The sequence below is a fragment of the Salmo salar genome, chromosome ssa03, assembly GCF_905237065.1.
Source record: "Salmo salar chromosome ssa03, Ssal_v3.1, whole genome shotgun sequence".
NCBI lineage: Eukaryota > Metazoa > Chordata > Actinopteri > Salmoniformes > Salmonidae > Salmo > Salmo salar.
The window spans coordinates 64,060,528-64,129,744 of record NC_059444.1 but is presented as its reverse complement, the minus strand read 5'-3'; the positions used below and the strand labels follow the sequence as shown (position 1 = coordinate 64,129,744).

At 42.6% G+C, this 69,217-nt stretch overlaps 8 protein-coding genes and 1 long non-coding RNA gene across 9 annotated transcripts in view; 5 read left to right on the top strand and 4 right to left on the bottom strand.

Moving 5' to 3' along the window:
* LOC100136576 (beta globin) overlaps positions 1 to 7,811 on the top strand; it is an 11,788-nt gene extending 3,977 nt beyond the window's left edge. The window contains exons 2-3 of the mRNA XM_045714235.1: positions 7,229 to 7,451; positions 7,591 to 7,811. Coding sequence (XP_045570191.1) covers positions 7,229 to 7,451; positions 7,591 to 7,704 — 337 coding nt within the window. The 3' untranslated portion in view covers positions 7,705 to 7,811. The remainder of the gene's footprint in view (positions 1 to 7,228; positions 7,452 to 7,590) is intronic.
* Positions 632 to 1,789, top strand: LOC106601074 (hemoglobin subunit beta-1). Its single transcript, XM_014192980.2, has 3 exons — positions 632 to 925; positions 1,217 to 1,439; positions 1,593 to 1,789. The coding sequence occupies exons 1-3, from the start codon at positions 834 to 836 to the stop codon at positions 1,719 to 1,721; spliced, it is 444 nt and encodes a 147-aa protein (XP_014048455.1). The 5' UTR covers positions 632 to 833; the 3' UTR covers positions 1,722 to 1,789.
* Positions 7,812 to 25,431: 17,620 nt separating the features above from the next.
* On the bottom strand, positions 25,432 to 26,445 carry LOC106601077 (hemoglobin subunit alpha-like). Its single transcript, XM_014192982.2, has 3 exons — positions 26,182 to 26,445; positions 25,750 to 25,957; positions 25,432 to 25,639 (listed from the first exon to the last, which is right to left on the bottom strand). The coding sequence occupies exons 1-3, from the start codon at positions 26,274 to 26,276 to the stop codon at positions 25,511 to 25,513; spliced, it is 432 nt and encodes a 143-aa protein (XP_014048457.2). The 5' UTR covers positions 26,277 to 26,445; the 3' UTR covers positions 25,432 to 25,510.
* A 1,736-nt stretch (positions 26,446 to 28,181) lies between these two features.
* On the top strand, positions 28,182 to 29,087 carry LOC100136584 (beta-globin). The gene is made up of 3 exons (NM_001123672.1): positions 28,182 to 28,294; positions 28,518 to 28,740; positions 28,894 to 29,087. Exons 1-3 carry the CDS (start codon positions 28,203 to 28,205, stop codon positions 29,020 to 29,022), a joined length of 444 nt encoding a protein of 147 aa, NP_001117144.1. The 5' UTR covers positions 28,182 to 28,202; the 3' UTR covers positions 29,023 to 29,087.
* A 16,389-nt stretch (positions 29,088 to 45,476) lies between these two features.
* LOC106601076 (hemoglobin subunit alpha-4) lies at positions 45,477 to 46,393 on the bottom strand. The gene is made up of 3 exons (XM_014192981.2): positions 46,207 to 46,393; positions 45,822 to 46,029; positions 45,477 to 45,742 (listed from the first exon to the last, which is right to left on the bottom strand). Exons 1-3 carry the CDS (start codon positions 46,299 to 46,301, stop codon positions 45,614 to 45,616), a joined length of 432 nt encoding a protein of 143 aa, XP_014048456.1. The 5' UTR covers positions 46,302 to 46,393; the 3' UTR covers positions 45,477 to 45,613.
* A 1,727-nt stretch (positions 46,394 to 48,120) lies between these two features.
* Positions 48,121 to 49,155, top strand: LOC123723657 (hemoglobin subunit beta-like). Its single transcript, XM_045715083.1, has 3 exons — positions 48,121 to 48,409; positions 48,547 to 48,769; positions 48,908 to 49,155. The coding sequence occupies exons 1-3, from the start codon at positions 48,318 to 48,320 to the stop codon at positions 49,037 to 49,039; spliced, it is 447 nt and encodes a 148-aa protein (XP_045571039.1). The 5' UTR covers positions 48,121 to 48,317; the 3' UTR covers positions 49,040 to 49,155.
* Positions 49,156 to 51,958: 2,803 nt separating this feature from the next.
* On the bottom strand, positions 51,959 to 52,912 carry LOC106601078 (hemoglobin subunit alpha-like). The gene is made up of 3 exons (XM_014192983.2): positions 52,692 to 52,912; positions 52,271 to 52,478; positions 51,959 to 52,161 (listed from the first exon to the last, which is right to left on the bottom strand). The coding sequence occupies exons 1-3, from the start codon at positions 52,784 to 52,786 to the stop codon at positions 52,033 to 52,035; spliced, it is 432 nt and encodes a 143-aa protein (XP_014048458.1). The 5' UTR covers positions 52,787 to 52,912; the 3' UTR covers positions 51,959 to 52,032.
* A 1,054-nt stretch (positions 52,913 to 53,966) lies between these two features.
* On the top strand, positions 53,967 to 55,025 carry LOC106601073 (hemoglobin subunit beta-1). The gene is made up of 3 exons (XM_014192979.2): positions 53,967 to 54,257; positions 54,487 to 54,709; positions 54,841 to 55,025. Exons 1-3 carry the CDS (start codon positions 54,166 to 54,168, stop codon positions 54,967 to 54,969), a joined length of 444 nt encoding a protein of 147 aa, XP_014048454.1. The 5' UTR covers positions 53,967 to 54,165; the 3' UTR covers positions 54,970 to 55,025.
* Positions 55,026 to 59,183: 4,158 nt separating this feature from the next.
* On the bottom strand, positions 59,184 to 60,899 carry LOC106601080 (uncharacterized). The gene is made up of 4 exons (XR_001327936.2): positions 60,731 to 60,899; positions 60,271 to 60,432; positions 60,058 to 60,112; positions 59,184 to 59,934 (listed from the first exon to the last, which is right to left on the bottom strand). It is a non-coding gene; the product is annotated as an uncharacterized lncRNA (long non-coding RNA).
* Positions 60,900 to 69,217: the final 8,318 nt, after the last annotated feature.

Here is a 69,217-nt window from a genome sequence, read left to right as displayed (position 1 = left end):
ACTCTGGGGTTCAATGGAAGTTGGATATGATTCCCAATTATAAGGTTGATTGGACTTCGAATTATGATCGGAAAAAAGTCAGAGGAAGACAGAGGTCATGCGAGGACATGGGTACACACCCATCTGCAAATAATACAGGACATTCCTGCTTATCATATTTAATGTTTTGAAATTAATACATTAAAATGGGTGGGACCGGTCTGAATACCCCGATTAAAAAAGGAAGGCATCATTTTGTCCTAGATAAGAAACTGTGTCAAATAGTAGACCGGTGTTGTGCCGAAAATCTCCCCCAACCGGAATTAGCAGGAATTATCACATTTTCCAAATTCATATTTTTTTTTGTTATTGATTGCATCTCTTTCTATTTTTTCATTTGAATAGCCTTATACACTGCAATGAAGGACGTGTAATCTTCGGAAGAGTTTTGCCATAACCTTGCTTTTATTCTTGCATTAGTGGAATAAATTAAAACTGTTAATTAAGCTGTTATCATGCGAATTTTGAAACGTTGGTAATCTAGATAAAACTGTATAGGCCAATTTACATATGCTTCCAGCTTTTAGGATCTAACCTACAGACTTGATTCTGTAACAACTAATAAATTAACATTTTCTGTTGTTTTTAACAGATAAATTATTGGAATTGATGTCATCAAGTCCGAGAGCTGAAGCGCTCACTTGGCTAATACTGATCTTTGCCAGAGCCAATCATATGCGCCGCCTCCAGTGGGCGGAGACCACTCATAAATATAAATTGCATGCAGTGTCTCCCTACACAAGACATTCATTTGTTTAATCTTGTTGCAAAACCGGAGATCAAACACTGACAACATGGTTGACTGGACAGACGCCGAGAAGAGCACCATCAGTGCTGTCTGGGGCAAAGTAGATATCAATGAGGTCGGACCACTGGCTCTGGCAAGGTAGGTCATGGCTTCAGCCTCATTCAAATATATAATTTAATATAGTTTATAGTGTAGATGATCATGAGTAATTATAACACTAATATACTTGTTCTGTTATATCCAATTTGTATGTCGCTCTGGATAAGAGCGTCTGCTAAATGACTTAAATGTAAATATAAATCTATCATTACTATTAATATTGAGTTGATATTGTTAAGTTTGAATGGAGCATGTTAGAGTATTAATTGGGCATATAATTGAAATACATTTGAAAATAATTCATATATTTCGGTGTTCTTGCAATGACAGAGTCCTGATCGTCTATCCCTGGACTCAGCGTTATTTCGGCTCTTTTGGAGACGTGTCCACTCCCGCAGCAATCATGGGCAACCCCAAAGTTGCTGCTCACGGCAAGGTCGTGTGTGGAGCTCTGGATAAAGCTGTGAAGAACATGGGCAACATCTTGGCCACATACAAGTCACTGAGCGAGACCCACGCCAACACACTCTTCGTCGACCCTGACAATTTCAGGGTATGTCTTCTGTCTTGAGAAATATGCTTATATTTTAGGCTTTACTGATGTAAGCCTACACATATAACAATCAGAGCAACACGTCTAATTCCAAAGGTAAAACAAAACCGTCAGTCTTATTGAACATCTTCCTCCTTTGTCTTTTGTCTACAGGTGTTGGCTGACGTCCTCACAATTGTCATTGCCGCCAAGTTCGGAGCCTCTTTCACTCCTGAAATCCAGGCAACCTGGCAGAAGTTCATGAAAGTGGTTGTCGCAGCCATGGGCAGCCGGTACTTCTAAATGCACCCCAGACAAGTGATTATGTTCTGACATCCCTGCCTGAGTGAAAATAAAGACGTTGAAACAAACTATTGTATTTGTATTTATACAAACGTGCTTTTTTAGAAGGGGGGGGGGAGCCTATAAGCAGCCATAATCAAAGTGATACACAACCTAGGTTTACCTGTATTCAAGTCTGTGATTTGGTCAAATAAGCAGTCAAATCTTATTCATTGAAAATCATGAATGAGCTCTTGATCATTGTCGATTGACAATTAATAAACCAGATTTTTACTAAAGCAACAATATGGTAGGTAATAAAATGTTTGTTGGTTTTATAGGCCGCTACAACATAGGCCTATTGGAATACCAACAAGCTCCTGAGATCTGCCTAGCAAACGTAGCCTTCTCCCACTGATAATGAATTGCCTTCAATTCTGAAATGTAAAATGTTACATTGTGTTGTTATCTTACATCTTCAAGACGTCAAACATCCTATTCTCATGTTAAACAAGGTTGTTTGATTCCTGATTCTTTCAAATATTTAATACAATTATACAAAGATGTGTGCTATAGGCTATGACTTGAGTCTGACCCAAGATAGAAAATAAGGTTGTTATGCTGCAGTCAACTGGGGGGGGGAAGTTCCCAAGACGGCCCCATTTCCCTATAGTTCCATAAATGGCCTTGTGTGGTAAGTTACAGCAGGGAAATCAATGTCATGTCTGGCCACAGCATACAGTTCATTCAGAAAATATTCAGACCCCTTGACTTTTTCCACATTTTGTGACATTAGACCTATTCTAAAATTGATTAAATTGTTTTTTTTTCTCATCAATCTACACACATTTCCCCATAATGAAAAAGCGAAAAAAAAAAATAGAAATTTTTGCAAATGTATAAAAAATAAAATCTGAAATACCTTATTTCCATAAGTATTCAGACCCTTTGCTATGAGACTCGAAATTGAGCTCAGGTGCATCCTTTTTCCATTGAGCATCCTTTACCTGTGATAAATTCAATCGATTGGACATGATTTGGAAAGGCACACGTAGGTCTATATAAGGTCCCACAGATGACGGTCCATGTCAGAGCAAAAACCAAAGCCACGAGGTCGAAGGAATTGTCCGCAGAGCTCCGAGACAGGATAGTGTCGAGGCACAGATGTTGGGAAGGATACCAAAACATTTCTGCAGCATTGAAGGTCCGAAGAACAAAGCGGCCTCCATCATTCTTAAATTGAAGAAGTTTGGAAGCACCAAGACTCCTAGAGCTGGCCACCCGGCCAAACTGAACAATCGGGGGAGAAGGGCCTTGGTCAGGGAGGTGAACAAGAACCCGATGGTCACTTTGACAGAGCTCCAGAGTTTCTTTGTGGAGATGGGAGAACCTTCCAGAATATCAACCATCTCTGCAGCACTCCACCAATCAGGCCTTTATGGTAGAGTGGCCAGACCGAAGCCACTCCTCAGTAAAAGGAACATTACAGCCCACTTGGAGTTGCCAAAAGGCACCTAAAGGACTCTCAGACCATGAAAAATAATATTATCTGGTCTGATGAAACCAAGATTGAACTCTTTGGCCTGAATGCCAAGCAACACATCGGAAGGAAACCTGGCACCATCCCTACAGTGAAGCACGGTGGTGGCAGCATCATGCTGTGGGGATGTTTTTCAGTGGCTGGGACTTTAAGACTAGTCAGGATCGAGGGAAAGATGAAAGGAACAAAGTACAGTTTTCTTGATGAAAACCTGCTCCAGCGCACTCACGACCTCAGACAGGGGCAAAGGTTCACCGTCCAACAGGAAAACGACCCTAAGCACACAGCCAAGACAAGCCAAGATACAGCCCGAGCGGCGCAGCGGTCTTGAAGATGTGTCACTACAGACACCCTGGTTCGAATCCAGGCTGTATCACAACCGACCGTGATTGGGAGTCCAATAGGGCGGCGCAAAATTGTCCCAGTATCGTCCGGGTTTTGCCAGTGTAGGCTGTCATTGTAAATAAGAATTTGTTCTTAACTGACTTGCCTAGTTAAATAAAGGTTACATAAAAAATATAGAAACGCAGGAGTGGCTTCGGGACAAGTCTCTGAATGTCCTTGAGTGGCCCAGCCAGAGACTTGAACCCGGTCAAACATTTCTGGAGAGACCTGAAAATAGCTGTGCTGCAGCGACACTCCCCATCCAACCTGACAAGAGCTTGTGGATCTGCAGAGAAGAATTGGAGAAATTCCCCAAATACAGGTGTGCCAAGCCTGTAGCGACATACCCAAGACGACTCAAGGCTGTAATCACTGCCAAAGGTGCTTCAACAAAGTACTGAGAAAAGGGTCTGAATACTAATGTAAATGTGATATTTAAATTTTTTTGTTATTAAAGTTGTATTTATTAAACATAAAAATAAAATATAGTGCAGCATAAAAACATTGAGCATCACATATCCTCCAACATAGCACATATACACAGTCAAATAGTATCTCACAGGTTACAATACAGAACTAAATGGGTTCACAAGCATAAGTAATCACCTCCCAGTCTTAGAAACATGACAAATAAAGCACGTCCAGGTTCTAGAATTGTTGTTTCTACCAGTGATCCAAGCAAGCATTTGTTCAAAAGATGCTACCTCCAACATTGATTCTATCCACTGTTTCAGAGTAGGAGTCTTTCAGAGTAGGAGTCAAATTCTAAGTATTACTCTAGCTACTGTAACCACACCAACAGTGATCAGTGCAAATTCCTCATTTGTTACATTAGGTAACTCTGTTCTATCGCCTAAGAGACAAATTCTTGTTGAAACTGGAATTGTTGAGCCCCACCATTCCTCCAGATATTTCAAAACATCCTTCCAGAAAGGTAGCACTAATATACATTTCCATATTGCGTGTAAAAATGTCCCAGTGTCTTTTGGAATTTCCGACACAGAGAATTGTTGGTCAGGCCCATCTTCTGAAGCCTTGTTGGGGTCCAATCAAACCTATGTAGTGTCTTGTATTGACTTAGTTTCCCCCTGGCTTCCCTTATGTTCTTCCCTGAGCTGGACAAGATCTTCAACCAGGTATCATCCTCAATTTCACACTTTAGGTCAATTTGCCATATTGTTCTGAGGTTTTTACAGGATTGAACTCTTTGGCCCTAAATATTGTCAAAGACCCCAGCCACCCCAGTCATAGACTGTTCTCTCTGCAACCACATGGCAAGCGGTACCGGAGCGCAAAGTCTAGGACCAAAAAGATACTCAACAGCTTTAACCCCCAAGCCATAAGACTCCTGAACAGGTAATGAAATGGCTACCTGGACTATTTTCATTGTGCCCCCCAGCCAACCCCTCTTTTACGCTGCTGCTACTCTCTGATTATCATCTATGCATAGTCTCTTTAACTAAACCCACAGTTGAAGTCAGAAGTTTACATACACCTTAGCCAAATACATTTAAACTCAGTTTTTCACAATTCCTGACATTTAATCCTAGTAAAAATCCCCTGTCTTAGGTCAGTTAGGATCACCACTCTATTTTTAGAATGTGAAATGTCAGAATAGTAGTAGAGAGAATGATTTATTTCAGCTTTTATTTCTTTCATCACATTCCCAGTGGGTCAGAAGTTCACATACACTCAATTAGTATTCGGTAAATTGTCTTTAAATTGTTTAACTTGGGTCAAACGTTTCGGGTAGCCTTCCACAAGCTTCCCACAATAAGTTGGGTGAATTTTGGCCCATTCCTCCTGACAGAGCTGGTGTAACTGAGTCAGGTTGTAGGCCTCCCTGCTCGCACACACTTTTTCAGTTCTGCCCACAGATTTTCTATAGGATTGAGGTCAGGGCATTGTGATGGCCACTCCAATACCTTGACTTTGTTGTCCTTAAGCCATTTTGCCACAACTTTGGAAGTATGCCTGGGGTCAATGTCCATTTGGAAGACCCATTTGCGACCAAGCTTTAACTTCCTGACTGATGTCTTGAGATGTTGCTTCAATATATCCACTTAATGTTCATCCCTCATGATGCCATCAATTTTGCGAAGTGCACCAGTCCCTCCTGCTTCACGGGTGGGATGGTGTTCTTCAGCTTGCAAGCCTCCGACTTTTCCCTCCAAACATAACAATGGTCATTATGGCCAAACAGTTCTATTTTTGTCTCATCAGACCAGAGGACATTTCTCCAAAAAGTATGATCTTTGTCCCCATGTGCAGTTGCAAACCATAGTCTGGATTTTTTATGGCAGTTTTGGAGCACTGGCTTCTTCCTTGCTGAGCGGCCTTTCAGGTTATGTCGATGTAGGACTCGTTTTACTGTGGATAAAGATACTTTTGTACCTGTTCCTCCAGCATCTTCACAAGGTCTTTTGCTGTTGTTCTGGGATTGATTTGCACTTTTCGCACCAACGTATGTTCATCTCTAGGAGACAGAAACCGTCTCCTTCCTGAGCGGTATGACGGCTGCGTGGTCCCATGGTGTTTATACTTGCGTACTATTGCTTGTACAGATGAACGTGGTACCTTCAGGTGTTTGGAAATTGCTCCCAAGGATGAACCAGACTTGTGGAGGTCTACAATTTTGTTTCTGAGGTCTTGGCTGATTTCTTTTGATTTTCCCATGATGTCAAGCAAGGAAGCACTGAGTTTGAAGGTAGGCCTTGAAATACATCTATTGGTACACCTCCAATTGACTCAAATGATGTCAATTATTCTATCAAAAGCTTCTAAAGCCATGACATCATTTTCTGGAATTTTCCAAGCTGTTTAAAGTCACATTCAACTTGGTGTATGTAAACTTCTGACCCACTGGAATTGTGACACACTGAATTATAAGTGAAATAATCTGTCTGTAAACAATTTTGGAAAAATTACTTGTGTCATGCACAAAGTAGATGTCCTAAACGACTTGCCAAAACTACAGTTTGTTGACAAGAAATGTGTAGAGTGGTTGAAAAACGAGTTCTAATGACTCCAACCTAAGTGTATGTAAACTTTCGACTTCAACTGTACCTGTACAGTTGAAGTCGGAGGTTTACATACGCTGAGCTAAAAACATTTAAACTCAGTTTTTCACAATTCCCGACATTTAATCCGAGCAAAGATTCCCTGTCTTAGGTCAGTTAGGATCACCACTCTATTTTAAGAATGTGAAATGTCAGAATAATAGTTGTGAGAATGATTTATTTCAGCTTTTATTTCTTTCATCACATTCCCAGTTGGTCAGAAGTTTACATACACTCAATTAGTATTTGGTAGCATTGCCTTTAAATTGTTTAACTTGGGTCAAACGTTTCGGGTAGCCTTCCACAAGCTTCCCACAGTAAGTTGGGTGATTTTTGGCCCATTCCTCCTGACAGAGCTGGTGTAACTGAGTCAGGTTTGTAGGCCTCCTTGCTAGCCCACGCTTTTTCTGTTCTGCCCACAAATGTTCCATAGGATTGAGGTCAGGGCATTGTGATGGCCACTCCAATACCTTGGCTTTGTTGTCCTTAAGCCATATTGATTGTGAAGTATAATTGTAATGGCTGCCTGTTTAATTTATTTTTAGACTTCTGATCGTGTCTCCATGGACTCAGAGGCACTTTAGCGCCTTCGGCAACCTGTCCACACCCGCTGCCATCATGGGTAACCCCGCCGTGGCCAAGCACAGAAAGACCGTGATGCACGGACTGGACAGAGCTGTTCAAAACCTGGATGACATCAAAAACGCCTATACTGCACTGAGTGTGAGTCACTCAGAGAAACTGCACGTGGATCCCAACAACTTCAGGGTGAGTATTACACTTTAGAAAACTGAAACAAAATACAAAAATAAATAGTCTTATGAATTAAATAGCGCTAAGAGCCGATGTAAAGCTTATTCCAATATTACATTCTCCACCTGGTTCCTTTACGGTCCCCTCTCCACAGCTCCTCGCTGACTGCACCACCGGGTGCGTGGCCGCCAAGCTAGGTCCCGCCGTTTTCAGTGCTGATACTCAGGAAGCCTTCCAGAAGTTCCTGGCTGTCGTTGTGTACCACTAGAGCATCACTCGACAGCATCAAGAGACGACACTCCAATCCAGTCTGTTAGGCTGGAAGCTGTGCCATAGCTACACATTTGAAAAAAATTAAATCTATTTAAAAGCGTTTATCTTTTTGAAGTGTTGAGGTTGGCAAATGTGATCTGCATAACATACCAATACCAATTGACATACCTTTCTATTCCTCCTTGTCTGTATACCTGCTGACACAAAAGTGAGCAGTTCAGCCATCTGCACCCAAGCCTTCAACATATTCTTATTGCATACATATTCTTACCTTTTTGTTGATTGATATCCATTGAATTGTGTCCATTTTCTGTATTAGAAAGATTTGCACAAATATGAAAAGATAGATCATCATAAAACAATATACATTTAGTTCATACAAGGGACAAACATTACCTTAAATTGAGGAGATCTTTACATTTTTCAGATAAGTGCCGGCACCTGCTGCCCTTTCAAATCCAAATGTTTCAGTTGGGCAGTGAGGCTCCTGCACGAACCCCCACCAACTAAAGAGGTTCCTCAATGAACCCCACCTCTTATGGGGTTCTTGGAAGAACCTATTGGGGGCAATTTTCAGTGCCCAGAGGATATATCTATTGGACTTGGGGCACTGCTGAGAGTTTACCTCGTATTTAGATTTTTTTAATTCTGCTTTGCCACTAAAATCATAATAAACACCGAGAACTAAAATATTGTGCTATTGTTGTTATTGTTATGAGTATTATTATTCATGAGAATAATAACTGGGGGGGAGGGGGTAGTCGAAAAATTAACCCCGAAAGGTTATTAATTAAAAAAGTTATTTGAGGATAGAGAGAATAAAGTAGACGGTGCGCGTCAAACGTTTGATTTATGACCCTATGTCCGGATGACGTGTGCATGCCCAAATATGGGCATCCGGTTAGGACATCCTGGCAGGAAGTTATCACATGGTTATGCCCGTATAAGTGCATCGTGTTCCTGTTGTCACGTGTTAGAGTGTGTGTTAATTTATGCATATATTGCATCTATTCCTTTGAAGTTGTCATGATGATTGATGTGTAGGGACCTCATTGAACTGGTGGGGGGATGTGTTTGAACATTTCAAAGAGGATGGCCCCACACCCACTATTTTATTGCCCTTAGGGCTGTTGTCTATGAAGCAGGAATGTCCGGGGGATTGTGTTGGTGGCAGACACATTATAAATAAGACCCAGAACAACACAAGCGACCATGATAAACCACTAAACAAATTAAACATGGATTTAGTGATCAGTGGCAAAGCAGTGATGACCGTAACAACGGAAGCAGGACCGCGGCTGAAACATAGAGAAAGATCCGAGTATAATGCAACAATATACGATGCGCCAAAAAAGCGGTTTCTAAATGTGTATAGAACCCAAATACCGCCCGCAACTGCTCTGAAAGATCAAGTGATGATGTCTAATGGACAGCAATGGGGGTATCAGTTTGATTACCAGGCCTGTAAAGTGAAACTCTATACCATAGCTGAAGGAGAAGAAAATACAGACTCGACTTTACGAGTGGACTATGGGCTTGAAGACTGGCAGGTTTTTCGCAAGGTTGTGTGTCCCGAACTGAGAGTTATCACACAGGGGTATAGCGTGTTCACTGGCTACGAGACCCGGTGGGAAGGTACCCCTGACCCCTCAGGAAGAATATTTCACAGGGTGAAAATACAAAGAAAGAACGGACTTCCATGTGGATGCGTGGAGTTCTATATCAGCAACAAGGAAACCCACAACCAAAACATTTGTGATGGTGGCCTGACTGGGGATTTTAGGTTGCGCATGCTTATTCCTTTTAAAAGTTGGGATCTAATGGAATTGAAAATGTTAGAGTTGTTGGACGCTCTTTTTGTACAGAGCCAACAACGGCAGAGCATTGTTCGGCTAAGGAAGTGCATAATATATACGAATCCTGAGGATTATGATTGAAAGGAACCCCAAGAAGGGTCATCCTCAGAAGGGTCAGCCCCCGAAGAACACTAAGTACGCGGCTGCGTTAACCACGCCCTGATACCAAAGGACTGGTTCAACAATAAAAGGAGTGCCCATAAAGCCTCCGGTTCTTCATTTCAGCATATACCATGGATATTCATATACCATACCAGGACTCCGATACGTCATGGGTACCCAACCCTAAGGACTCTATGCCTCGCAGCCCACCATTCTACTCCCCCCAGGCAAGACCCCCGACAACCCCTACATGTACACAGCCTGAGGATATGTTTGATGGGGTGGTCAGTACTATTTTTGTGGACACCATCAAGGCCTCTGTAGCCGCACTTTTAGACGTGGTGATTGGAGAGTATATAAGAGAAAAATGCATCGGTTGTGAGATCAATCACCCCAGCCAACGACGTCATCCGTGCCTATACGAACCCCCAAGGTACTACTTCTTCAACCATTTTGAGGAGTTGGTGAAAAGACTGTGGTCCAGACGGTTTATACCTTCGCTGGTCAGAACCCTGGAGTCTATGGGTCTTGTGCAGTCTATTCCCAGAGTTTACGGGGTAACCAAGGCTTTCCTACATGAACTGAAGAAGGCGATCTACATCCACGAGAAACTCAAAGAAATCCGACACACCCTGGTGGATGACAACAAATACAAGGAAGCTGTGGTGGCTGATGTGATGACTTTCTGGCTCAATAAACCGCAAGAGACCGAGTAACAATACATATTTTTATTTAGATGTAAAGCAATGGGTAACTATATTCATATGATGTTAGAGAGAATAAATACAATTTTTCTTTTGAGAGAACTTACAAATGTTATGCATTAAATTATTGTAAATAAAGTGAACAATGTATCGTTCTACACACCACACAATACCTTGGCTAATGCAGAGCGTGTGCTAAAAATGGAGCAAATCATGAATCATGTACGACATACGGGCGAGAGTCTACAATGGACACATCTGGTCTCCCGTCTTGTGGATGATTCTGAAGAACTAGAAACAACCTTGTCTAAGATTTTACTTTATTTGTTTGAAACACTGTCTAATTGTAACATGTATCATATTTGTTGTTTATATACTTATATAGCGGATGTGTGTGTTTTAAAAATTCAGCGACACAAGCCTGTAAATCTAAACCAAATATACAGGGCGTTGCATGCCGGGATCGTTGAGAAAACGGGGATAAGTATCCTGCTACGAATCCTGAATTATCTGTATACGTAATACTTGATGTTTGCAAAAATAAAATTTCAAAATGAAAATGAAATGTTGTCGTTATTTGAACGTTATTAACGTTATTGTACCTCAGAGAGGCAAGAAGGCAAGAAGGATGGCGGAGCAGATGTTGAAAAACATTTATTATACCCCCTCTAACCTCTTATGGGGGTAAGGAGCGTTTACAAAGAGCTATAGCCGAAGAAACAGGTAGCCGGTTAGGCGCTGCTCAAGTGAATGAATGGTTGGCAGAGCAGGATGCTTATACTCTGCTTAAACCTGTACGAAAACAATTTCCAAGAAATATAGTTTTCTCTACTGTAACGGCTGTCTTCTGAAATGAACCAAGGCGCGGCTCGATGCTCCCCTTGCCCTGGCACCTGCGGGGCGCTGGTACTGGGCGAACTGGGCTGTGCGTCCGTATAGGCGAGATGGTGCGTACCACAGCGTAACATGGCGCCCTCCACCTCATATGCACCTCCCTGTAGTCACGGGTAGCTGGCTTACGGCTCTTCCCTGGCCTGGCCAAGCTACCGTGTGCCCCCCCCAAAAAATGTCTTGGGGGTGCCTCTCGGGTTTCCTTAGCTCCCTTAACTTGTCCGCCCAGAATTTTCTTTCGTCCTGCCAGGTCCATTCCTCCATTTTCCTCTCCTGTGGCTTCCTCCTCTTCTGCTGCTTGGTCCTTTGGTGGGTGGTTCTGTAACGGCTGTCTTCTGAAATGAACCAAGGCGCAGCAGGTATGTGAATACTCATTTTTTAATTACCCAACAAAAGGAGTAAAGCATCCACAGGAAACAATAAACATGACAGCAGCAACAGTTTGCAGGCTAAAAAACGCAGTGCAAAACAACCACCCACAACCCCAAAGAAAAAACACACACCTATATAGGACTTCCAATCAAAGGCAACTCAACACACCTGCCTTCAATTGGAAGTCCCAATCAACAATACAAACATACCCAACACAAACATGCCACGTCCTGACCAAAACTAAAACACTAGCTCCATCTGCTGGTCAGGACGTGACAGTACCCCCCCCTCAAGGTGCAGACCCCGGAATGCACCTACCAACAGAAAAACACCAACAAAAAACCCATAAACAATAACCCCTAAACAATAAGGGAGGGAAGGGAGGGTGGCTGCCGTCACCGACGGCACTGTGCTACACCCTCCCTCCCCAACCCACCTATCCTGGAGGTGGCTCAGGTGCAGGCCGTGGACCTCGCTCCACCTTCGGTGTCGCCCACTTTGATGGCGCCGATAGCTGCGCCGGGCCGACGGGCCACTCGGGCTGACCCTGGCAGACAGACCACTCGGGCTGGACCGGGGGACAGGAGGGCCCCTCGGGCTGGGCCGGGGGACAGGAGGGCCCCTCGGGCTGGGCCGGAGAGGCCGGAGGGCCCCTCGGGCTGGGCCGGAGGGCCGGAGGGCCACTCGGGCTGGGCCGGAGGGCCGGAGGGCCACTCGGGCTGGGCCGGAGGGCCGGAGGGCCACTCGGGCTGGGCCGGAGGGCAGGAGGGCCACTCGGGCTGGGCCGGAGGGCAGTCTGGCCACTCTGGCAGTTCAGGGCAGTCTGGCCACTCTGGCAGTTCAGGGCAGTCTGGCCACTCTGGCAGTTCAGGGCAGTCTGGCCACTCTGGCAGTTCAGGGCAGTCTGGCCACTCCGGCAGTTCCGGGCAGTCTGGCCACTCCGGCAGTTCCGGGCAGTCTGGCCACTCCGGCAGAACCGGGCAGTCTGGCCACTCTGGCAGAACCGGGCAGTCTGGCCACTCTGGCAGAACCGGGCAGTCTGGCCACTCTGGCAGCTTCTGACTAGCGGGCGGCTCTGGCGACTTACGACTGGCGGGCAGCTCTGGTGACTGTTGACTGGCGGGCAGCTCTGGTGACTGTTGACTGGCGGGCAGCTCTGGTGACTGTTGACTGGCGGGCAGCTCTGGTGACTGTTGACTGGCGGGCAGCTCTGGTGACTGTTGACTGGCGGGCAGCTCTGGTGACTGTTGACTGGAGAGGCTGGGCTGACACACTAGACTCCTGATGCGTGGGGCTGGTATTGGACGTGCCAGCCTGGAGACACGCACCTCCATGCTAGTGCGTCTAGCGGGAAACACCGGACCGAAAGGGCGCACTGGCGGTCTTGAGTGCAGGGTTGGCATCACCCCTTCCGGCTCGATGCTCCCCTTTCCCTGGCACCTGCGGGGCGCTGGTACTGGGCGAACTGGGCTGTGCGTCCGTATAGGCGAGATGGTGCGTACCACAGCGTAACATGGCGCCCTCCACCTCATATGCACCTCCCTGTAGTCACGGGTAGCTGGCTTACGGCTCTTCCCTGGCCTGGCCAAGCTACCCGTGTGCCCCCCCAAAAAAATGTCTTGGGGGTGCCTCTCGGGTTTCCTTAGCTCCCTTAACTTGTCCGCCCAGAATTTTATTTCGTCCTGCCAGGTCCATTCCTCCATTTTCCTCTCCTGTGGCTTCCTCCTCTTCTGCTGCTTGGTCCTTTGGTGGGTGGTTCTGTAACGGCTGTCTTCTGAAATGAACCAAGGCGCAGCAGGTATGTGAATTCTCATTTTTTAATTACCCAACAAAAGGAGTAAAGCATCCACAGGAAACAATAAACATGACAGCAGCAACAGTTTGCAGGCTAAAAAACGCAGTGCAAAACAACCACCCACAACCCCAAAGAAAAACACACACACCTATGTAGGACTTCCAATCAAAGGCAACTCAACACACCTGCCTTCAATTGGAAGTCCCAATCAACAATACAAACATACCCAACACAAACATGCCACGTCCTGACCAAAACTAAAACACTAGCTCCATCTGCTGGTCAGGACGTGACATCTACTCTCCCCTTGTCCCAGTTTCAGGCGGATCTATGTGACATGCAGGCCCTTGCAGATAAAAATGATGGAAATCGCTACATGCTAACGGTTATAGATATTTTCTCTAAAATAGCATATGTAAGGGTCTTAAAAAATAAGAACGGGGTAGAGGTGACCCGGGCCTTTGACTCTATCTTGAAGGAAGGTGGAGTCCCCAAGAAAGTGCAGACTGATGGCGGAAAATAATTTTTTTATAATAATTTTCAGAATCTCATGAAGAAGCACAATATAGTACATTTTGCTACAGGCTCGAATTTGAAAGCTTCAGTTGTTGAACGCTTTAACAGAACTCTGAAGGAGAGGATGTGGAGATATTTTACAGCTCACAACACGCATAGATATATCGATGTAGTTCAAGATTTAGTAAAGGGTTACAACTACAGCTACCATAAGAGTATACGGATGAAGCCCTCGGAGGTCTCTTCTGAAAACTCTTTTCAAGTCTTTAAAAATCTGTATGGTTTGTTCCCCCTTCGCCGAAAGAAAAAAAGAAATGAAATTCATAGTGGGGGACTTGGTACGTATATGTAACGACTGTCGTGAGAGAGAGTGGACCAAAACGCAGCGGAGTTAGTGTTCATCATATTTAATTATTACACGGAACACTATACAACTACAAAATAAGAAACTGACAGACAAACAGTCCTGTCAGGTGAAACACAATGACAGAAACAATTACCCACAAAACCCCAATGGAAAAACATGCACTTATGTGTGACTCCCAATCAACCACAACGAACTTCAGCTGTGCCTGATTGGGAGCCACACACGGCCCAAAACAAAGAAATACAAAAACATAGAAAAATAACATAGAACGCCCACCCAATGTAACACCCTGGCCTAACCAAAATAAAGAACAAAAAACCCCTCTCTATGGCCAGGGCATTACAGTATATCCAAGTTGAGGGGTGTTTTCAACAAAAAATATGAACACGGTTACAGCGATGAGGTGTTCACCGTTACCGAATGTCTACCGCTCATACCCCTTGAGTACAAGTTAAAAGATTATGACGGGGAGCTTATAGAGGGATCGTTTTATGAGAAGGAACTACAGAACGTACAGATGGGTAAAGACAAAGTCTTTCACGTGGAGGAGATTCTAGATCATAAGAGAGAAAAGGGTAAAAAATGGGTGTTGGTCCGTTGGAAAAACTGGCCCCAAAAGTTCAACAGTTGGGTATTGGAGCACGATGTGGTGGAGGCATCGGGGGTTAACTTAAACCCTCATCCATGATAAATACAACATAATTTGCGTGTACACAGGAGTGCATCATGGAACACAGCGGCTTCTACCTGACCCTCCCCAGTAATGCGTCTGCACATATATATCGTAATAACCAAAGTTCGAATTATACAATCAATTTTCCAAAGCCTATAGAGTTATCCGAGGCCTGCGAGATTACATACCCCCATAGTTGGTATAATATCAAGGATAAGGACCGGTATTTTTATTGCGAAAGGATATCAGAACCTGCGAAATTTATAAAGATTAAAAAAGGGTTCTATAGAACCGTCGACAGGATCGTCTCAGAGTTGAATGAACTCCTAACCCTGAACAATACGGAAATACTCTTGATCTACAACCCTATTCATAAACGTGTACAAATCTCAGGGGCTGCGGATAGGGGTATAAAGACCACCGGTAATTTCGCCTACATGTTGTGGCTGGGTCCCAATAAATGGACGTATGTGAAAGATAAATTATTCCCAGCCCCTGCGGATATACATGCAGGGTTTTACAACATATTTGTGTATACCGACATCATATCCTATCAAAGGGTAGGAGACAGTTGTGTGCCCCTCCTGAGAACAGTTCATATAGAGGGAAAGGATGGGGACATAGTCACTGTCAACTACGATAAGCCACACTAAGTACCTGTAAGCAAGAAATATATTGAAAACATTCTGGTTGAGCTTAAAACGGATCAGAATGAAAACATCAAATTTACTTATGGTAAAACGATTGTAAAACTCCACTTTAGACCCACCAAAACCTCTCTACATATATAATATATTATTATTATATATATATATATATATATATTTTATAAACATAATACAAATAAATTAAAATGGTTATGGAACACAACCCACCATCTCGACCCTAACCGCTATGTCTCATACTATGTTGATCAAGTGGGTAATGGGCTACCAGGCTATCATGGATCCCCGACAATGTACGATTCGGGGATAGACGGTATATTTCATTGTATATTTCATATTTGATTCGTTGTCTCGAAGACCAAAAAAGAGACCTCCGGGTATAAGGTGCAGGCCAGCCCCTAAAAAGTGGAGGTTAACCGTTAAAAGAAACTCAGTAAGTGTCACGTCCTGACCAGTAAAAGAGGTTATTTGTTATTGTAGTTTGGTCTGGGCGTGGCAGGGGGTGTTTGTTTTGTGTGGTTCGGGTTTTTGGTTTATGTCCTACATTTTCTTTTTCTATGTGTTTATCTAGTTTTTCTATTTCTATGTTGGGGTTTTGGTAGGACCTTCAATTAGAGGCAGCTGGTTGTCGTTGCCTCTAATTGGAGGCCATATTTTGTTGGGGTTTGTTTCACTTGTGTTTTGTGGGTGGTTGTTTCCTGTATAGTCTGTGCACCTTACGGGACTGTTTTCGTCGTTTGTTTTGTTTAAGTGTTTTTCCTTCAATAAAGAAGAAGATGATAAATATACCCGCTGCATTTTGGTCCACTCCTTATGACGAATGTGACAGTAAGTCAAAGACGGGGTAAAGTGAGGAGGTCTCTTTTTTGGTCTATTCCTTGTCATATGAAAATAAATAATGAAGAGAAATTATGGATAAAACGTATCGGTGCTCATCGGCCATTGTACATAAAGATTACACTGTCACGCCCTGTTCTAGTTCACCTGTCTTTGTGATTGTGTCACGGGTTGGCTCAAGAAAGCAGGAGAGGTAGAGTCAGGCGCAGGAGACAGAGAATTCTTGACCACACTTCTTTATTCCAGAAAGTAGATATGGTCGCCAAAAAATAGGGACGCAGCCCTTAAATACTTCTGCGGTGGTGAACACAACGAAACCAACCACAGGCAGAGGAAAACCAGCACACGTTCCTCAAGCACACAAAACGGACAAGAAACATAATCACGCACAAACACAGACATCCTACGCTAAACTAAATAACCCCCCCCTACTAATAACTAACCCAAAACAGGTGCGTGCCTACCTAGACCTAACCAACAGAAAGTGAAACAAAAAAGGATCGATGGCAGCTAGTAGGCCGGCGACGACGACCGCCGAGCTCCGCCCGGCCGAGGAGGGGCGACACCATCCGTCCGTGTCGTGACAGTACTCCCCCCCCCTAACGCGCGGCTTCCGCAGCGCGCCGACGCCGGCCTCGAGGACGCCCCGGAGGGCGAGGCGCAGGGCGATCCGGATGGAGGCTGTGGAACTCCCGGATGAGCGCTGGGTCCAATATGTCCTCCACCGGTACCCAGCACCTCTCCTCCGGGCCGTACCCCTCCCAGTCCACGAGGTACTGCAGGCCCCTCGCCAGGCGTCTGGAGTCCAAGATGGACCGGACTGTGTACGCCGGGGGCCCCCCGATGTCCAGGGGGGGTGGAGGGACCTCCCGTACCTCATTTTCCTGCAGCGGACCAGCTACCACCGGCCTGAGGAGAGACACATGAAACGAGGGGTTAATACGATAATAAGAAGGAAGTTGTAATCTGTAACACACCTCGTTTATTCTCCTCAGGACTTTAAATGGCCCCACAAACCGCGGACCCAGCTTCCGGCAGGGCAGGCGGAGGGGCAGGTTCCGGGTCGAGAGCCAGACTCTCTCCCCTGGGGTGAACACGGGGGCCTCGCTGCGGTGCCGGTCAGCGCTCGCATTTTGTCGCTCCCTGGCTCGTTCCAGGGATTCCTGCACAGCGTCCCAGGTCTCCCTTGAGCGCTGAACCCATTCCTCCACCGCAGGGGCCTCCGTCTGGCTCTGATGCCATGGCCCCAGGACCGGCTGATAACCCAACACACATTGGAATGGCGACATGTTGGTAGAGGAGTGAGGCAAAGAGTTCTGAGCCATTTCGGCCCATGGCACGAACCTTGCCCACTCCCCTGGCCGGTCCTGGCAGTAGGACCGCAGAAACCTGCCCACCTCCTGGTTTACCCTTTCTACCTGCCCATTACTTTCGGGGTGAAACCCCGAGGTCAAACTGACCGAAACCCCCAGTCGCTCCATAAACGCCCGCCACACTCGGGACGTGAACTGGGGGCCTCGATCTGAGACGATATCCTCGGGCACCCCGTAGTGCCGGAAGACGTGGGTGAATAAGGCTTCCGCGGTCTGCAGGGCCGTAGGAAGACCGGGTAACGGAAGCAGACGGCAGGACTTAGAGAACCGGTCCACAACGACCAGGATCGTAGTGTTGCCCTGAGACGGCGGGAGATCGGTCAGGAAATCCACCGCCAGGTGGGACCATGGTCGTTGTGGAACCGGGAGGGGCTGTAATTTCCCTCTAGGCAGGTGCCTGGGAGCCTTACTCTGAGCGCACACCGAACAGGAGGAGACATAGTGCCTCACGTCTCTCACCAAGGTGGGCCACCAGTATCTCCCACTAAGACCACACACTGTCCGCTCAACCCCTGGGTGACCCGAGGAGGGAAGCGTGTGAGCCCACCGAATCAGACGATCGCGAACACCGAGCGGAACGTACCTACGACCCACTGGACACTGCGGAGGAGTAGGCTCCGTATGTAACGCCCGCTCGATGTCCGCGTCCACCTCCCAGACCACCGGTGCCACCAGGCAGGAGGCTGGAAGTATGGGAGTGGGATCGGTGGACCGTTCCTCGGCGTCATGGAGACGAGACAATGCGTTGGCCTTAGTGTTCCGGGAACCTGGGATATACGAGATGTTAAACTGAAATCTCTTAAAGAACATCGCCCACCTGGCTTGACGCGGGTTCAGTCTCCTCGCCGCCCGGATGTACTCCAGATTGCGGTGGTCAGTCCAGATGAGAAAAGGGTGACGCGCCCCCTCAAGCCAATGTCTCCACACCTTCAGGGCTCTGACCACAGCCAACAACTCCCTGTCCCCCACATCATAGTTACGCTCCGCCGGACTCAACTTCCTAGAGAAGAAGGCGCAGGGGCGGAGCTTGGGGGGGGCGCCCGAGCGCTGGGACAGCATGGCTCCTACCCCAGCCTCTGACGCATCCACCTCCACTATGAAGGGCAAAGAGGGGTCCGGGTGCGCCAGCACCGGAGCGTCGGTGAACAAAACCTTCAGACGACTAAATGCCCTGTGCGCCTCCGCGGACCACCGCAACCACACCGGGCCCCCCTTCATCAGTGAGGTAATGGGAGCCGCCACCTGCCCAAAGCCCCGGATAAACCTCCGGTAGTAATTGGCAAATCCCAAAAACCGCTGCACCTCCTTCACCGTGGTGGGAGTCGGCCAATTACGCACGGCTGATATGCGGTCACATTCCATCACTACCCCTGATGTGGAAATGCGATACCCCAAGAAAGAGACGGCTGGTTTGGAAAACTCACATTTCTCAGCCTTGACGTATAGGTCATGCTCCACCAGTCGCCCAAGCACTTTACGCACCAGAGACACATGCTCGGCGCGTGTAGCGGAGTAGACCAGAATGTCATCGATGTACACCACTACACCCTGACCGAGCAGGTCCCGGAGAATCTCGTCCACAAAGGATTGGAAGACTGCGGGAGCATTCTTTAACCCATACGGCATGACGAGATACTCATAATGGCCAGATGTGGTACTAAATGCCGTTTTCCACTCGTCCCCTCCTCGGATACGCACCAGATTATATGCACTCCTGAGATCCAATTTCGTGAAGAAGCGCGCCCCGTGAAATGACTCAATCGCCGAGGCGATGAGAGGTAGTGGGTAACTGAAACCCACTGTGATGGCATTTAGACCTCTATAGTCAATGCACGGGCGCAGACCTCCCTCCTTCTTCTTCACAAAAAAGAAGCTTGAGGAGACGGTTGAGTTAGATGGCCGAATGTATCCCTGCCTCAAGGATTCAGTGACGTATGTTTCCATAGCCGCTGTTTCTTCCTGAGACAGGGGATAAACGTGACTACGAGGAAGTGCAGCGCCCACCTGAAGGTTTATCGCACAGTCTCCTCGTCGATGAGGTGGTAATTGGGTCGCCTTCGTTTTACTGAAGGCGATAGCCAAATCGGCATACTCTGAGGGAATGTGCACGGTGGAGACTTGGTCTGGACTCTCCACCGTAGTCGCACCAATGGAAACCCCTATGCACCTGCCCGAGCACTCATTTGACCACCCCTTAAGAGCCCTCTGTCCCCACGAAATCTTAGGGTTGTGAGTGGCTAGCCAGGGAATCCCTAGAACCACTGGAAACGCTGGGGAATTAATGAGGAAAAGACTAATCCGCTCCTCATGACCCCCCCGCATTACCATGACCAGTGGCACAGTGGCCTCCCTGACCAGCCCTGACCCTAGTGGTCGACTGTCTAGGGCGTGCACGGGGAAGGGTTGGTCCAACTGGACCAGGGGAATCCCTAACTTAGCCGCGACCCCACGGTCCATAAAACTCCCAGCCGCGCCTGAATCGACTAGCGCCTTAAACCGGGAGTGAGGGGAGAAACAAGGAAAAGACACTGACACATACATGTGACGGACAGGGGGCTCTGGGTGAGGCTGGTGCTGACTCACCTGAGGTGTCAAAGGAGTGCTCTGCCTGCCTTCTGGACTCCCAGGTGAGTCTCTCCAGCACCGGTCCACAGTGTGCCCTCTGCGACCACATGAGGTGCAGGAGCGAACTCCCCCTCCAGTCTTCCTGGCTGCTGCCCCCCCTATCTCCATAGTCGTGGGAGCAGGAGGGCTGGAGGGTGGAATGAGCATGGCCCGGGTCGGACGTCCGCGGGCAGCCAGCAGATTGTCCAGTCGGATGGACAGGTCCACCAGTTGGTCCAGGGTGATGGTCGTGTCCCGACAGGCTATTTCCCGGCGGACGTCCTCCCTCAAACTACAACGGTAGTGATCTATAAGGGCCCTCTCATTCCACCCTGCTCCCGCGGCCAGGGTCCGGAACTCGAGAGCAAAATCCTGCGCGCTCCTCGTCTCCTGCCTCAGGTGAAACAGCCACTCACCCGCCGCTCTCCCCTCCGGGGGATGATCGAACACTGCCCGAAAGCGGCGTGTGAACTCTGGGTAGTTGTCCCTGGCTGAGTCTGGACTGTCCCACACGGCGTTTGCCCATTCCAGGGCCTTACCCGTGAGACAGGTAACGCTGACGCTCTCCTCCCCCGAGGGAGAGGGACGAACGGTCGCCAGGTATAACTCCAACTGGAGTAAGAAGCCCTTACACCCAGCGGCCGTCCCATCGTACTCCCTGGGGGAAGCAAGTTTCACCCCACTGGTACTGGGTGCTGTGGGTGCTGGTGGGGACGCAGGCTGTTGACCTGTCGCGTTCAGGGGGCCGAGAGCGCTTCGGTCCCAGCTCTCCATGTGCGCCAACACCCGATCCATGGCGGTCCCCAGACGGTGGAGCAGGGTGGAGTGTTGGGCAACTCTTTCCTCCATGGACAGGGTTGGCGCTGAAGCTCCTGCTGACTCCATCAAGTTTGGTGCATGATTTCTGTCACGGGTTGGCTCAAGAAAGCAGGAGAGGTAGAGTCAGGCGCAGGAGACAGAGAATTCTTGACCACACTTCTTTATTCCAGAAAGTAGATATGGTCGCCAAAAAATAGGGACACAGCCCTTAAATACTTCTGCGGTGGTGAACACAACGAAACCAACCACAGGCAGAGGAAAACCAGCACACGTTCCTCAAGCACACAAAACGGACAAGAAACATAATCACGCACAAACACAGACATCCTACGCTAAACTAAATAACCCCCCCCTACCTATAACTAACCCAAAACAGGTGCGTGCCTACCTAGACCTAACCAACAGAAAGTGAAACAAAAAAGGATCGATGGCAGCTAGTAGGCCAGTTCATCTTGTTTGTCAAGTTTACCAGCGTTTGTCCTGTCTTTTCTCGTCCTCCTGGTTTTTGACCTTTGCCTGATTACTGAACTCTGCCTGAGCCTGCCTGTCGTCCTGTACTTTTGCTCCTACTCTGGATTGTCGACCATTGCCTGCCTTGGCTTGTCGTTTGCCTGCCTCTGTGGTTATAGTAAACATTGTTACTTCACACAGTCTGCACTTGGGTCTTCTTGGTACCTGATATACACAAGTTGGAAATCGCAAATTCAACAACGAGTCGTTTGGAAGGAATCAGTGGCTAACTGCAAGCATTGCAAATAAACCACGAATGTTAGCCTGCTATTCAATGGAATGGCTGTTTTTTTCCCCCGAGTTCCCACCATAAATCCAGAGAATGCCAGACTTTGATGACAAAATTTACCAACAAAGGACCGCTGCACCACCTTCACAAGGTGATTCCAAAAATGTATTGTATGCTGCTGCATAAATGATGTAATATGCCAGGGAGAAATGTATACTGTAGCTAAGAAAATAATACTACGTGTATGTTGTGTTGACAGCTGTCAGTAGCTCATGTGCCTCACCCGAATAATGTGGTCTATTTTCTCCAAAGCTGGATTGTAAACACATCGTTCGTGACGGGGTGTGTGGTGTTTGGCTGCTGTTTTTGTACAGCTTTGACAGTGCTACTGATAGTGGTTGTGGTGCTTGGCTTGCACATGCAAATTCAGCACACAACATTCTATAATATAATTGTGTTATTTGACGTGTCAAGTTAAAAGCTTATTTAATGCGTCAACAGTGTTATATGACTATCTTTTTTGACGCTAATAATTTGGTCTATTTTCAACTCTTAATTTCGCCTATTGCTCTAACTTGGTGGTTATAGCCTATAAAACAGGTTATAGCCTGTTTTTACATCTCAATTGTCAGTAGAAACCACATTTGTTTAAGCAAGTGTGCCATATCAGCTGTTTTTATGTGTATTGGCTTTGCTGGTGTCACGTCCTGACCCTTGTAAGAGGACATTTTCTATAGTAGAGTGGTCAGGGTGTGACAGGGGGTGTTTTGGGTGGTTTTTCTATGTTGTCTATTTATATGTTTTAGTTCTAGTTTGTCTATTTCTATGTTGGTGTTGTTTGGGATGATCTCCAATTGGAGGCAGCTGATCCTCGTTACCTCTAATTGGAGGTCATATTTATGAAGATGTTTGTCCCACCTGTTTTTGTGGGTGATTATCTTTTGAGTAGTGTGTTTTCCTCTCTGTGTCACGGTTTGTTGTTTTTTGTGTTTCAAGTATTTAGTGTATTGCATTTAGTTTCACGGAATAAATATGTGGAACTACGAACACGCTGCATTTTGGTCCGATCCTTTGAACAGCCGTGACAGCTGGCATGTATCCCATTTTTCTTGCCCCCCCCAAGCGTTACATGCTAAAATCACCACTGAGTAACACAATCCATTTTAAAAGATGATTTGGATGTTTTACTTACAGTTTTTTACAATCGCTAGGACCCATTTCTCAATACTTAGGTCAGTTTTTTCAAAATTCTTTACACAGTGAGTACAACAGCAGTCTATGTGGGCTAAACTGTGGATCATTTTTCATTGCTTTGGCACAAAATGCATTCAATGACTACATCTTTCAATTTTCATGAACTCTTTTCTCACTCAGACACAACCACCACCAAAACTCTATGTACCTACAGGCCAATTTGCACATGTTTACATACTCTTTTCAAAACTGTTATACTTAAGTTCAAAACCTAAAACAACACAAAATTGAATAAGACAAATTTGTACAGTAATACCATATTGAAATATATTCCAAATCTAAAAAATGAAATACTATCAAAACAATTAGACCAACCACAGCTGATTCCCATTGTAGCTGAACACCTACCCAGGTGTTAGTCTTTCAATTACATTACCATCTATACAAAAGGGGACATCTGATGAATAATGTGGTACTATAATGTAAACATGGAACCAGCCAGAGAGAGAGGTGGCTGACAGAGGAAGAAGACTGGCTGGGAGAGGGAGAGGAGTAGGTACGGTGGTGGAAGAAGCCTGAGAGGAAGATCAAGAGCTGTAGTCTCAGATGAGATTAGGGCTACTATAATTGATCATGTAATAAATCATGGTCTATCAATGAGAGAGGCTGGTCTGAGAGTGCAGCCAAATCTGCAATGCTCAACAGTGGCATCTATTCTGAGAAATTTCCGGCAAAACAACAGGTAAGATGTGCATTCTGCAAGGGCATCTGCCTGAACTGCACATTACAGAAGTAAATTGAGCAAAGCCTCCAAACCTACTTGTGTGTAATTCTTTTTGTATTTCTGCTTTGGACCCAACGGTTACCTCCTACAGGCAGGAGAGGTAGGATTTTCACTGCTGTGCAGGAAACTGCAATCGTTGATATGGTCATCAGAAACAACGGCATAAAACTCAGAGATTTGGGACAAGTGTTGACAGAGAATGTAAGCATAACAAATATTTCTAGAGTCCTGAAACAACATCAAGTCAGGATGAAGCAGTTGTACACTGTCCCCTTTGAGAGGAACTCTGAACGAGTCAAGCAACTCAGGAACCAATAAGTCCAGGTCAGATGACTATAAAATACACAACTGTAAAAAACTGTAATAGGCGCACTGATAGATGAACCATCATTAGGGTAACTGATGCAGGGATTTATTCATACAAATCCGATGATGGTGAGTCACACAAAATAGTGTTCCAAGAATTATTGCATCAATTCACGTAGTCCCATCAAACATAGTTTGCGGTGCAAAACTGCATATGAATTTAAATACTCATGTGTAATCTTTCCCCCCATATGTTAGGCTATGTCTGCGCCTAACCTGCGCGTAAAACCAAGCCTGCGCGTAAAACCAAGCCTGCGGGTAAAAACAATCAGGAACAAGGGCGTGCAACAAAAGCCCGAGAGACTATCCTACTAGTAGGCCTACTAGACTAAATCTCAACAAATTCACAAAACAATACACGTTTGTACGAAATAGTAAAACCATTTAACTTACAGACATGTAGGTTCAGAGATGCGCAAATATACTTTATTACAACAACAAAAAACAATCCTAAATATTAATGTATCAAAATAAACTACAAAATGCCACGGTGCCGAAAGGTGTTTTGTTTGAGAGAAAGTGGAGGCACGGAACTTCCAGAATGAGAGTGAGTATATAGTGTGGTATATACAGTATAACACAACGTGTTCGTTTTTCAAAGCTGATTTCACTTCCCCCACCAAATTCACTGCATTGAAAATACAAAATAGGCCATTCTATGAAGTATCTTGTTGCAAATTATATGGTCATTTTTACAGTTTTAAAAAGTTATTAAACTATTTAAAATTCATGTAGAAATAAAATACATATTTGTTCATCTCTGAATAGGTTTTCATTGTGCCTCTACCGTCTTCATATTACCAACCCCTATCTGTAACTACTCCCTATTCATCAAATATTAAATGAGGTCAACAAAATTCATGTTACACGTATTAGATAGGCTAACCAAAGATATGGAGAAGAACATGGTGAGCTAGTGGATGGTGGACCTAAAGCACTATTTAGTACTTAATCCCTTCCTTTCTTCATTCAATGTATTCAATCTAGATGTGATAGTGATGAAATTCAGATATGACTTTGTGATGGTAAACTGTGGTGGAATAAGGACACAACAGAGGACGTAACTTCATTCATTGGCTGTTCATTTTATTGTAATAACAACAGAGCAGGAACTGGAGTCCAATTATGGACTTTCATGATGGTCTTATCTGTATTTGTCAGCCAGGGCAGCGGACAAAGCTGCAAGGAATTTATCCACAGCAATGTGCACTTCGGGAGTGAAATCCGCAGGGAAGTGAATAGCCAGGGTGACAAGGATGTTGTGGGACAGAATCTGAAAAGTATATTTTAAAAGTTAATATTGAAGGATTAATGCCATAGCAACACACAGAGTTGATTTCGAGAGGGATCAATATACAGACAATAGGTTATCTGAGGGCAAACCTTGAAGTTTCCAGGGTCAACGCGCAGTTTAAAGGCGTGCAGATCGCTGAGAGCACTCATTCCCCCCACGAGGTCGTCCATCAGTCCGACAGCATTACCAATTGCACCCATGATGACGCCTCCATGCTTCTTGACTGGGGCAGAGCCGGGGCTCAGGTCAGCCCAGTGGGAGAAGTAGGTCTTAGTCTGGGGGTAAGCAGTCAGCATCCTGCAAAGGAAGGTACAGAATAGTTCCTATTATAGGAGTTTTTATTGGATGCTGAACTACTAAGCATTACGCGTATCATATTTCTCCCATCGTCTTCTGTCTACAACGTAATGAAAGTAGTTGACTTATTGTATGTTAAAATGCTTATTCGGGGTAGGCACATAGGCCTCTGTCAGCAGGTTAAACACAACCAATCTCATCATTCTTTCTTTAAGAGGGCTTACCTTCCCAAAGCCTCAGCGCCGAGAACATCTGCCTTTCCACTAATCTTGCCCCAGAAGGCCTTGACCACAGATTTGTCCTTTGCTGTCAGACTCATTTTGTTCCTTTTTGATTGACCTGTATTAAATCTACAAGAAATGAACTGAAGAAGATGACTGCCGATACAACTAGGTCCCTTTATATTACAGTAGAGCGGCAGACACGCCCAGCTACTAGGGTACACTCCCCCTACACTGCAGCCCTCTTGGTCAAAATCCAAGAGTTAGAAACGTTATCTTGGCTTTTATAAAATATTAAGTTAGCGATTTTTATTAAAAACTTCAATAATATGTCAGAGGGCTATGTTTCTAATAATATCCATCATTAATTTTGTTCCTTTTTGCGCAATGCATATACATTAATTGTAGGTCTACCAGATGCAACAATTTTACAGTTTGATTGATAAAGATTATTATTTATTTTGTTGCATAAAACGAATCATTTCAGTGTAATCAAGCATATATTTCCAATAGGTTAATTCTAAAGTTGCAGCTACTTTTGCCAAAATAACCAAATATTGAATTTATAGTTAATTGGCAAAATGTAATTTTATATCCTAAATAACGTTAAATAATGAAAGAGTAGGGACCGTTATTTTGGCGTTTATGAAATATTAAATAAGATGTCATAGGGCTTGTTCTAATAATATCCATCATTAGGGCCTAATTAACTTTTTGTAGCCTACAATTGAATCTTCTGACTGTACTGTAACATAATGCATTTAAATCAATTGCACCAGATGAAACAGATGTCAACAATTTTACAATTTGTTTGATGAAGATAATTATTATTATTATTATTATGTTAATTTTTCGTTGCATAAACGAGATCTTTCAGAGTAGCCTAACGAGCATATATTTCCAATAAGTTAATTCAAAAGATGCAGCTTCTTTTGCCAAAATAACCAAATAATTCATTAATAGTTTATTGGCTATTTGAAATTGTATAGACCTTGATTATGACGCAGTTCTACAATATATTACATTGGTAAATTAAATTGCAAAAATCAAATCCACCTTCAAAGACCTGCATTCAATTGGAAAATATTTATCCAAAGTGACGTGTTTAACATTTGTATTTTTAATTTAACCTTTATTTAACTAGGCAAGTATGTTAAGAACACATTCTTATTTACAATGACGGGCTGTATGTATCTATGATATGCCTACTCTGGGGTTCAATGGAAGTTGGATATGATTCCCAATTACAAGGTTGATTGGACTTCGAATTATGATCGGAAAAAAGTCAGAGGAAGACAGAGGTCATGCGAGGACATGGGTACACACCCATCTGCAAATAATACAGGACATTCCTGCTTATCATATTTAATGTCTTGAAATTAATCACTTAAAATGGGTGAGACCGGTCTGAATACCCCGATTAAAAAAGGAAGGCATCATTTTGTCGTAGATAAGAAACTGTGTCAAATAGTAGACCGGTGTTGTGCCGAAAATCTCCCCCAACCGGAATTAGCAGGAATTATCACATTTTCCAAATTCATTTTTTATTTGTTATTGATTGCATCTCTTTCTATTTTTTCATTTGAATAGCCTTATACACTGCAATGAAGGAAATGTAATCTTCGGAAGAGTTTTGCCATAACCTTTTATTCTTGCATCAGTTGGATACATTAAAACTGTTTAGCTAGTGATCATGGCAATTTTGAAACGTTGGTAATCTAGATAAAACTGTATAGGCCTATTTACATATGCTTCCAGATTTTAGAATCTAACCTACAGACTTTATTCTGTAACAACTAGCATTTACTGTTGTTTTTAACAGATAATTTATTGGAATTACTGTCATCAAGTCCGAGAGCTGAAGCGCTCACTTGGCTAATACTGATCTTTGCCAGAGCCAATCATATGCGCCGCCTCCAGTGGGCGGAGACCACTCATAAATATAAATTGCATGCAGTGTCTCCCTACACAAGACATTCATTTGTTTAATCTTGTTGCAAAACCGGAGATCAAACACTGACAACATGGTTGACTGGACAGACGCCGAGAAGAGCACCATCAGTGCTGTCTGGGGCAAAGTAGATATCAATGAGGTCGGACCACTGGCTCTGGCAAGGTAGGTCATGGCTTCAGCCTCTTTCAAATATATAATTTAATATATAGTGTAGATGATCATGAGTAATTCTAACACTATTATACTTGTCCTGTTATCTTATCATTACTATTAATATTGAGTTGATATTGTTAAGTTTGAATGGAGCATGTTAGAGTATTAGTTAGGCATATAATTTAAATACATTTGAAAATATTAACATATTTCGGTGTTCTTGCAATGACAGAGTCCTGATCGTCTACCCCTGGACTCAGCGTTATTTCGGCTCTTTCGGAGACGTGTCCACTCCCGCAGCAATCATGGGCAACCCCAAAGTTGCTGCTCACGGCAAGGTCGTGTGTGGAGCTCTGGATAAAGCTGTGAAGAACATGGGCAACATCTTGGCCACATACAAGTCACTGAGCGAGACCCACGCCAACAAACTCTTCGTCGACCCTGACAATTTCAGGGTATGTCTTCTGTCTTGAGAAATAGGCTTATATTTTAGGCTTTACTGATGTAAGCCTACACATATAACAATCAGAGCAACACGTCTAATTCCAAAGGTAAAACTAAACCGTCAGTCTTATTGAACATCTTCCTTCTTTGTCTTTTGTCCACAGGTGTTGGCTGACGTCCTCACAATTGTCATTGCCGCCAAGTTCGGAGCCTCTTTCACTCCTGAAATCCAGGCAACCTGGCAGAAGTTCATGAAAGTGGTTGTCGCAGCCATGGGCAGCCGGTACTTCTAAATGCACCCCAGACAAGTGATTATGTTCTGACATCCCTGCCTGAGTGAAAATAAAGACGTTGAAACAAACTATTGTATTTGTATTTATAAAAAAGTATTTATTTTTTAGAAGGAGTGGGGTGGCAGGGACAGTTCCACGACAAAATTCTTAACATCAATAGACCACTAATAGAGCAGCCAAAGTGCATGGTTAGATGCTTTTTTGCCCTTCTGCGTCACTTCATTTACAGAAGATCTCTGCTAAACATAGAATCAATATGTCTAGCCTGTCGGACTGTGACTGCGGATAACATCATAACGAAGCTGACTACAAAAACAAAGTTACCGAAATATCTGCAAATGTTACAAACAAGTGAAGGATAAAAGTATGGTTCAAATGAAAACCAAGATGACTGTATTAAAACATAGCCTACATACATGGGCATATAAAGGCTTTTTCAATCATACTGAACTCAATTTCATATTCAATCAATTGAGTTATTTTGCCACTAGGCTACTGTGTACTTTTTGCCTCAATATTTTCATGATGTGTGACAAGTGCGCAATGATGTGCTCGATCTGTGATTTAGTTCATTATCTCGTAAAGCATAATAAGCCGTCAATAGCCTATTTGCAGCCATAGTCAGTGATTGCCTACACACCCTAGGTTAACCTGTATTCAAGTCTGTGATTTGGTCAAATTAGCAGTCAAATCTTATTCATTGAAAATCATGAATGAGCTCTTGATCATTGTCGATTGACAATTAATAAACCAGATTTTTACTAAAGCAACAATATGGTAGGTAATAAAATGTTTGTTGGTTTTATAGGCCGCTACAACATAGGCCTATTGGAATACCAACAAGCTCCTGAGATCTGCCTAGCAAACGTAGCCTTCTCCCACTGATAATGAATTGCCTTCAATTCTGAAATGTAAAATGTTACACCGTGTTGTCATCTTACATCTTGAAGACGTCAAACATCCTATTCTCATGTTAATATCTCTTGGGTAGGGGGCAGTATTTTCACGGGCGGATGAAAAACGTACCCAAATTAAACGGCCAACTACTCGGGCCCAGGAACTAGAATATGCATATTATTAGTAGATTTGGATAGCAAACACTCTGAAGTTTCTAAAACTGTTTGAATGATGTCTGTGAGTATAACAGAACTCATATGGCAGGCATAAACCTGAGAAAAATCCGCTAGCATCCCACCTACCCAAGAGAGGTTAAACAAGTTTGTTTGAGTCCTGATTCTTTCAAATATTTAATACAATTATACAAAGATGTGTGCTATAGGCTATGACTTGAGTCTGACCCAAAATAGAAAATAAGGTTGTTATCCTCTCTAGGATAGGTGGCACCAAATCGTCCCACCTACGTAACAGCCAGTGTAATCCCGTGGCGCGTTATTCAAAAACCTTAGAAATGCAAAAACTTCAATTTTTCAAACATATGACTATTTTACACCATTTTAAAGACAAGACTCTCGTTAATCTAACCACACTGTCCGATTTCAAAAAGGCGTTTACAACGAAAGCAAAACATCAGATTATGTCAGCAGAGTACCCAGCCAGAAATAATCAGACACCCATTTTTCAAGCTAGCATATAATGTCACATAAACCCAAACCACAGCTAAATGCAGCACTAACCTTTGATGATCTTCATCAGATGACAACCCTAGGACATTATGTTATACAATACATGCATGTTTTGTTCAATCAAGTTCATATTTATATAAAAAAACAGCTTTTTACATTAGCATGTGACTAGCATGTGACTAGCATTCCCACTGAACACTGCCGGTGAATTTACTAAATTACTCACGATAAACGTTCACAAAAAGCATAACAATTATTTTAAGAATTATAGATACAGAACTCCTCTATGCACTCGATATGTCCGATTTTAAAATAGCTTTTCGGTGAAAGCACATTTTGCAATATTCTCAGTAGATAGCCCGGCATCACAGGGCTAGCTATTTAGACACCCTGCAAGTTTAGCACTCAGAAAAGTCACATTTACTATAAGAAAAATGTTATTACCTTTGCTGTCTTCGTCAGAATGCACTCCCAGGACTTCTACTTCAATAACAAATGTTGGTTTGGTTCAAAATAATCCATAGTTATATCCAAACAGCGGCGTTTTGTTCGTGCGTTCAAGACACTATCCGAAAGGGTAAATAAGGGTGATGAGCATGGCGCAATTCCTGACAAAAAAATTCTAAATATTCCATTACCGTACCTCGAAGCATGTCAACCGCTGTTTAAAATCCATTTTTATGCCATTTTTCTTGTAAAAAAGCGATAATATTCCGACCGGGAATCTGCATTTAGGTAAACAGAGGAAAGAAAATAAAGCATTCGGTCGACTCGGGCACGCGCCTAAACCCACAGTACTCTGAGCGGCCACTTGCCAAACGCGATAATGTGTTTCAGCCAGAGCTTGCCTCGATATCCTTCAGCTTTTTCCCGGGCTCTGAGAGCCTATGGGAGCCGTAGGAAGTGTCACGTTATTGCAAAGATCCTAAATCTTCAATAAAAAGAGCCCAGATGAAACACAACTTGTCAGACAGGCCACTTCCTGCATGGAATCTTCTCAGGTTTTGGCCTGCCATATGAGTTCTGTTATACTCACAGACACCATTCAAACAGTTTTAGAAACTTTAGGGTGTTTTCTATCCAAAGCCAATAATTATATGCATATTCTAGTTACTGGGCAGGAGTAGTAACCAGATTAAATCGGGTACGTTTTTTATCCAGCCGTGTCAATACTGCCCCCTAGCCCTAACAGGTTATGCTGCAGTCAACTGGGGGGGAAAGTTCCCAAGACGGCCCCATTTCCCTATAGTTCCATAAATGGCCTTGTGTGGTAAGTTACAGCAGGGAAATCAATCATGCTATCCTGCCTGTAGGCTATATGACAATACAGAGTCATGTCTGGCCACAGCATACAGTTCATTCAGAAAATATTCAGACCCCTTGACTATTTCCACACTTTGTGACATTAGACTTATTCTAAAATTGATGAGGAAAAACAATTTAATCAATCTACACACAGTACCCCATAATGACAAAATGAAAAAAAATATACAGTGCCTTGCGAAAGTATTCGGCCCCCTTGAACTTTTCGACCTTTTGCCACATTTCAGGCTTCAAACATAAAGATATAAAACTGTAATTTTTTGTGAAGAATGAACAACAAGTGGGACACAATTATGAAGTGGAACGAAATTTATTGGATATTTCAAACTTTTTTAACAAATAAAAAACTGAAAAATTGGCCGTGCTAAATTATTCAGCCCCTTTACTTTCAGTGCAGCAAACTCTCTCCAGAAGTTCAGTGAGGATCTCTGAATGATCCAATGTTGACCTAAATGACTAATGATGATAAATAGAATCCACCTGTGTGTAATCAAGTCTCCGTATAAATGCACCTGCTCTGTGATAGTCTCAGAGGTCCGTTTAAAGCGCAGAGAGCATCATGAAGAACAAGGAATACACCAGGCAGGTCCGAGATACTGTTGTGGAGAAGTTTCAAGCCGGATTTGGATACAAAAAGATTTCCCAAGCTTTAAACATCCCAAGGAGCACTGTGCAAGCGATAATATTGAAATGGAAGGAGTATCAGACCACTGCAAATCTACGAAGACCCGGCCGTCCCTCTAAACTTTCAGCTCATACAAGGAGAAGACTGATCAGAGATGCAGCCAAGAGGCCCATGATCACTCTGGATGAACTGCAGAGATCTACAGCTGAGGTGGGAGACTCTGTCCATAGGACAACAATCAGTCGTATACTGCCCAAATCTGGCCTTTATGGAAGAGTGGCAAGAAGAAAGCCATTTCTTAAAGATATCCATAGAAAGTGTCGTTTAAAGTTTGCCACTAGCCACCTGGGAAACACACCAAACATGTGGAAGAAGGTGCTCTGGTCAGATGAAACCAAAATCGAACTTTTTGGCAACAATGCAAAACGTTATGTTTGGCGTAAAAGCAACACAGCTCATCACCCTGAACACACCATCCCCACTGTCAAACATGGTGGTGGCAGCATCATGGTTTGGGCCTGCTTTTCTTCAGCAGGGGCAGGGAAGATGGTTAACATTGATGGGAAGATGGATGGAGCCAAATACAGGACCATTCTGGAAGAAAACCTGATGGAGTCTGCAAAAGACCTGAGACTGGGACGGAGATTTGTCTTCCAACAAGACAATGATCCAAAACATAAAGCAAAATCTACAATGGAATGGTTCACAAATAAACATATCCAGGTGTTAGAATGGCCAAGTCAAAGTCCAGACCTGAATCCAATCGAGAATCTGTGGAAAGAACTGAAAACTGCTGTTCACAAACGCTCTCCATCCAACCTCACTGAGCTCGAGCTGTTTTGCAAGGAGGAATGGGCAAAAATGTCAGTCTCTCGATGTGCAAAACTGATAGAGACATACCCCAAGCGACTTACAGCTGTAATCGCAGCAAAAGGTGACGCTACAAAGTATTAACTTAAGGGGGCTGAATAATTTTGCACGGCCAATTTCAGTTTTTTATTTGTTAAAAAAGTTTGAAATATCCAATAAATTTCGTTCCACTTCATGATTGTGTCCCACTTGTTGTTGATTCTTCACAAAAAATTACAGTTTTATATCTTTATGTTTGAAGCCTGAAATGTGGCAAAAGGTCGAAAAGTTCAAGGGGGCTGAATACTTTCGCAAGGCACTGTATATAATAATTTTTGCAAATGGAACCTTATTTCCATAAGTATTCAGATCCTTTGCTATGAGACTCCAAATTGAGCTCAGGTGGATCCTGTTTCCATTGACCATCTTTTACCTGTGGTAAATTCAATAGATTGGACATTTGAAAAGGCACACATCTGTCTATATAAGGTCCCACAGATGACAGTGCATGTCAGAGCAAAAATCAAGCCATGAGGTCGAAGGAATTGTCCGTAGAGCTCCGAGACAGGATAGTGTCGAGGCACAGATCTTGGGAAGGGTTCCAAAATATTTCTGCACCATTGAAGGTCCTCAAGAACAAAGCGGCCTCCATCATTTTTAAATGAAAGAAGTTTGGAACCACCAAGACTCTTCCTAGAGCTGGCCGCCCAGCCAAATTGAGCAATCGGGGAAGTAGGGCCTTGGTCAGGGAGGTCACCAAGAACCCTATGGTCACTTTAACAGAGCTCCAGAGTTTTTCTGTGGAGATGGGAGAACCTTCCAGAAGAACAACCATCTCTGCAGCTCTCCACCAATCAGGCCTTTATGGTAGATTGGCCAGATGGAAGCCACTCCTCAGTAAAAGGAACATTCTAGCCCGCTTGGAGTTGCCAAAAGGCACCTAAAGGAGTCTCAGACCATAAGAAACAAGATTATCTGGTCTGATGAAACCAAGATTGAACTCTTTGGCCTGAATGCCAAGCAACACATCGGAAGGAAACCTGGCACCATCCCTACAGTGAAGCACGGTGGTGGCAGCATCATGCTGTGGGGATGTTTTTCAGTGGCTGGGACTTTAAGACTAGTCAGGATCGAGGGAAAGATGAAAGGAACAAAGTACAGTTTTCTTGATGAAAACCTGCTCCAGCGCACTCATGACCTCAGACAGGGGCAAAGGTTCACCGTCCAACAGGAAAACAACCCTAAGCACACAGCCAAGACAAGCCAAGACACAGCCCGAGCGGCGCAGCGGTCTTGAAGATGTGTCACTACAGACACCCTGGTTCGAATCCTGGCTGTATCACAACCGACCGTGATTGGGAGTCCAATAGGGCGGCGCAAAATTGTCCCAGTATCGTCCGGGTTTTGCCAGTGTAGGCTGTCATTGTAAATAAGAATTTGTTCTTAACTGACTTGCCTAGTTAAATAAAGGTTACATAAAAAATATAGAAACGCAGGAGTGGCTTCGGGACAAGTCTCTGAATGTCCTTGAGTGGCCCAGCCAGAGACTTGAACCCGGTCAAACATTTCTGGAGAGACCTGAAAATAGCTGTGCTGCAGCGACACTCCCCATCCAACCTGACAAGAGCTTGTGGATCTGCAGAGAAGAATTGGAGAAATTCCCCAAATACAGGTGTGCCAAGCCTGTAGCGACATACCCAAGACGACTCAAGGCTGTAATCACTGCCAAAGGTGCTTCAACAAAGTACTGAGAAAAGGGTCTGAATACTAATGTAAATGTGATATTTACATTTTTTTGTTATTAAAGTTGTATTTATTAAACATAAAAATAAAATATAGTGCAGCATAAAAACATTGAGCATCACATATCCTCCAACATAGCACATATACACAGTCAAATAGTTTCTCACAGGTTACAATACAGAACTAAATGGGTTCACAAGCATAAGTAATCACCTCCCAGTCTTAGAAACATGACAAATAAAGCACGTTCAGGTTCTAGAATTGTTGTTTCTACCAGTGATCCAAGCAAGCATTTGTTCAAAAGATGCTACCTCCAACATTGATTCTATCCACTGTTTCAGAGTAGGAGTCGCATGACCCTTCCAAATTCTAAGTATTACTCTAGCTACTGTAACCACACCAACAGTGATCAGTGCAAATTCCTCATTTGTTACATTAGGTAACTCTGTTCTATCGCCTAAAAGACAAATTCTTGTTGAAACTGGAATTGTTGAGCCCCACCATTCCTCCAGATATTTCAAAACATCCTTCCAGAAAGGTAGCACTAATATACATTTCCATATTGCGTGTAAAAATGTCCCAGTGTCTTTTGGAATTTCCGACACAGAGAATTGTTGGTCAGGCCCATCTTCTGAAGCCTTGTTGGGGTCCAATCAAACCTATGTAGTGTCTTGTATTGACTTAGTTTCCCCCTGGCTTCCCTTATGTTCCTCCCTGAGCTGGACAAGATCTTCAACCAGGTATCATCCTCAATTTCACACTTTAGGTCAATTTGCCATATTGTTCTGAGGTTTTTACAGTCTTTACTCTACAGATGACTAAATATTGAGTAGAAAATGGCTGCTTTATGTTTGGGAAATTCCAAATACTCAGCTATTGGGTTCTTTCCTGGATTCCGTTGATAGCCGGTTAACAAACATTCTCTCAATTCTAAATATTTACAGAAATGTCCCTGGTCTCCCGCATCATTTTTGTACCAAATCTGAATATGACATTAAAACGTCTTCATTGTACAGATCACCTACAGTATGAATTCCTTTCATTGGCCACTGTTTCCAGTACACAGACTTCTTTCCTATCCGTAGCTGTCACGTCCTGGCCAGTATAAGGTTAATTGGTATTGTAGTTTGGTCAGGACGTGGCAGAGGGTATTCGTTTTATGTGGTTCGGGGTGGTGTGTTTGTTGAAGGGGCATTTGATTTAAGTATTCCGGGGTTTTTGGGCACTGTTTGGTTTTCATGTATTCTATGTTTAGTCTAGTGTGTCTGTTTCTATGTTTGGTTAATTGGGGTTGGGACTCTCAGTTGAAGGCAGGTGTTGTCTACTTGCCTTTGATTGAGAGTCCCATATATTAGGGTGTGTTTGTCATTTGTGGGAGATTGTTCTGTGTTAGTGTATGTCAACATTACAGGACTGTCAGTTTATCGTTCGTTCTCTTTTGTTATTTTTGTGTTCATTTTGGAGTGAATAAATGTTCAAAATGAACAACCGCATGCCTGCTGCGTTTTGGTCCATTTCTACCGACGAGAACCGTGACAGTAGCCTAGGATTGTGCCACGATGATGAGTATCCTTGTTTTAGATGTGAAATTCCACTTATCTTGTGTACTGTTCTCCACACCTCTTTTGAGTGTAACAAAATTGGGTTGGGAGTTTGACAGACCTCTGCCCTGTAAGACTATGTGACAGAGTATCAACAGGGGTGAAAGGTTAACTTAGTTCCCGTTCTATTGTAATCCAATCTAAGCCAGCATCCCTTTTGCCCCAATGCTTCACCAATTTTGCCATTTCAAACGATAAATTGTACAATGTAACATCTGGTAAAGCCAAGCCTACTACATCCCTTGGTGAGCACTTTATATTAATCCTGGGTTTTTTCCTATCCCACAAAACGTACTTTGTTAATTTGTCATATTGTTTAAAATACTGGTATGGATTATTCATAGGTAACATTGGAGAGATATAATTAAGTTGTGGGACTACAACCATTTTAATCACGTTGATCTTACCCCATAAAGAAAGTTTTATATTTTCCAATTTTTCTAAATTGGTCTTAATCTTGACTAGCAGTGGATCACAATTTAGTCCCATGACTTCCTCCAAATTTGAGCTCAACTTAATACCCAAATATTTTATCCAATTAGGAACCCATCTCAAATTAAATGGGGGTAACGGCTCCAGAGTAACATATGATATTAATTAGCATTGCTTCAAACTTATTCCAATGAATTTTGTAGCCGGACATACTAACATATGATTCAATACATGTAAGTAATCATGGTACAGACTGAAGAGGATCAGAGACCAGCAGTAGAATATCATCTGCATACATAAGCAGCTTGTGCTCTTTTTCTCCTCCATGTACACCCCTAATATCTGGATCTGTTCTTATCATTGTCGCAAGAGGCTCTAAAACTATGGTGAACAGGAGAGGGGAGAGCAAGCAACCCTGCCTTGTGCCTCTAGAAAGACTAAAAAAGGAGACATAATTCCATTCGTAAGTACTGTTGCTTTAGGATTGGAATAGAGGACCCCTATCCATTTACAGAAGTCAGGTCCAAAACAACATTTTTATAGGGTTCTTAAGAGAAAAGCCCACTCTACCCTATCAAATGCCTTCTCAGCATCTAAGGAGACAGCAGCGATAGGAACTATATTTGAGAGGTTTAACCACATGAGATGTATTATCAGTTGAGGTTTTGTTCTTAATAAATCCTACTTGGTCCCTATGTACGAATTCCTTTCATTATAAGGTAGTGCCTTCTCTAAGCGTATCGCAAGGAGGCTGATAGCTCTAAAATTCCCAGGTTCTGTAGTAACTCTATCCTTTTTAGGAATCAGCGATATCAAAGGCTCACTAAAAGGTGTCCGGAAGGGAGCCATTTTTAAATACCTCCTGGTTAACCACTGGCAATACAAATATCTCAATATACTTTTTATAATATTCTACAGGAAGGCTGTCCAGACCAGGTGATTTCCCTGCTTTCATAGATAAAATGGCATCTCTAACCTCCTCTTCTGGTATATTACAGTCCAGGTTTTCTACATGGCTATCTGATCATCTACAGTGAGGGAAAAAGTATTTGCTGGTTTTGTACGTTTGCCCACTGACAAAGAAATGATCAGTCTATAATTTTAATGGTAGGTTTATTTGAACAGTGAGAGACAGAATAACAACCAAAAAATCCATAAAAACGCATGTCAAAAGTTATAAATTGATTTGCATTTTAATGAGGGAAATAAGTATTTGACCCACTCTCAATCAGAAAGATTTCTGGCTCCCAGGTGTCTTTTATACAGGTAACGAGCTGAGATTAGGAGCCCTTCAATATTTCCCAGTATTACTTTGACCTCATGAGAAAAATCAGGGTCCTCCTTGTTGGGAGCATATATGTTGCATAACACTACCTTAATCCCATTAATTTACATTTTACATTTTAGTCATTTAGCAGACGCTCTTATCCAGAGTGACTTACAGTAGTGAATGCATACATTTCATACTTTTTTTTCGTAATAAAAGCCTCAATGCAGATAAGACTGCTAAACTCCTCAGAGTGTTGCTTCAACATTACAAAATTAAGTATTTTGCTTATCAGAATAATCAACCCCATTTTGTTTGGAATTAAACGAGCTATGATACATTTCTGCAACCCAGCCTCCTCTAAATTTCAGTGCCTCTGTGTCTTAAATGTGATTCCTGTATGAACACAATATCTGCCTGTTTTGATTTTAAATGTCAACATATTTTTCCTCTTCACTTGGTTACCACAACCATTTATATTCTATGAGATTCTGTTTACATAACCATATTTGTGCTGAGTAATTATAGCCTGTGAGCATGAAGTGTCCCATTTAACACGTGGCAACTCTAATGAACATCATTATATAACATTTCACAATATATGCTTTAGCTGAACTGTAAAACAGTGTAAATAAACGTAGAAAACCAATCCCAAAATAAAACAAAGCAACTAGGAATTTAACGTTGCTTCTCGATGAGTCAATCATCACAGAACTGTCTTTGATGCTGCAGAAAATAACCTGCAGTTTCAACTCAAAATTCCTTATGGTCCATGAGGAGTGGCCTAACGAGCCTAACGTGCTCGTGTAGCTGTTTCTTCGCCGTTGCAAACTTCTTCCTCTTCATTGCCAGTTCCTTGAACAAGTCTGGTGGAAAGAGACAGCCGGCGGCCTTCCCACTGAACGCCACACCTTTCTTTCGCCGCTTTAAGTACCTTTGTCCCGGGCTGTAGATCGTAGGAAGCGGAGGATAACTGTTCTCTGGGGCCTATTCTCGTCAGGCATCGTTAAACTGTGATGTGTTCGTTCAATTTCTAATTCGGGCCTGTCATCAAATCCAAATCCTTCTGCGATGTTTTTCTGCACACACGAGATTAGTCCACCACCAGCCTCACTCCCCTCTTTCAGATGAACCAATCTCACCGTATTTCTCCTACTTCTGTTCTCAAATGATTCAACAGGATTCCACAATATATCCAGTTTTTTCACGTGATTCTCATTACCCTTCCTCAGACGGGAGATGGTATCTTTCGCTGTTGAAATCCGTCACTCTGCCTCATCCATCCTCTCTTGTATCGCATCAACTGTTTCCTTCAACTCGATAGTTGTTGTTTTTATTGTGGAGAAATCTGATGCAACATCCAACAAAATCGAGTTGAATTTCCCATTTGCTCAAATAGATCCTAAAGATTGACCGATTTCTCTGGATTTACATGTTTATCTATGTCTTGGTGGGGGTGTTCGGGAGGTCTTACTGTTTGTTTGCTAGTGGATGTGGCCTTCTGCGAATACCGCGTTAGCCTTGAATACGTTTTTATCGTGTGTCGAAATTCCAATTACGCCACTTTAGCATGTTGGCATGTGGACTAATATGTTGTTGAGTTGTGTTCTTACACTGGTACAGTCATGCCCTATGAGAGATGTATGACTGCGCATGTGCGAAAATAAATAAAGTGCATTTTTCCCCGTTCTGGTTAAAACACCAATGATGAACATGTGTGTTTATTCCTCCGTTAAGTAAACCGGTATTCCTGTCCTGAAGATGTCAGCACCAACAGGTTATGGGCCCAGGAGGGAACATGGAAGCCGATGGAATAGATTATATTTCGACGGAGATGAAAAAAACTACGAGTTATGGGAGACAAAGTTTTTGGGGCACTTGCGTTTGCTTGGGCTAAAGGCCGCCAAATTGAGCGTGGATGAAGATGGAGACAGAGAGAAAAATGAAGAAGCCTACGCCGAATTGATACAGGTTTTGGATGATAAAAGTCTTTCCCTGATAATGAGAGAAGCAGCAGATGATGGGAGAAAAGCGTTGAAGATATTGAGGGAACATTATACAGGTAAAGGGAAGCCACGTGTGATTAGCCTCTACACTGAACTAACTTCTCTTCAGAAAGCCGCTGACGAAAGTGTTACGGACTATATCATTCGTGCTGAGACGGCTATTACAGCACTGAGAAATGCTGAAAAGACTTTAAGTGACGGGCTGTTGATTGCAATGATTCTCAAAGGTTTGCCCGAATCATTTAAGCCGTTTGCCATCCACATAACGCAGAGTGACGAGCCGACAACGTTTGGCAAGTTCAAAACCAAGTTGAGGAGCTATGAAAGCACCGAGAAGTTTAGCGCCATTTCCACTGACGACAACGTGATGAAGGCAAGTAACATTAAAGTTAGCTGGCCAAGAGGGAGAGATAAAGGGACCGAGATAACCTGCTTCAACTGTGGCCAGAAAGGGCACAAGGCCCGAGAATGTACCGTTACTGGAGAGCGCAAAGAACGGAGACAGTGGTGTAGTTTTTGCAAGAGCTCCACTCATACTGACGCAAATTGCAGACGAAAAAGAAGAGACAATGTGAAACAAGCAACAGATGCTGAAAGTCACACATTTGCATTCAGAATAAGTGACTGTCAGGTTAGTGGACTGAAACAGAAAGGGCTGATGGTTGATACGGGAGCAACGTCACATATAGTCAGGGACATCGGGAAGTTTAAGGAGTTTGACGAAACCGGAAAAACATTCCGTGGAGCTGGCTGACGGAGCAAGAACGAATGGTGTCGCGGAGAGGAGAGGTGCAGCGGAGGTTTACCTGAGAGACAACACGGGTCGTCGGGTAAAAACAACGCTGACGAAGGCGCTGTACGTGCCGTCGTTTCCACAGGACATTTTCTCTGTTAAAGCAGCGACAGCCAACGGAGCTTCAGTCAACTTTCGACAGGGGTGTAACAAGCTCATCCACAAGAACGGTACCACTTTTGACATCGAGGAGTACGATAGACTTTACTATCTTAACACTGTAAGTGATGAAAATGATGATGGATGTCATGGGTGCTATGATATTCACACATGGCACAAAATTCTTGGCCACTGTAATTTTGAGGATGTGTCAAAGTTAGAAAATGTGACAGAGGGAATGAAAATCACAGGTAAGATTGACAAATCTACCCTCAACTGTGAAATCTGCACTCAGGGAAAATTTGTTCAGAGCAGAAACAGAGAGCCTGATGAAAAGGCAAAAGCGGCTCTTGAGCTTGTGCACACTGATTTGGCTGGCCCTATTGAGCCAGAGGCGAAAGATGGGTTCAGATATACTCTAGCATTTACGGATGATTATTCAGGGGCAGTTTTTGTGTATTTCCTAAAAGCAAAGAGTGATACTGTAAAAGCTACTGAGAAGTTTATTGCTGATGTGGCCCCTTATGGGAAAATAAAGTGTGTCAGGTCAGATAATGGCACAGAGTTCACAGCCAAAGAGTTCCAGTCACTGCTCAGTAAGAACGCCATAAGACATGAAGCCCCTTACTCACCCCATCAAAATGGGACCGCTGAGAGAAATTGGAGAACACTGTTCGAAATGGCAATATGCATGCTACTTGAAAGCAACCTACCAAAGAACTTGTGGACATATGCTGTAATGACTGCTGCAGTAATTCGCAATAGGTGTTACAATAAGCGTGTAGGACAGACTCCACACTACATGTTTACTGGGAGAAAGCCTGATCTTTCAAAGATGAAAGAATTTGGATCTGTTTGCTATGCATATAGACAGAACAAGAAAAAGTTAGACTCAAGATGTGAAAAGGGTATTTTTGTCGGGTATGATAAAAATAGTCCAGCATACCTAGTCTACTACCCAGACACTGTGAAAGTTCTTAAAAACAGATTAGTCAAGTGTGTTACAAAAGGTGTAGTCGAACACCAAACTCAGACAGATTTGGAAATCAGTGATGATCTTCATGGGGAGAGATTTGAAAACCCCATGCCGAAAGCCAAGATGGCAGATCAAAACTCAGAAGAGACACAAGATGTGCAAATTGAGACTTCAGATGGTCAGAGTCCACGCTATCCAGACAGAGCGAGGAAGAAACCCCAGTACTTAAAAGACTTATGAGTGTAAAGTGAAATGTGATGACCAGATACCACCTAGTGTTGACTACTGCTACAGAGTAATGTGCAATGCACCACAAACCTTCAAAGAAGCAATGATTTCACCAAAATCAGAGATTTGGGCTACTGCTATGAAGGAGGAGATGGATTCCCTTAGGGAAAATGATACATTCACATTAACCACACTGCCAGAGGATAAAAATGCAGTGGGGGGCAGGTGGGTCTATGCGGTCAAAAACAATTCAGATGAGACTGAGACATACAAGGCAAGATATGTTGCAAGGGGTATAGTCAAGTGGCAGGAATAGACTATAAGGAGACTTTTTCTCCAACTGCAAATATGACATCAGTACGCTGTTTGATGCAGCTAGCAGCTCAGTATGACTTAGAGTTACATCCGATGGATGTCAAAACAGCATATCTACATGCTCCTATTGACTGTGAAGTGTACATGGAGCAACCAGAGGGTTTTGAAGTCAGGTCAGATACAGGTGAGCAACTAGTCTGCAAACTGAACAAGTCACTACGGCCTGAAACAGTCAGGAAGGAACTGGAACAAAATGTTGCATGATCACCTTAGTGAAAATGGTTTTACACAGAACCCAGCTGATCACTGTGTTTATAACAAACAAACTGCAACAGAAAATAAATAAAGTGCATTTTTCCCCGTTCTGGTTTAAACACCAATGATGAACATGTGTGTTTATTCCTCCGTTAAGTAAACCGGTATTCCTGTCCTGAAGATGTCAGCACCAACAGAGATGTTTCAAAATGTAAATTATCTTTATATTAAACTGTACTTGAAGTCAATATATTAAGACAAATGAAAGTGTATGCCGTTGAATTTCAATATTTACATGCTGGTAGGAGCTCTCTAAAATTCTGCAATCCCACATGACTCCTCCAGTTTTTGATTTGTCATTGTGGGTTATTGTGTGTAGATTTATGGGGGGAAAACTATTTAGTAAACGTTAAAATAAATCTGTAACGTAACAAAATGTGGAAAAAGTAAATGGATCTGAATTCTTTCCGAATGCACTGTAAAACACAAGACAATGTGAGCAGGGGCTTCTGAGGGGAAACAAAGTAAGTGATGGCTGTGGGGTGGTCCCTAATTTGGAGAATTTTTGACAAACTTGCTTCTCTAACTTGATTGATAGCCTGAAATGGCTTATTGTAGACAGGGGCGAAAATCTGATATCAACTTTGGAGGGGACAATTACATGAAATTTTCTCAAGAGCAATTCCTGAGGGGGACACCAAAAGTAGTGCTGTAACACATAGCCTACGTTGTAATATGGTAAATGTATATTGAGGAACCAAAGAAATAAGGTGTTTGCCGTACTCCTAACTACCGGTACCCAAAACTACACAACTAATCACAACAGCAATACCATTGCCTTTAACAAATCTTAGTTCAGTCACCAGTTTAAGTTGAGAGTGGGGGTATCCATGGCATTTTCCAATTATGTTCCTATTTTACAAGTTAAAAAAATTGAGAACCTTTCATAATGTTGCCAAACAAAGACTCAACAAACTTACCTGAGACTCCCTGTCTCTGCCAGTCTGTCCCTGCATATCTGTCCCCAACTCTGCTGTCTGTGTGCCATCTGTTGCCTGCTCTGCCTAATGACATCATTGTGAAACATTTCCATTAGAATTTCATTTCTTTCTTATGAACATTTTATCAACTAGTCTTTGAGATATTAGGCTACTAGGGTTCTTACTTTGCGTTTTGGTGTACTGAAAAATACTCTGATGTCTGTCTTTTATTTTTCAGCCATTTTTCTACCTGGCTGGCTGGCTACACACACACACAGTGTGTAGGTTATTTACAGTAGGAGATGGGCTTCTATCATCTTATCTTTTATCATTCTATTTGGGCTTCGATCTAAAAGGTAGCTAGCAAATGTGAAACGGATTAAAATGACAAGAGTTGACAGCTATATGAGTTCACCATTTACACAACATATGCTGCAACCTTTTGTAATTTTAATAGTTTCTTTCATATTGGCTGGCTTCCAACAATAGTTGAATTTGCAAAGCTAGCGAGCACCAATTCCGTTTCAGTGGTGTTTGCTATAATCTTTGCTACCCGGGTTAAATAAAGGTGAAATAAAATAAATAAATAAAAGTTCCCTTGCGACAATTTAGCTTTTGCAACGAGACCATTAAATATATTTAAGACAATGGTAGAAGAGAGTGTAGTTCTGTTCAGTTTGGACTTCAGTTTATCGCTAACCTTATCACATGGACTTTGAAGCACTAATTTACATCATCTGCATGCTGATCTTGGAATAAATTGACGATAGCAAAGATTCCATCTTTGACGAGGCCACATAAATGGAATAGGTACTAGCTAGCTTAATAGTTAATATTTGCGCGCTAGCTCTGCATATTCAGCTAGTGTGTGTGCGCGATTGACTGGATTAACCTCACGTCAGTTACGTTCATTGAGTGCCTTTCAGACAGTGGATACGACCCCTCTGTTACCTTGCCAACTAAGGAACTTGCAGTGGATCAAACCATTGTGAGGCAAAGGGTGGGGGGGTCGCAATCTTTTGTGGACACGCAATCTTAATCAGCACAATTGCTTTCATTGCGTATTATTAATATTATTTAAATGACATAGTTATGTTTCAGTGATATATTGGGGAGGACAAATCATATTTTTCCCAGGATGGGGGGGTCGTGTCCCCCCGGGATTTCCGCCCCTGATTGTAGATAGTTATGAGTTTGGGAACCCATCTGAACTAGCTAAAGCCAACTTCATACAATTGCTAAATGGCTAGTTGTATTACAGAGAAAAAAAATATTATTATCATAATTTTGTTTTTTAAGAGGACGTCGGGGGGGGGGTACGTGCCCCTGTGCCCCTATGGGTATTGAATGTGAGACAACGAAAATGGAAAACAAACACCTCAGTTTCATTTAGCTTTATTGTCAGTGTATCAATATCGGAAGGACATTATGTTTGAGAAACACGGATGAACGTCTAATTCTGATGTAAGACTGTGAGCTTCTAGCTCGGATGACAGTTTAGCAGCTGAACTCCGGTTTAGCGGTACTTCTCTGCCAGGGCCAGAGCCAGTTGCTGCAGGAACTTGTCCACGGACAAATGGATCTCGGGGGTGAATTCTGCGGGGAAGTAGGCGGCAACGACCACAATCAGGTTGTGAGCCAGGATCTGCAAAGGAAAAGGGAAATTGATTATTTCACCTTCCCACAGGTAAAAACTCAGATTTTTGTGTGTATTTTTCTCTTACCTTGAAGTTGGTGGGGTCCACCCTCAGCTTGGTGGCGTGCAGTTCACTGAGCTTGGTCAAGAAACCAAAAAGGTCGTCCAAGTTGCCAACACATTCATCGATCTGATTCATGATGGTGATGCCGTGCTTCTTCACTGGAGCGGAACCGGGGGCCACGGAAGCCCAGTGGGAGAAGTAGGCCTTGGTCTGGGGGTAGACGACGAGCATCCTGTCGGACATTAGAAATGAGGTGAGACAAAATTCATTTTAAATAATCATTCACACGATCGGGGATCCCGACCATATTTTTGCTGAGATAGCTATACGCATTCATAGCTTCTATTATAATTGACTGAGGAGTTATGTGTTAAAGTCTATAATTGATCATACATCGTTATGTAATTACCTGGAAAGAGCCTGTTCTCCAATCTCATCGGATTTAGGGAGGATTTTGCCCCAGATGGCCTTCACGTTGGCTTTGTCCTTGGCTGAGAGACTCATAGCTGTTTTGTCCGTTTATCCACTTAAATGACGATCCTGAGAAAAGAAGCGTATGAGCGTTGACTTCTCAGAGGCTGTTTTTATTGAGGCATGAGAAAAGGCACACCCCGATATAATCTCAGCTCCTCCTCTGGGCATTTTTCCAAGACATGATTCATGTTTTTTATATGTTATGGATCTGAGCCAATTCGTATAATGCCCAAAATATGACATTTGTCCATAATCGATTTTGTTTGTAAAAATGCTGTCATAACATTGTATGTATTTATTTCATATAGAATGAATAACAAAGTTTTTTTGAAACACTTAAAACCTCAATATTTTTTTTACAGTTGAGGTTTAGTCGTGCGGTCAAATATTGCCTATACTCATATGTGATTCTGTACAAAAGGCAGTGTTGGGGAGTAGTGGACTACATGTAATTCAACTAGTAATTTAACTACATTTTGCAGTAGCTTGGTGGTAGTTGAACTACATTGAAATCTAGTTAGGGTTTTCAGTAGTTAACTACTTTTCCCCCATGTAGTAGCTAACTACTGGAACTTAACTACTGAAACTACACACTACTTTTTCCCCCATGTAGCAGCTAACTACTGGAACTACACACTACTTTTTTTGCAAAATAAAATATGGATGAAGTAGGCAATCATTTACTTTTCTGGTGCATTAGACCTGCCTAATTCTGACTTGAAACATCGTTTTTTTGCTAATAGGCTAAAATACACACTGTCAACATTTTACCTCAAAGTTCTCTGACTTACAATTTTTACTCTATTACATTTCAGATTTACATATGATCATTTTTCACGAAGTAGTTTGGATAGTGAACTTCTTTGCCAAAGTAACTTTATATTTTTCTTAAGGGTAGCTTTAGTGTAGCTTAATTTCTTCCAGTGTGAAGTTATTGCTAACTTGGTAAACTATATTTTCAGACTAGCTTCCCCAACACTGACAAATATTTGCAACGTGATTGGATTGGCAACTAGCAACCAAATCAAGACGTGTTGGCTTATATCCAATTTGGCCTATGAAGTCAATATTCACAGTTAACACATAAATACTGAGACAAATTATAGACCTGATAATCGGAAAGGTTTAATTTCGGTTAAAAAGCGTACCCTAGGCCTATCACTAAACATTGTAACAATATATAGGCTACGTGCATTGTATTTCAGTGGGGTTTAACAAAAAGCTGCGGTTTGATTGAAGTAAATAGGATAATATCCACATTGAATAGTGTCCAGTTAGAACCCATCATTTAATTCCCCTGATGAAGGCAGATAAAACGACTTTTCACCAACTGACATGTAGATGAATCATTCAAAACGACCAGAAATATGGAACTATCAAATGGGTGGGGCGGTCTGAATATGAAGATAAAACACCATTTGAGTCATGCTCTTTCTTTGATAGTTTACTCCCAAACTAGGCTGTTTTTTTAATGAGACCCTAAATAAACACTTACGTCAATAATTAACATTTTATAAAGATAATATTGCAATTCAATGTGAATATTACAACGATAAATTAAAAGAGAATATAGGGCTAAATAAGGTTCTACCCTGAGATAATTGGCATTAAAGTTCCGAACCTTCATTGGGTTGAGTGGTGTCAAATATTATTTTGAACTTAACAATATGAATTTGGGTATTAAGTACTATATGCAGAATGTAGAGAACATTGAACAGAACAAGGCTATGTCAATAACTACATTTTGACAAAAATGCCGATGAAGGCTAATAATGACTTGTTTATTCCATCCGTATTAATTAGAATTTGGCAACGCCTAAATGACAAAGCATTATCTTTAAAGGTGGGATGAAGTTGGCTCAATGCCGATATGTGCCACACTCAAGGACCTTGCCCCCTCAAGACATTCATCCAATCATTTTCTGTGTTCTGTTCAGGGCGGAGATACTGAACATCAATAAATTGGAAGTCCCAGGAGACAAAAAGCTCAGGGATCCCTTGTAACATTTTGCAAGTACCAAAGGAAATCAACAAACAAACGTCAACATGGTCGACTGGACAGATGCTGAGCGCAGCGCCATCGTAGGCCTGTGGGGAAAGATCAGCGTGGATGAGATCGGACCCCAGGCCCTGGCCAGGTACATTCTTCTAATATTTATGTAGATATCATTAAATAATAACACGATAATAGGTTACCTAGGTTATTTTGGTGCGATACAGACCATATTGATTGTTAAGTATAATTGTAATGCCAGCCTGTTCTATTCATTTTTAGACTTCTGATCGTGTCTCCGTGGACTCAGAGGCACTTTAGCACCTTCGGCAACCTGTCCACACCCGCTGCCATCATGGGTAACCCCGCCGTGGCCAAGCACGGAAAGACCGTGATGCACGGACTGGACAGAGCTGTGCAGAACCTGGATGACATCAAAAACGCCTATACTGCCCTGAGTGTGATGCACTCCGAGAAACTGCACGTGGATCCCGACAACTTCAGGGTGAGTATTACACAAAAACAAAAAAAACGAACCACAAAAAGAAATAGTATTTTGAATTAAATAGCGTTATGAGCCGATGTAAAGCTTATTCCAATATTTCATTCTCCATCTGGTTCCTTTATGGTCCCCTCTCCACAGCTCCTCGCCGACTGCATCACCGTGTGCGTGGCCGCCAAGCTCGGTCCCGCCGTTTTCAGTGCTGATATTCAGGAAGCCTTCCAGAAGTTCCTGTCTGTCGTTGTGTCCGCTCTTGGCAGACAGTACCACTAGAGCATCACTCGACAGCATCAATATTGAAGAGAGATGACACTCCAATCCAGTCTGTTAGGCTGGAAGCTGTGCCATAGCTACACATTTGAAAAAAATAAAATCAATTTAAAAGCGTTTATCTTTTTGAAGTGTTGTTTTTCGATGGAAAATGCTCTCCTGCAATTTTCCTGGTGGCAATTGGGTTCTAGTTAGGCCCTCAGTGGATTCAAATAAGCGATGTACATCGCCTAGCCTACACATCTTCAAGTTTGAAAATAAATGATTTCCTAAAACGTGGACAGATGATCACGTTTCACATTTAGCAGACGCTCTTATCCAGAGAGTCTGCTAAATCAGAGTTAAGTGCCTTGCTCAATGGCACACACGACCTTTCGGTTAAAAACACTCTTTAACCACTAGGCTACCTGCCGACCATCGCACAATGTTTTCTAATTGTAATATAATAACTACAGTATATTTAAATAGTATTTTCTTTGTTTTAGATATTTAAATATGTATTTCCTTAGAATAACTGCAATCCACTGTCAACAAATGCTTTTACCATTTTTGGACCTAAAAACCCATTTAAGTCAATCTTTTTAGCAACATTTTAAACGTCATACTCCAATCATGTGAAATTATTTTCAACACATTAATTGAGCAGCCTAACACAATCCATTTAAAATATGATTTTGGAGCCTTGCCCTCACCATCACCGGATTTATCCACAGCAATGTGACAGATCGCGCCGTCTTGCAAAACGAGGGCAACTGATGCAGAGCTTTATTCAAACAAATCCGATAAAATACAAAATTGTGCTGTAAGAATTATTGCGCAGCGCAGCGGTCTAAGGCACAGCGCAGTGCTAGAGGCGTCACTACAGATCCGGGTTCGCATGGCTCTCGACCTTTGCCTCGCCCGAGTACGTATGGGATTTGCAGCAATGGGACAAGACTGCAATTACCAATTGGATATAACGGAATTGGAGGGTAAAAAAAGCAAAAAAAGATAGGTCTATATATATTATTTATTGCATCAACTCACTGTCCATCAACTCCTAGCTGAACACTATGTCACAGCCACCAACAATTTACAACCCATATGCCTGGCATCCTTACATCAAAAAGCAACATGATATAGTGGTCTCGTCGCTGTAGCACATTCAGAGATCGATTGATAGACAGTAATCTAAAATAATTCATATATTTCAAACGAAAACCACTTTCTGTTTGTCATAGATGGACCAGATGAAAATGAGATGAAAGGCGAATTCCTAATTAGTTCAGGAAGAGTTCTGTGAGACATTCACAGCAATGGGGGAAGACATTTGGATCAAGAGAGACCTTTAAAAGATATGCACATTTTCTCTAACACTGTATATACAAATATGTATTTTACAGTTATAAGGAAGGTGAAATCTCATAGTTAGTCATTTTATAATTTGATTATACTATATTTAGAAAGCATATAAGTAATTTGAAGTCTTATTCATACAGTTTTGTTCAATAGGAAATACATCATAAAAATATTTCATATTTTCATAATTGTACTGTGTGACTACACCTCAGCAATTTATAACTATTTTTGCCAGAAAGGTGAGATTTTAACATTTCTTTGAGTATGCAGCATTAGTATTGTTTATAGCTCTCTCATGATAAAGCATTAATTTTGGGGATTATGTAGATTACATTTTAGATTACATTTAGTTACATTTAAGAGTTTTTTAAATCTTTGCATTTGAAACATTATTCTAGAATATTCAGATTATGTATTACATATTATAATAAGGTGGTATTTATCCCAACAATGGGATTTGCATAGGCTTTTAGGGAACTCATACTCTCTCTAAGCCTCATTGAAGATACAAAAAAGTGAATGTTCAACCTTAACATGTGATAACTATACAACAGAACAGATTAACAAGAATTACATTAACTCTCATGGTGGCTAAACATAATTATTTGAAAGCCACACCCCTAAACTACGTCTCCAATCTTCTGATCTGACCCTCTGGGTAATTTAAGCAATAAGACCCGAGGGGGTGTGGTATATGTCCAATATACAACGGCTAAGGGCTGTTCTTATGCAATGCGAGTGCCTGGATACAGCCCTTAGCCGCGGTATATTGGCCATATACCACAAACCCCGAGGTGCCTTATTGCTATCATAAACTGGTTACCAACGTAATTAGAGCAGTAAAAATAAAGGTTTTGTCATACACGTGGTATAGGGTCTGATATACCACGGCTGTCAGCCAATCAGCATTCAGGGCTCGAATCACCCATTTTAGAAATCTAAGTAACCCAGCACCAATAACCCAGCATCAACAACCCAACACTGCTCGTTTTAAAGAAAACAACCAAACCAAGTCACCAAACGCCAGCAGCCCAGCAGTTGGGCCAACCAAACAGCACGTCATTTTGTAGAGTGAACAGGACTTTCAGAATGAGCGTAAATAACGTGTTCGCTTTCAAAGTCGAGTCCACTTCCCAATTTTGGACCAAATTCACTGCATTGAAAATACTAAATACCATTCTCTGAAGTATCTTGTTACAAATTACACGTTGATTTTACCCCAATACAAATGACAAAATACTCAAAAGAATCCTAATTTGATATTTCAAATTCATGTGAAATAAATATTATCCATCTCGAGGTTTTCATTGTGCTCTAGTAGTATCCCATTCAGCATCTACTCCACATTCATCAAAATATATGTTACACGTATTAGATAGGCTAGCCAAAATGATGGGAAACAACATACTGAGCTAGCGCATTGCGGGCCTAAAACACTATTTTCTTTATAATGTCTTCATTCCTTTGTCATTCCATTTTTTTTTTTAATGTGTGATTCTACAGTATTTAGCCTGTTGTATTGCTAACATTCAAATATGACCTTGATGGTGAAATGTGGTGGAATAAGGACACAAACATAGAAAATAACGTAATTCATTGCCCGTCTATTTTATTGTGATAACGCAACAACAACAACAGAGCAGGAACTGCCCTCCAATCTATCTGTATTTGTCAGCCAGGGCAGCGGACAAGGCTGCAAGGAATTTATCCACAGCAATGTGCACTTCGGGAGTGAAATCCGCAGGGAAGTGAATAGCCAGGGTGACAAGGATGTTGTGGGACAGAATCTGAAAAGTATATTTTAAAAGTTAATATTGACGAATTAAGCCAGCAACATACTTAGTGTTGAAGTTGAGAGTGATATATATAAAGATAATAAGTTATCTGGGAGCCAACCTTGAAGTTTCCAGGGTCAACGCGCAGTTTAAAGGCGTGCAGATCGCTCAGAGCACTCAGTCCTCCGACGAGGTCGTCGATCACTCCGACAGCATTACCAATTGCACCCATGATGGTGCTTCCATGCTTCTTGACTGGGGCAGAGCCGGGGCTCAGGTCAGCCCAGTGGGAGAAGTAGGTCTTAGTCTGGGGGTAGGCGGTCAGCATCCTGTAAAAATTAGTTTGTATACCATTTTAGGCGTATTTAGATGCCTTAACTCCTAAGCATTGTGCGTATCTTACACCTCTCGTCTTCTGTCTACAATGTAATCAAAGTAGTTTACTTATTCTATATTAAAATGCTTGGTCAGGGCAGGCAATATGCCGCTGTCAGCAGGTTAAACACAATCAATCTCATCATTCTTTCTTTAAGAGGGCTTACCTTCCCAAAGCCTCAGCGCCGAGAACATCTGCCTTTCCACTAATCTTGCCCCAGAAGGCCTTGACCACAGATTTGTCCTTTGCTGTCAGACTCATTTTGTTCCTTTTTGATTGACCTGTTTTAAATCTACAAGAATTTAACCTGACAAGATGACTGCCGATACAACTAGGTCCCTTTATATTACAGTAGAGCGGCAGACACGCCCAGCTACTAGGGTACACTCCCTTTACACTGCAGCCCTCTTGGTCAAAATCCAAGAGTTAGAAACGTTATCTTGGCTTTTATCAAATGGTAAGTCAGAATTTATATATTAGGCCCTTCCATAAGATGTCAGAGGTCTATGTTTGTAATAATATACATCATTAACGTTTTTCTGAAACATTTTTGGCTATGTTTTCGTCTTCTGACTGTACTGTGAAACAATGCATGGAAATATATTGTACCAGAGCTGTCAACAATTTTACAATTTGTTTGATTGATAAATATAATTATAATAATAATACATAATAATAATTATCATTTATTTCGTTGCATAAAACGAAATATTTCTGTATAATCAATAATATATTTCCAATAGGCTAATTCTAAAGCTGCTTTTGCCAAAATATAAAAATGTGTTAACTAGTTAATTAGCTATTTAAAATTACGATGCACCTTGGTAAATTAAATTGTACAAATCAAATCCACCTTCAAATACCTGCATTCAATTGGAGAATATTTATTCAAAGTGACATTTCACATTTGTTCAATTAAAGTTCGATATGATGATCGGGGAAAAAAAGTCAGAAGTCATGGGTACCCACCTATCTACAAATAATACAGGACATTCCTGCTTATCATATTTAATGTCTTGAAATTAATCACTTAAAATGGCCTGAACGGTCTGAATCCCCCGATAAAAAAAGGAAGGCATAAATAATATTGTCCTAGATAAGAAACTGCCAAATTGTAGGCCGGAATTAGCTTGAATTATCAAATTATCAAAGCTCATAAAAAATGTAATTAAAGTGATTGCATCCGTTTAGAAACGTTTATTTGAATAGCCTTATACTCTGCAATGAAAACATTTTGAATAGTTTTGCCATAATCTTGAATCAGTTGGATAAACAAAACTGTTTAGCTAGTGATCATACGAATTTTGAAACGTTGGTAATCTAGATAAAACTGTATAGGCCTAATTACATACGATTTCAGATCTAACCTACATAATTGATTCTGTAACAACTAATACATTAGCATTTACTGTTGTTTTTAACAGATACATTTTGGATTTTGAAACTGAATTCTCAATAACATCAAGTCCGAGAGCTGAAGCGCTCACTTGGCTAATACTGATCTTTGCCAGAGCCAATCATATGCGCCGCCTCCAGTGGGCGGAGACCACTCATAAATATAAATTGCATGCAGTGTCTCCCTACACAAGACATTCATTTGTTTAATCTTGTTGCAAAACCGCAGATCAAATACTGACAACATGGTTGACTGGACAGACGCCGAGAAGAGCACCATCAGTGCTGTCTGGGGAAAAGTAGATATCAATGAGGTCGGACCACTGGCTCTGGCAAGGTAGGTCATGGCTTCAGCCTCTTTCAAATATATAATTTAATATAGTTTATAGTGTAGATGATCATGAGTAATTATAACACTATTATACTTGTCCTGTTATCTTATCATTACTATTAATATTGAGGTGATATTGTTAAGTTTGAATGGAGCATGTTAGAGTATTAATTAGGCATATAATTGAAATACATTTGAAAATAATCCACATATTTCGGTGTTCTTGCAATGACAGAGTCCTGATCGTCTACCCCTGGACTCAGCGTTATTTCGGCTCTTTCGGAGACGTGTCCACTCCCGCAGCAATCATGGGCAACCCCAAAGTTGCTGCTCACGGCAAGGTCGTGTGTGGAGCTCTGGATAAAGCTGTGAAGAACATGGGCAACATCTTGGCCACATACAAGTCACTTAGCGAGACACACGCCAACAAACTCTTCGTCGACCCTGAAAATTTCAGGGTAGGCCTTCTGTCTTGCGCAATATGTTTTAGGCTACACATATAACATTCAGAACAATACGTCTAATTCCAAAGGTAAAACAAAAATGACGGTCTAATGTAACATCTTCCTCCTTTGTCTTTTGTCTACAGGTGTTGGCTGACGTCCTCACAATTGTCGTTGCCGCCAAGTTCGGAGCCTCTTTCACTCCTGAAATCCAGGCAACCTGGCAGAAGTTCATGAAAGTGGTTGTCGCAGCCATGGGCAGCCGGTACTTCTAAATGCACACGAGACAAGTGACATCCCTGCCTGAGTGAAAATAAAGACATCGAAACAAGCTGCTGTATTCGTATTTTTACAAACAACATTAGGGTTAGGATTGGGAGGGTAGCAATTTTGGGGGGAAAGTTCCACCACAAAATCCATAACATCAGTATTTAGGTAATATAGAGATGGGCATTGACCGATGGGGAACGGATGGTTTAGGATCATGGACTATTGTGTGAATGAAGGGCGGCTGCACTGTAAACCCCTATTAGTTATCATTACTCAAACGTTTAGGGGAAACCCGCTGCACTAGTATTCTAGAGTACAGTTACTTACAACGTTAGAGCTGGCTTTACTCAAACTAAAAGTATCACATGATCCCAAATGGGCAACCATTTGAAGTTGATTAAACACAAAACGTTTGAGTAAGAAAGCTGAAAAGCTAGTTGCTAGGTGGTATAGGAGCTACAGTTTACATTATGCTCTTTTTCAGATGAAGTCATACGAGACATTGTCAATTCCTGTTTTAAAAAACAGCTTTGTTTTAAACTTACTCCATATGCACTAGTGGATTTCTGAGATTATTTGTAGTCAGGTGCAAGCTATCTGGATGTAACTTTACCTGAGGAGGTAAGGTGGAGTTATACCCAGAATGCTTATAGCTGTCAAAATAATATTTCCATATGGGCTTCGCTAGTGCATATGGAGTCAGGTTTAAGGGACATTTTGGCATATATTTTGTAACAATATGTGCAATGTATGTTTTGATTAATCTAAAACAGTTTGAATGAGGTTGTATTTGAGCTAAAGTTCATATTGTGCTTTGTGTAAAGACTAAGATAAATCATTGATTTACGTTTCTGTTCAAATATCGCTTTGTTGTTAAGGGGCACACAGACCACCAGAGAATTATTTCCAAACTGTACAAGATGTGAGGTCAAAGTGCTAATCCCAAACTATCACCTTGTCACGACTTCTACAGAAGTCGTTTCCTCTCCTTGTTCGGGGGAGTTCGGCGGTCGACGTCACTGGTCTTCTAGCCATCGCCGATCGTTTTCATGTTCCATTTGTTTTGTCTTGTTTTCACACACATCTGGTTTCAATTCCCTAATTACATGTTGTATATTTTCCCTCTGTTTCCCCCATGTCCTTGTCGGGAATTGTTTATTTTGTAAGTACTCGTGCTCTACGGGTTTTGTACCCATGTGTTTGTTGTTTGTATGGAGTTAGTTTTATATATTAAACTGCTCCGGCTATTCACCAAGTTCTGCTCTCCTGCGTTGGACTTCCCTGCCACCAGTTACGCACCCCTTACACACCTACATTGAATGCAGTTGTGAAGATCTGAAATTATTTGTAGTCAGGTGAAAGCTATCTGGATGTAACTTTACCTAAGGAGGCAAGGTGGTGTTATACCCAGAATTCTTACAGATTACAAAAATAATGAGCTCTCCACAAATGCTAAAGGAGTAGGGTTTAACCTGTTTGGGATAGGGGGCAGTATTTTCACGGCCGGATAAAAAACTTACCCGATTTAATCTGGTTACTACTCCTGCCCAGAAACTAGAATATGCATATAATTAGTAGATTTGGATAGAAAACACTCAAAAGTTTCTAAAACTGTTTGAATGGTGTCTGTGAGTATAACAGAACTCAACAGAAGATTCTATACAGGAAGTGCCCTGTCTGACCATTTCTTGTCCTTCTAGGGCATCTCTATCAAAAATACAGCATCTCTGCTGTAACGTGACATTTTCTAAGGCTTTCATTGGCTCTAGGAAGGCGCCAGAAAGTGGAATGAGAGCTCTGCAGTCTCTGGGTGAAAAACAGCAGGGGTTTTTGTGAGTGGTCCTTCTGGGAACAATGACACTGAGGCGCGAGTGCACGAGACGACTCCATTTTTTTCTTTCAGTGTTTGAACAAATACATTGTCGCCCAGTTGGAATATTATCGCTATTTTAAGAGAAAAATAGCATAAAAATGTATTTTAAACAGCGTTTGACATGCTTCGAAGTACGGTAATGAAATATTTAGATTTTTTTTGTCACGAAATGCGCTGGCGCGTCACCGTTCGGATAGTGACTTGAACGCACGAACAAAACGGAGCTATTTGGATATAACTATGGATTATTTCGAACCAAAACAACATTTGTTGTTGAAGTAGAAGTCCTGGGAGTGCATTCTGACGAAGAACAGCAAAGGTAATCCAATTTTTCTTATAGTAAATCTGAGTTTGGTGAGGGCCAAACTTGGTGGGTGTCAAATTAGCTAGCCGTGATGGCCGGGCTATCTACTCAGAATATTGCAAAATGTGCTTTCACCGAAAAGCTATTTTAAAATCTGACACTGCGATTGCATAAAGGAGTTCTGTATCTATAATTCTTAAAATAATTATGTATTTTGTGAAAGTTAATCATGAGTAATTTAGTAAATTCACCGGAAGTTTTCGGTGGGTATGCTAGTTCTGAACAAAACATGCTAATGTAAAAAGCTGGTTTTTGATATAAATATGAACTTGATTGAACAAAACATGCATGTATTGTATAACATAATGTCCTAGGAGTGTCATCTGATGAAGATCATCAAAGGTTAGTGCTGCATTTAGCTGTGGTTTTGGTGACATATATGCTGGCTTGAAAAATGGGTGTGTGATTATTTCTGGCTGGGTACTCTCCTGACATAATCTAATGTTTTGCTTTCGCTGTAAAGCCTTTTTGAAATCGTACAATGTGGTTAGATAAAGGAGAGTCTTATCTTTCAAATGGTGTAAAATAGTCATATGTTTGAGAAATTGAAATTAAAGCATTTTTAAGGTTTTTCGTATTTCGTGCCAGGCGCTACCATTGGGTATTGGTGAGGCGGTCTGTCCATAAGAGGTTTTAAGGGGCAATTTGAGATTGAAGTTTGAAGACATTTTTTAGTCAATTATCCCAAGTATATTGAGGTAACTATTTGCATCAGCTTTTTAAGTATAGTTGTGAGTATATTTGAGTAGTATGAACCCAATTTAAATACATTTTACTGAGTACCATAAGTAACTGAGCAAAAAAACATTTGTAGATTAAACACAGAATATCAATTATGATACTGAGTAAATTCAGCAAATTAAACTTACAATATTAGTTCTGTAACTGATTACATTAAGTATATCAAACTTAACATTAGTTCTGGGACTTGAGCAGGTCCAACAAACAAAAAACATTCTAAACCTGATAAAATGAAGTTGAATGAAAGGAATTTTTGAGATCCTGTTAGTTGTTTGCACTTAATATATTTGAGTTTGTAATGCACTAAAAGTGACGTGTATATTATACTTAAAAGGCTGATGCAAATAGTTACATACATATTTTTAATTAAACAGGGCACAATATTTGTTAGTGTGTGTAACTTGATATTTTTTGTTAAGTAACTGAAATCATTTGTGGAAACCAGCTGCACTTCAACATTTTAAGTAAAAAACTACTCTTAAAATCCAAGTTCTTTGTCAACTAGTCTAAAGCAAGTTAGCTTTACAACCGTTTTTTTCTTAGAAAATAAAAATACATTTTCTTTAAAACACTGCGTCTTCAGAAACGCATCTCTAATTACATGAATGCCCCAAAAATGATTCATCTATTTTAGCATCCATCAATAGATGAATGCCATTTCTGTACAGCATGACTCATTTGAACAGAACTTTTAAAAGACTCCGATTAACAAACCTCCAACTTTCAATCAATTCAATACTGTGTAACACTGCAACATTCCCCATCAACAACTTAACTATTAAAACATAAGCACAGTATAATGTCCCTTCTCCAATTAACACTTTCAACTGATGTGGTAGCTTCCATTCAATTTAAACATTTTAAATAAAAATGAGGTAGTGATGTGCGACATCCATTTCACAGTCTAACAACTTGACTACATTCAATTGTTTAAAATGAAGATTAATGTTGACAATTTACATTTCTTCCTCCATGACAATTTTCACTCCATTATGTTTACAAAACAAAATAATACTTGCAGATTATAAAATGTACTCATGCACGCAATGTTTCGGTCCTAAACCTTCATTCCTGACTAAGGTGTCACGCCAAATCATTAAACGGACATATAAACGTTCTAAATGCAAGTAGACAGTTTGTGCGAACGTTGTTTCCCCAACGTTCTTAGATGTACCGGTCCACAACACTACACAGGTATGCAAACGACCTCTCCTTACAACTCCACGAAGACACACTATCCATTTTCATCCTCTGGGACCTCGGGCCATTTTTTATTTGATGACGTCAGCAATGTGAGATTTGTGGCCAATGCCTCCAAAGCTTCCTATATACAAGGATTTGTAAGTCAACTTCACAATGCTAATGTTGAGTTTTCCCAAACAGAAACACTTTCAATTAAACTCTACACCAACTGAAGTCAAGTTACTCTTGTATCTCTGTACATGTTAAGATTAAAGGCCAATAGTATAACATGACTCTCATTTCTGTGACCGGTTTGACTAAAAGGCGCAGATCAAATCAAATGCAGGCAGACATTTTAGTTGGCATTTGCCTACAAAACATTTAGTCGTCTTCAGTAGTTTAAAAAAAATGTTATCCCTAAATCTCTTTTCCTTATAGGATAACATAACTATGTACAATTGTTTAGCGCCATAAATATTTTTGGTATTGGTATTTTACAGTTGATTTTTCAAAGCAAGGACCTTTGGCTTCATTGTGTCTCCATCCAAGTTTAACAACACTTTTTGTATAAACATAAGCGTGTTCTTCGTGCAATTCGGTTATCCATGTTGGAGTGAGTACATTAGCCCGTACAAACATACAAGTGCATTGCATTAGGCCAGCACCGGAAATCCTTCAGAAACACGTTCTCCTCAAGGACCACGTAGACTCTTCCTGGATGGACTGGCACAGCAGCTACATCTCTATCGTCATCAATGACAGATGATGACTGCTGGTCTCGATGGCTGCAGGGTCTTGGGATGTTCCCTCCTGAGAAATAACATGCAAATGTAATTATTATGTCACAATAAACTTATGAATACATTTGTATTTTCTCCCCTCCTTTATTTTGGGTCAAAGAATATTTGAACCTCACACACAAAAACAACCCACCGTGCAAGTTATGAACACTCCAGAGTCATCCTCTTGGAGTATTGCTGGAAGACATCTGAGGACAACAGTTCGATCGGTGTTCACATCGCGTGGATGCGCCAGAGAAACATTACAAACAAACTATATCTGTGTAAGGGTATCACTGATCTTAAAATGTAACATTTCAATCCAATCATTTGCTTTACATTTCGCTTATTGATTTAATTTATATACCTGGCTGTACATATTTAGAATGCCAGCCATCTTCTGTCCATTTCTTCCAGTCTTTCCCTGCTTCTCTGGATAGGGCTAGCAAGCGTTCTGTGTGTTGGTCAACATGGAATAAAACGAATCCCGGAGTTGCTGGTTTGTGATACGATGGTACTCTGCACATACCTAAAACAAAGGCAATTGAAAACTGCTTTACTCCCCCTAACGTTAGCTAGGCTAGCTAATTGTTGAGGCGGGCTGCCAACCAGTTAGAACATCAAATAAATACGGAGATGGATTTTAACATGAAATTATCGATGTTAACGTTACACTTGCATTGATCCGTCAGAGTTGGCTAGCTAGCTACCCGTTAGTCATGCTTGCTAAAGCTAACTACAAAGTTTTCACAATGTTCCGCAACTAACATTATGACAATCATGTAATATATTACACATAGTTTCTTAAAAATAAATATACGATTTACCATTTTGTATTTAGCTGTAGCGGGTTTCTTATGCACCACAGGAGAACCAAGAAATGAAGAGCGACACCACGGCTGTCTTTTAGGCTTTTATGTCGATCTGCAATAGTATTATGAAAAGACAGGACAGGAACACATCAGTCTCCAATGCACCACCTGACAAGTTGTTCTTTCTCTCTCAGTGTTTTCTCAGACTCTCACAATCACACTCATACATAAAGCCATAATGTATAGTATAAAATAATAACCAGTCCTTAATACAAAGAATGTATAATCTTAATTCTTAGACAATAGAACCATACCTGCAATAGTATTATGAAAAGACAGGACAGGAACACATCAGTCTCCAATGCACCACCTGACAAGTTGTTCTACACAGGAGCATGAAGAAAGGTAAAACACATATCCTGTCTCACATCCCCAATACATTGCTAGGTGCTTTCAGTGTTGATAGTAGCAAAATACACCAACTCATGTACAAAACCACTGCAACACAAACAAGTTACAACATAAAATCGCCTTAGAGGGCAAAACTACATCCCCCATAATGCAACACCATCACTAGTCGGCAGCTCAGCTAGCCGTCTGCATCACAGAAAGAAAGTCATACTAGCTAGCAACACTTTTAGCACTCTGTAACTATATTAATAACAACAATAAAACTCTGAAAGTTACGTGTTTCGATAGTCTCACATCCCCTTATAACAATATCTACAGCATTAACCTTGGGACGTTTATTTATTTCACGTTACGGACTTCTACAAAGGAGTAATCTGCAACCCGTACCTTTCTCTCTCAGTGTTTTCTCAGACTGAGGAGAGCGGGATCTATGGGTAGTACCAGGGTGTCAGTAGGTGACGTAAGCACCCAGATAAAATAAAATACATTTAATGAAACAAAACCTGAAGATGTTAACATCATTCAGCTACTGTAGCTGCCTACCTAACATCAACAGGCATCACCAGTAGCGCAACAATTAAAATTAGAAACCAAAAGTAAAGTTCCTGGCGATCTGACTCCCCCTTCTGTCTGAACTTGGAACATTCCTGTTCGCGGGCTTTTGGCCACTGACCCTCAACCTGATTGTTCTGTTCTGCGTTGTGTACTATTCTAATAATTTGAAGTTTGCTGGAATAACCATTTGAACTCTACTACACTCACCCCTTCTTGATTTCAGCAAACCTCAAGACATAAGGTAAGACTTCTTCCTCCACAGGGGTAACCTTGACCAAGAGTCGTCCAGAAGGACAGCAAAGAGACTTTGCCAGGTAGAAATATGCCCATATACATACAACCTATGACCCCCTAATAAAGTATTTCTCATTTCCTTAATCTATCTTCTGGCTTCTGTGTCACTGGGGTACTGTCACTTCAACAAAAGTTGATAAGGCTTGAATCAGGGCGGCTAGATGCTCTCTTTTGTCCGGCTCAGCAATCACTTGACTCATTGACTCTAAAAGTCTTCTGACAGGCTTCACAACTCTTCCAGTTCGAGTTCTCAAAGTGCCTTCACTTGGTCTCAGGACTGTATCAGTGAGCTCAGATGTCTGGCTGTTTCTGCGCTCTACCTCTCTCTGGTTACTCATTCTCTTCTTAGTAGATCTTATGCATACAGAGCCGCTGACTGATGAACTTCTACTGCTGATGCCATCTAGACTGCTCACTGACGTTGCTTCTCTACTTGTGTCATCTTCAGAAGGATCACTTGAATCATCACCAGGCATCATTGAGGAGCTTCCTGTGCTTGATTTAGCTGCTTGTCCTGAAATCATGTCCTTCGCTGGGCATTGAGGAGCAGCTTCTCTCATGTTCACGCCATCTTCGGTCCCGAAGATTTTTGACCTTCAGCTTCCGTGGGCCCCTCAGGGTTCTGGCCCTCGAGAATCCAGACAGCAGTCCTTCGATCCTCTGAATCCTCATCCACATCGAATACCGGTCTTTCGTCACCGCTGTCTGCGTTTATGTCCTCCTCTGAAGCAGTAGAGGCTACTGTGGACATCTCGTCTGTCTGTCCCACCGGCAGGAAGTTCACTGGCAGTATGAAGTTTCGATGAACTACTTTACTCTTCTTGGTAGTAGGATCTTCGACTCTGTAGATGTGCACAGACGGGTCTTTCCATGTGATCACATAGACCGTTGAATCCCACAAGTCGGCAAGTTTACCTTTTCCTCTTTCCTTTCGGTTTGCCAAGAGAACTCGGTCCCCAATCTCCAGGGCAGTACCCTTCACTCTCTTGTTATACTGCCTGGCTTGCTTTTTCTGAGCTTCAGTGGTGTTGGCCTGAGCGATCCTGACAGCCTCTCGCAGGTCCTTTTGGAACGAGTCAACATACTCGTCATGAGTCAACACGTCTTCGTTTTTCAGGGTACTTCCAAACATGATGTCCACTGGCAGCCGTGGAATTCGGCCGAACATTAGGAAGAACGGTGCGAATCCTGTCGTTTCGTGTGTGGTACAGTTGTACGAGAAGGTGAGCGTCTGTATCATCTGGGGCCATCTTTCTTTTGCTCTCGCTGGCAATGATCGGACCATGTTTCCGAGCGTGCGGTTGAATCTTTCCGTCTGACCGTTGCCCATAGGATGATATGGAGTGGTATGGGACTTTTTGACTCCTGAGACTTGTAGCAATTCTGCGATTAAGTGACTCTCAAAGTTTGCTCCTTTGTCAGAGTGTATCCGCTGGGGAAACCCATAGACACAGAAGAACTGGTTCCATAACTTCTGGGCAACCACCTTTGCTGTCTGGTTCGGGCAAGGAAACGCATGTGCCAGCTTCAGTAAAATGATCTGTGATGACGAGTACATCAACGCTCTCTCCATCCCTTCCTTCTGCTGACCAGAAGTCTATGCACACCAGTTCCAACGCTGTGCTGGTCTGAATAGATTCCAACGGTGCCCTAGCCTCTGGCTCCATTGTCTTGCCAACCACACAGCGCTTACAGTAGGAGACATACTTCTTCACTTCCCCTTCCATTCCAGTCCAGAAGAACCTTTGACGTACCAAATGGAGTGTTCTAGTCTGGCCTTGGTGGCCGGCTTCATCATGGGTTCCCCTCAGAACGATGGCTTTAAGGGAGTCTGGCACCACCAGCTGGTACCTCTTCTTGACAACTCTGTCCTTAGATCTTCGGTAGAGGATCTCATCCTTGATTTCGAGTTTATCCCAATGCTTCAGCATTCTCAACACTTGGGCAGTCTCATGAGCCCTCTCTCTACGCGAAGGTCTAATCCTCCTCTCAACAAAGTACGCCACTCGGGCCAGCACCTGATCCGTCTTCTGTTTTCTCCGTATCACATCAGGAGAAAGGACTGGAAGAGTAGCCACTCCCCCTTCATGCTGAGGGATGCTGGCAGAATACTGGGCTAATTGGAATGTGCGCACTGGCACACTCGCATCCCACTCCAGACAGGACTCCAAAACTGCTTTCACCCCTTCAGAAGAGACTTGAGCCAGGATCTCACCACCTTGGATATTGACTGACAGTTTGAATGCGTCCTGGATGGACTCTGAAGTCACATACTCTGGGAACTCACTTGCCTTCCTAGCTCCAACGAATGGCTGTCGACTAAGCAGGTCTGCTGGGACATTCTGGGGCCCGGGGATGTACTTCAAGTCAAAGTCGAAGGGGGCCAGTTTAGAGACCCACCGCTGCTCACAGGCATCTAGCTTTGGTTTCGTCATTATATATGTCAGGGGGTTGTTATCTGTTAGGACTGTGAATCTATTCCCCTTCAGCCAATGGGTGAACTTATCACACACAGCCCACTTAAGAGCGAAGAACTCTAATCTGTGTGCTGGGTAACGGGACTGGGACCTCGACAGAGTCTTGCTTGCAAAAGCTACTGGTCTGGGCCTACTCTCACCCTCAAATGTCTGGCTAAGTACTGCACCTAAGCCATCCATTGATGCATCAGTTGATAGGAGAAATGGTCTGTTAAAGTCTGGGTGAGCCAGCACGGCTTTTTGGGAGACAGCAGCTTTTAGCTTCTCCAGCGCCTCCCCACATTCAGAAGTCCAGTCTTCAGGTTTCAGACGTTTATGGGCCATGCCATGAGGTTTTCCTTTTTCTCCTTTCCGCTTACTTTTCTGTCCTGCAATCAGACGAAACAGTGGTTTGGCTAAACCTGAGAAACTCGCAATGAAGTGGGAATAATAGTTTGCCATACCAAGAAATGATCTGACCTTGGTGGGTGAAGGTGTTTTCCCATCATTTTCCATCAGGTCAGCTGCTGTGATGTCGTTGATTGCAGACACTTTTCCTGGGTCGGTTGCAATGCCCTCTGCCGTGACGATATGGCCTAAAAACTTGACAGATTTTCTGAGGAGGTAACATTTTTTTGCGCTAGCTTCAGGTTGTGTTCCTTAAGGCGGGAGAACACCATTTCGAGACGGTCCAGGGCTTCCTGCTCAGTCTTCCCGAAAACTAGGAGATCATCCAAGTAGCACAGGAGGGACAAGTAGTTCTGGTCGCCGAAGATCGAGGTCATCATTCTGGCGAATGTTGCTGGGCTGTTACATAACCCCTGAGCCATTCTGTTGTACTCAAATAAACCCGTGGGTGTTGTGCACGCTGTGTACTTGCGGTCATCTTCATGTATGGGGATGTTGTAGAATCCCGAAGTCAAATCCATAGTACTGAAGAAGCAATTCCCCCCCAAAGCAGCGAGAGCATCGGCTTGATGGGGCAATGGGTATGCATCTTTCTCTGTCCTCTGGTTCAACCATCTGAAATCAGTGCAAATTCTCAACTCTCCTGACGGCTTCCAAACCAGGACAAGGGGGGAGGCCCACTCACTACTGGACTTTCGGATGATGCCCCGCTCCTCCATTTCCTCCAGCGTCTGTCTCAGTTTCTGGTAGTCGGATGGAGAGACCCTCCTGTACGGCAGCCGGAAAGGCTTTTCATCTTTGAGTCGGATACGGTGGATGACGTTCTTCGCTTCTCCACAGTCAAGTCGGTCCCTGGAGAAGATGCATTCATACTGAGAAATAAGGTCCACTAGTTTTCCTTTCCACATGTCAGACACTTCACAGGACTCTATGTCAACTTCTTTTAAGCCCAACTCTTCCAACTTTTGTAGATACTCTTTCTTTGCCCTTTTTCCACCAAATGAACATCCTTCCCCAGCTTGGGTGACATTCTGAAGGGCAGACTGGACCTTACTGGGGTTCTCAGCATGGCTGGCATAGAGCTCTAGGTCTTCTAGGGCTAGGCATGGGTGCACATCGGCCAACTTGGTGTTACGGCGGAGAATAATAGGGTGGTCCAACATGTTGATCACTTTCATGGGGACCCACTTGTCACCCCTCAAAGGACATACAGTGCGTCCTACTAGGACATTTCTTGGTGCAGATCGTGCTGTAGTGGCCTCTATGACTACAGTACTACCGACTGATAGCGGTACCTTTTCTTTCAGTTTTCCCCAGACCAAATGTTCATGTTGAGGCATGAGAGTCACACTCTGCTTGAGCATTACAGTTCCCACTTTGTCTGGTATTTTGTCACCGTGCCAACGGTTCACGTTGGCTAGCATGCTGAGTAAAAGTCCATGTGAATCTCCTTTGGCAGGTTTGGAGAGGCTGTCCCAATACCACTTTGTTTTCTTAACCTGTTGCATTATGTGTTTTATGGCGTTCGATCCAACTATCATGTCATCTGTCTGTCCAGGTACAACTAAAACAGACACTGCCATCTTGCAATCTAAAAGATCAATGTTCAAGTCATATTCATACTTAGGCTGTGCCTGGTTGCCCCCACAGCCTACAAGAACTACTTGAGTTGGCTTTCTAGACTCTGGTTTTATCACATTACATCTCAGAAGTGTGTCTTCAGCTGACTCACTTAACGTGCAGGTCATAGACCCACTATCTATCAGAGCTTGAAGTTCTACAATTTCTTGCACCATTACTGGAACATAGAAAAGACTGTCATTACTCTCTATTTTTGGATAAATCACCTCGGTTTTCATTGTGTTTCCAGTCCTTATATCTGTAGTGTTCTGTGGAGGTGTAACATGTTCGCCCACACCGCCCCCCTCTTGGTGTGAGCATGTTAGTTTAAAGCGGGGCCAGGGGGAGCCTCGGCGGTTGCCTCTCCAACTTGTTTTCTTGCTGGACATTCAAAGCCTCTGTGGCCTGTCCTGTGACACTTGAAACATAACCCCTCCTTAAAGCAGTGCGACTGAGTTGAATGGTCTGAGGCCTTACAAATTCTACAGGGACCAGCAGCAGTATTAGTTTGTGGTGTTCTGGCTGAAGTTCTCCTTTGATTTTGTTCCTGGGTTGACAGGAGCTTTTCCAGGAGAGAAATCACTTTGTTCAATGGAGCCTGATCGCTGTTAGTGGGCGTGGCTGAATTATTTTGACCGACTGCTTGTTGTTGAGTCATACACCAAGCGTCGGGGGTCATCACAACTTCTACCTTGGCAGTACTTTGCGCCCTGTGTCTGGCTGATTGTTTGTCTCGGTGATGGCTGTCAATCATTGCCTGCAAATCTCCAACGGTCCAATTTTCAATAGGCCTGCACCTAAGAGCGGCATACAGTGCCGGATCAGGGCAGTGCTTAACAAACATCATGGTCACCTCGTGACCTGGATCATCCACTCTTTTTCCCTGTCTTTGCAAGCACTCATTGGCAAGGTCAATTGCTTTGTTCAGTCTAACCCAATAATCCAAGCAGCTCTCTGACTGTCTTGGTAAGGTTTCATAGAAGTATCCTAATGGGATTGTTGATGAGATTGCCTCTCCAAAGTGCTGCCTCAAGATATTGTATATGGCTTCAGGATCTCTGCTTATGTTAACAAGGGGGGTTTCCACGGAGCCCAATTCTGACTATGTCTTTAGCCCGCCCCATTAGTCTGTCCTGTATTTCTTGCCCCTGTTCTGATATACTGCATCCCTTCTTTTTCAAGTAAGCTTGCATAAGTTCTTGCCATTCAGTCACTGTGCACCGGTCTGTGCTATCACCCCGGAAGTGGGGTGGTTCTCTGACGTCTGACTTCAGAATTAGGTTGACCTTTGACCAATCAGGTATTTCTACTATTGGTTGGGGAGGGGAAGTGCTTGGACCAGCCCCTGCTAGACTAGCGGCAACTTGATTACCTATTTCACTGCCCAGTTGTTTGACTAACTCTGCTAGGGCTTGCAATTGGGTTCGGTTCTCATTTTCACCCCCTATGGCCTTCTGGGACTCTTCACTGTCATCGTTGCCTGGTTGGCTACTGCTAACATGCTCTGGTTGGCTACTACTGACACTTGGCACTCTAGTGTCGACTGCTGGGTATCTAAGAGGACTGGCTCTAGCACTATGTTCCCCCATACTGGCCAACTGAGCCCCCCGCCCCACCCCAGTGGCCATACCTTGTGAACCTCTCACAGTAACACCAACCGGAGTAACATGTACATTGTTATCACCAACACCTGATATGTCTTCTCTCCCCTGTTCTGTAATCTCACACAACTGAGGCATATGCAACATATTGTCCAAAGTTCACCTTGCCCTCAAATGTTTTAAACGTGTGATGTCGATCCAGTTCTGTTTAGGGGTCCCCCGGCGATCTGCTGCAGCTGATCTGTTGATCCGGGTCACGGCACCAATCTGTAGCGGGTTTCTTATGCACCACAGGAGAACCAAGAAATGAAGAGCGACACCACGGCTGTCTTTTAGGCTTTTATGTCGATCTGCAATAGTATTATGAAAAGACAGGACAGGAACACATCAGTCTCCAATGCACCACCTGACAAGTTGTTCTTTCTCTCTCAGTGTTTTCTCAGACTCTCACAATCACACTCATACATAAAGCCATAATGTATAGTATAAAATAATAACCAGTCCTTAATACAAAGAATGTATAATCTTAATTCTTAGACAATAGAACCATACCTGCAATAGTATTATGAAAAGACAGGACAGGAACACATCAGTCTCCAATGCACCACCTGACAAGTTGTTCTACACAGGAGCATGAAGAAAGGTAAAACACATATCCTGTCTCACATCCCCAATACATTGCTAGGTGCTTTCAGTGTTGATAGTAGCAAAATACACCAACTCATGTACAAAACCACTGCAACACAAACAAGTTACAACATAAAATCGCCTTAGAGGGCAAAACTACATCCCCCATAATGCAACACCATCACTAGTCGGCAGCTCAGCTAGCCGTCTGCATCACAGAAAGAAAGTCATACTAGCTAGCAACACTTTTAGCACTCTGTAACTATATTAATAACAACAATAAAACTCTGAAAGTTACGTGTTTCGATAGTCTCACATCCCCTTATAACAATATCTACAGCATTAACCTTGGGACGTTTATTTATTTCACGTTACGGACTTCTACAAAGGAGTAATCTGCAACCCGTACCTTTCTCTCTCAGTGTTTTCTCAGACTGAGGAGAGCGGGATCTATGGGTAGTACCAGGGTGTCAGTAGGTGACGTAAGCACCCAGATAAAATAAAATACATTTAATGAAACAAAACCTGAA

Excerpts from the sequence above, each read along its gene's own strand:
- LOC106601074 (XM_014192980.2), top strand. The coding sequence starts at position 834 with ATGGTTGACTGGACAGACGCCGAGAAGAGCACCATCAGTGCTGTCTGG. Across the intron at positions 926-1,216 it reads GGACCACTGGCTCTGGCAAG|AGTCCTGATCGTCTATCCCT; the intron begins GTAGGTCATGGC and ends TTGCAATGACAG. Across the intron at positions 1,440-1,592 it reads TCGACCCTGACAATTTCAGG|GTGTTGGCTGACGTCCTCAC; the intron begins GTATGTCTTCTG and ends TTTTGTCTACAG.
- LOC106601077 (XM_014192982.2), bottom strand. The coding sequence starts at position 26,276 with ATGAGTCTGACAGCAAAGGACAAATCTGTGGTCAAGGCCTTCTGGGGC. Across the intron at positions 25,958-26,181 it reads GGCGCTGAGGCTTTGGGAAG|GATGCTGACTGCTTACCCCC; the intron begins GTAAGCCCTCTT and ends CTTCCTTTGCAG. Across the intron at positions 25,640-25,749 it reads TTGACCCTGGAAACTTCAAG|ATTCTGTCCCACAACATCCT; the intron begins GTTTGCCCTCAG and ends TATACTTTTCAG.
- LOC100136584 (NM_001123672.1), top strand. The coding sequence starts at position 28,203 with ATGGTTGACTGGACAGACGCCGAGAAGAGCACCATCAGTGCTGTCTGG. Across the intron at positions 28,295-28,517 it reads GGACCACTGGCTCTGGCAAG|AGTCCTGATCGTCTACCCCT; the intron begins GTAGGTCATGGC and ends TTGCAATGACAG. Across the intron at positions 28,741-28,893 it reads TCGACCCTGACAATTTCAGG|GTGTTGGCTGACGTCCTCAC; the intron begins GTATGTCTTCTG and ends TTTTGTCCACAG.
- LOC106601076 (XM_014192981.2), bottom strand. The coding sequence starts at position 46,301 with ATGAGTCTCTCAGCCAAGGACAAAGCCAACGTGAAGGCCATCTGGGGC. Across the intron at positions 46,030-46,206 it reads GGAGAACAGGCTCTTTCCAG|GATGCTCGTCGTCTACCCCC; the intron begins GTAATTACATAA and ends AATGTCCGACAG. Across the intron at positions 45,743-45,821 it reads TGGACCCCACCAACTTCAAG|ATCCTGGCTCACAACCTGAT; the intron begins GTAAGAGAAAAA and ends TTTCCTTTGCAG.
- LOC123723657 (XM_045715083.1), top strand. The coding sequence starts at position 48,318 with ATGGTCGACTGGACAGATGCTGAGCGCAGCGCCATCGTAGGCCTGTGG. Across the intron at positions 48,410-48,546 it reads GGACCCCAGGCCCTGGCCAG|ACTTCTGATCGTGTCTCCGT; the intron begins GTACATTCTTCT and ends ATTCATTTTTAG. Across the intron at positions 48,770-48,907 it reads TGGATCCCGACAACTTCAGG|CTCCTCGCCGACTGCATCAC; the intron begins GTGAGTATTACA and ends CCCTCTCCACAG.
- LOC106601078 (XM_014192983.2), bottom strand. The coding sequence starts at position 52,786 with ATGAGTCTGACAGCAAAGGACAAATCTGTGGTCAAGGCCTTCTGGGGC. Across the intron at positions 52,479-52,691 it reads GGCGCTGAGGCTTTGGGAAG|GATGCTGACCGCCTACCCCC; the intron begins GTAAGCCCTCTT and ends TAATTTTTACAG. Across the intron at positions 52,162-52,270 it reads TTGACCCTGGAAACTTCAAG|ATTCTGTCCCACAACATCCT; the intron begins GTTGGCTCCCAG and ends TATACTTTTCAG.
- LOC106601073 (XM_014192979.2), top strand. The coding sequence starts at position 54,166 with ATGGTTGACTGGACAGACGCCGAGAAGAGCACCATCAGTGCTGTCTGG. Across the intron at positions 54,258-54,486 it reads GGACCACTGGCTCTGGCAAG|AGTCCTGATCGTCTACCCCT; the intron begins GTAGGTCATGGC and ends TTGCAATGACAG. Across the intron at positions 54,710-54,840 it reads TCGACCCTGAAAATTTCAGG|GTGTTGGCTGACGTCCTCAC; the intron begins GTAGGCCTTCTG and ends TTTTGTCTACAG.